Source organism: Ranitomeya imitator, chromosome 6, assembly GCF_032444005.1.
Source record: "Ranitomeya imitator isolate aRanImi1 chromosome 6, aRanImi1.pri, whole genome shotgun sequence".
In the NCBI taxonomy this organism is placed as follows: domain Eukaryota; kingdom Metazoa; phylum Chordata; class Amphibia; order Anura; family Dendrobatidae; genus Ranitomeya; species Ranitomeya imitator.
In genome coordinates, this window is record NC_091287.1 from 465,473,952 (window position 1) to 465,546,040 (window position 72,089).

The following is a 72,089-nucleotide window of genomic DNA, read 5'->3' on the forward strand; positions in this document are numbered from 1 at the left end:
AGAACATGTCACCAATTTTCAATTTTCTAAGTAAATACATTTCTAAAGGAGCTATTGACATGAAATTCTCACCAGATATTGGTAACAACCCATCCGATCCACACAGGCAAAGAAATGAAACCATAGATGTCCATAGATTAAGTTAAATGTAATAATGAGAAATAAACAAAAGAAAGAGGGTGGTTCTCCAGCAAAGACAAATCCAATTATTTACTGTGGACATTCATGGTGACTAGTGCCAGTTTCTTTATTAAAGTATTTGTCTTCACTGGAGAACCACCCTCTTTCTTTTGTATGCTGCTATCAAGTCACAGACTAGGACGGCTCTGCGAAATGATCCCTGTCTAACCAGAGTGGATCTGAATGTATCCCATATATCTCTATTATCTGGTAATGAGAATGACCCAGGGAAAAGGTATTGAACATGCTTACAGAAATTTAATTAATACTTTAAAAAAAAAAAAGGTTTTGCTTTTATTTTTATGATGACAGCTTCAAGACACCTCCTGTATGGAGAAACTAGTCGCATTCATTGCTCAGGTGTGATTTTTGCCCATTCTTCAAAACAAAGACTCTTCAAATCCTGAAGGTTCTATGGGCTCTTATGAAGCCTTGGTGCATTATGGTGGAAGACACAAAAGAGCATAGTAAAACCAAAAACACTCAGTTTCAAAAAATCACAGTAATCCGCAAGTGCTAGTAAAAAGATGTAAAAAACAGGGTATTTGGTTGATATGTTTTTTGCAAAAAATGTATACTAAGCTACTCCACCAAATGTCAAGGTATACCATATAGAGCAGACCTAACTGATGTATATAATCCCTATCTGATGTATTTAAAAACCTGATCATCTGTATATTACCTGTGTGAACAGGGTTCAGAGAGGAAATGTCCATATGGACACGCTGAGTGGAACAGCTTTTGTGCAGATAGCCCACAAGGAGTGGTGGACTCCCTAGTCTTGTAGACACAAAAGAACAATTATGGTGAGCAGTGCCAGTTTCTTTATTAAAGTATTTGTCTTCACTGGAGAACCACCCTCTTTCTTTTGTATGCTGCTATCACGTCACAGACTTAGACGGCTCCGTGAAATGATCCCTGTCTAACCAGAGTGGATCTGAATGTATCCCATATACAGTGGGGCAAAAAAGTATTTAGTCAGTCAGCAATAGTGCAAGTTCCACCACTTAAAAAGATGAGAGGCGTCTGTAATTTACATCATAGGTAGACCTCAACTATGGGAGACAAACTGAGAAAAAAAAATCCAGAAAATCACATTGTCTGTTTTTTTAACAATTTATTTGCATATTATGGTGGAAAATAAGTATTTGGTCAGAAACAAACAATCAAGATTTCTGGCTCTCACAGACCTGTAACTTCTTCTTTAAGAGTCTCCTCTTTCCTCCACTCATTACCTGTAGTAATGGCACCTGTTTAAACTTGTTATCAGTATAAAAAGACACCTGTGCACACCCTCAAACAGTCTGACTCCAAACTCCACTATGGTGAAGACCAAAGAGCTGTCAAAGGACACCAGAAACAAAATTGTAGCCCTGCACCAAGCTGGGAAGACTGAATCTGCAATAGCCAACCAGCTTGGAGTGAAGAAATCAACAGTGGGAGCAATAATTAGAAAATGGAAGACATACAAGACCACTGATAATCTCCCTCGATCTGGGGCTCCACGCAAAATCCCACCCCGTGGGGTCAGAATGACCACAAGAACGGTGAGCAAAAATCCCAGAACCACGCGGGGGGACCTAGTGAATGAACTGCAGAGAGCTGGGACCAATGTAACAAGGCCTACCATAAGTAACACACTACGCCACCATGGACTCAGATCCTGCAGTGCCAGACGTGTCCCACTGCTTAAGCCAGTACATGTCCGGGCCCGTCTGAAGTTTGCTAGAGAGCATTTGGATGATCCAGAGGAGTTTTGGGAGAATGTCCTATGGTCTGATGAAACCAAACTGGAACTGTTTGGTAGAAACACAACTTGCCGTGTTTGGAGGAAAAAGAATACTGAGTTGCATCCATCAAACACCATACCTACTGTAAAGCATGGTGGTGGAAACATCATGCTTTGGCGCTGTTTCTCTGCAAAGGGGCCAGGACGACTGATCCGGGTACATGAAAGAATGAATGGGGCCATGTATCGTGAGATTTTGAGTGCAAACCTCCTTCCATCAGCAAGGGCATTGAAGATGAAACGTGGCTGGGTCTTTCAACATGACAATGATCCAAAGCACACCGCCAGGGCAACGAAGGAGTGGCTTCGTAAGAAGCATTTCAAGGTCCTGGAGTGGCCTAGCCAGTCTCCAGATCTCAACCCTATAGAAAACCTTTGGAGGGAGTTGAAAGTCCGTGTTGCCAAGCGAAAAGTCAAAAACATCACTGCTCTAGAGGAGATCTGCATGGAGGAATGGGCCAACATACCAACAATAGTGTGTGGCAACCTTGTGAAGACTTACAGAAAACGTTTGACCTCTGTCATTGCCAACAAAGGATATATTACAAAGTATTGAGATGAAATTTTGTTTCTGACCAAATACTTATTTTTCACCATAATATGCAAATAAATTGTTAAAAAAACAGACAATGTGATTTTCTAGATTTTTTTTTCTCAGTTTGTCTCCCATAGTTGAGGTCTAACTATGATGTAAATTACAGACGCCTCTCATCTTTTTAAGTGGTGGAACTTGCACTATTGCTGACTGACTAAATACTTTTTTGCCCCACTGTATCTCTGTTATCTGGTAATGAGAATGACCCAGGGAAAAGGTATTGAACATGCTTACAGAAAATTAATACTTTACATCATATTTTTATGATGACAGCTTCAAGACACCTCGTATATGGAGAAACTAGTCGCATGCATTGCTCAGGTGTGATTTTGGAACATTCTTCAAAACAAAGACTCTTCAAATCCTGAAGGTTCTGTGGGCTCCTATGAAGCCTTGGTGCATTATGGTGTAGTAAAACTTTAAATGTACCTTCCCAACTGCTTGATTTCCCCTCTTCTTTAAATTGACAGGTATGGCTTCACAAAGTCAGACAAAGTTGGACAAATAGAAAACAAGCATTTGGGAAGGTGCACTTAGTTTTTGGCCATGCCACAATACATTGATCAACTGTACTTGTATTGATCATTCATTCTGTGCTGACAAGGTCCCTTTAAAAACAAAACTGGAAACCAGACGGAGTTTTTGTTTCATAGCATGTTCTGTCAGGATCCGTTCCAAATATCTGTCATGGCTACTGGAAGAAATAAAAAGTTTTGCAATTGGCAAATGTAAGACCTGGAGCGTAGGGATTCTGCTACAGGTTTCCTAGGGCAGAATTGCATCTTATCTTTTCTATAGACATGGTTGATTTTAGAGCAAATTCCTTAAAAATAACATCCAAATAGACAATATATTGTGCAATACTGAATTCTGTTCTTGAAAAGGACTTCAGAGCAATACAGCATGTTGAGGCAACAATATAGTGTTAATATAAGCATCTGGGGTCTGACGGCGGCCAGTTAAAAGCATCATTGCAGGCACAAAGCTGTAGCTCTCTGATATCTCAAAGGATGGCAAATGGTTTACGGATGACTGGATTTTGGGTTCATTTTGCAGATAAGAGATGTTAAGTCCTGTGACTGAGCTACAGACTTTAACCTCTATAATCCAGAAGAGATTTTCTTCAAAAGTATCCTACAGAGACTCCTTGCCCTGTAATGCGTGGCTAAATATAATGATAATCATAAAGCAATGCGAATCATTCCCCAAGTAATAATAAATTTAATTGTGTACTTCTGAAATGCGTCATTCGCTTATTTCATATGCTTTATGCGGGAATGGTTATCAGAGAGAATTTCCATCAGTGGTCACTAATGGAAGTTTCAGGGTGCAAACAGAATAGGGCACAGATTATATTGCTGCATATGTGATACAGAAGTCTAATATAAGACAAAAGATAATACATATAAGCACAGTGAAAGGCACGTTACAGGGGTTATCCGAGACCAATTTATTTATTTTTACTACGGGCCTAAGAACCGACAGGCAGGTAGTTGCTAAATACCTGCCTGTTCTGCCCGCTGCCAATCTCTACAGGCACAGAGTAGTCACAGACCGCTCCTGGAGGTAATTCTGTGGTTTCTGCTCATGACATCAACAGAGCAGCTGCTTCTCTTCCCCTCTGCTCTGTTAATGGGGTGTGAATGCGGATGTCATGATGATTTCCAGCTGCTCCCCGCTGCCTATTTGCGGGGAGCCAACTGTCAATGTCGGCAGTGATGTGACATCGACAGAGCAACCTGGAAGAACTGTTCTGTTTTCATGAAGCAGCAGAATCTCAGGCAGTAGCGCAGCCCTAGCAATCAGCATGCTATTTTTTATAAAGTAGATAGAGGACACCTTGCTATTATGAAATTAATCCTTTAATTGGGTAAGAAAAAAAAAGAAAAATTCCATAATGAGAAAATTATTTTTCACTAACTTCTTGGTGAAAAGTGCTAATATTCACATTACCTTCAACTCCTCTGTATGGACTCCATGACAACTCTTCCTATCTTGTGGTAAGGTGGCTTATTCATTTGTTAGGTGCATGGTGAAGACTCAAATTACTATCCATGTCGCCACCTTAAAACCTCCAATTTTAAGTTAACTAGTAGAACAACCTCACTGTCAGGAAGGATCAGAATAAAAAAAAAAAACATTTTGTTTTACTGGTACATCGCAGAATTTTTCTTTTTTTAATATAATTGCTTGGAATGAATGCTGTAAATACAGCCAAGGAAGCATTCAAGTATAACATTCTTACCCATTCTTCTTAATAGTGAGAAATGTAAAATATACGTGCCAAAATAATGCTAATTCTGTCTTCAAACACTCCATATAACATGCACTAAGGAAGAAAATAATTATTAGAAGAGAACAAAATTAAAAGTACCGCAAGCCAAAACCCTGGTTTAGAAAAAGGTGAAGGGTCCCACTGGTGAATCAGTGTAATTTTACATACTTCTCCATTTACATTTCATTTTACAATTATTGGTCATTGTCGGAGAGATAAACAACCATGTTAAATAAAAAGGTCAAATTTATAATGAAGCAAATCCAGCGGAAAGATAGGAAGAGTCTTCCAGTGGGAGCTTCTGTGGGAAGAAGTGCTGGAAGCAGACTTAGAGGTTTGCTCTGGTTTGTCTTGGCTCCACGCTCCTAACTACATCTCACATTGCTGATCTCGTACATTTATCCTTAAGTGTATCCATAATAAATTAGCGTAATTAGTATGATTACTGAAAGTAAGACACACAAATGTTCCAGAAACGCAGACGGCTGGAGCCGTACAGAGCTTCAATGAATCTACAAACTCTGACAGCCATACAGAAAACCTCCAGCGAAAAGAAACGAAGGACCAAGAAGAGTGATTGTTAGAATGACAGTCAAGAGCCGAGGCCCAGTCTTGAAAATATTGGCCACAACTTGGTCTCACACTGGCTGTTCTGGGGTTCATATAAATGGTTATACCGGGTGATTCGCTACATCACCAGGAAAAAATGCTGTACATTCTAAAAGAGAATATCGTGTGGGAATTTGGACTGTACACATCTTGGTTCATGAGAAACTTATGTTTTAAAGCAGGTGTTGAAAATGTCCACAGTTTGCATTCAAGACTGTGCCGTTTCATATTGTTAATTGAATTCTGCAAGACCACTGGGGTTATAGCCTGAATTTCTCGCTGTATGTTCTCTCGGTGTGCCTGTAATGTTCGTGGCTTGTTACTGTATATACGACCTTTCAAATGGCCCCATAGGAAAAAATCCAGTGGTGTTAAATCAGGAGATCTTGGTGGCTACAGACCCTTGGAGATTATTCTGTCATCAAAGAAGGCTTCAATACAAGGTTTGGACAGCGGAATGCGACCTATAAACTTCTTTAGAAACTAATTTGGCACCTCTTAAACCCTTTTCTGACATTAGACATAATAATCCATCCATGTGACCTGGGTCTATCTGACCAGGGACAGATTATTACGTCTACGCAATAGCTCGCGAAGACCAGTGGGGTGCGGGCGATTGCAGTCGGGTGACAGCTGACACGAAGTTCCAGGAGCAGTCACGCACTGCTCCCGGCACTTTACCCCTAAAATGCTGTGATCAAACGAGATCGCAGCATTCTGGGATCCGGCAGAGGGCTGACAGCCCCCTCTGCCTTTGAATCGGAGACCATGCGGCGTGACAAGGGGTCCCGATCATTGCCATGGTGACCCGATGTCTTTATGACATCTCGATCACCAGAGCTAGGAAACATGCTGATCATGCGCAGTGCATGATCAGCAAGCTTCTCTGTCAGTGCAGAGCTGACAGTTTCTACAGCATGGGGATGCTGCTGCATGTGGCAAAAACCAAGGTATTGTACAAAATACTGAGGACAAAAAAAAACAAGGTGTGCAAGAGATTTCTGAAATCTCATAGACTTTGCTGGCAAATGTAAAATGCAGAAGAAAATTTGCATTAAAAAAATGTTGCTGAAAATAAAAACGCAACTTGTGAACAAAGCCTTAACAATTTTTTTGTTAAAATTTTTAATACATCGTGCGTCTGCAAAAAAAATCATGGAAATATGTCTGATTTTGATCCAAGTAACAGATCAAAATTTCCTATATAATTATCTATGAGCTATCAAAATCACAGACAGCACAAGGTTGGCGTCCATGAACAATCCATGTTAGGCTATGTGCACACGTTGCGGATTTTGCTGCGGATCCGCAGCGATTTTGACGCTGCAGATCTGCTTCAGTTTTCCATGTGCTGTACAGTACCATGTAAACGTATGGAAAACAAAATCCGCAGTGCACATGCTGCGGAAAATACAGCGCAGAAACGCTGCATTGTATTTTCTGCAGCATGCCAATTCTTTGTGCGGATTCCGCAGCGTTTTACAGCTGCTCCATATTAGGAGTCTGCAGGTCTAAAACCGCTGTTTAAAAACGCACAAAAAACGCGGTAATTCTGCAGGTAAAACGCAGTTTTTGCTTTATATTTCAGAGGCAAGGCACATATTTTTTGGCCATCTGTAGAAAAATAAATAATTGGTAGGGGTGCCTGGAACAAACTTTTTTGACCAAAAGGTGCTCCAAGACCAAAGAGAATGTAAAAATGTGCCCTATAGTCTTGGCATCTACAACCATTCCTTCTTTCTCTTGCCAACATTACCCATGGACCAAGTCCCTTTTTATTATGGTAGTTTTTTTGTGTGGAAAGTATCACGTACCACTTGCCTCATCAACAGATTAAAACTGAAATTATGAAGATGCCATTATTGTGTGATTGGCAAGAGTCTGAATAATGGTCCAAAAACAGCCCGGTGAATGGAGGTATGTGGTCAAGGTGCGAATGTAGTCTAAACTGGAGGCGTAATACAACTTCACACTATACAATTGAAACACTATGAGTAATTAGGTTGTTATTTGTATAATGAAGTACCCGTGTTTCTGACTGGCACTACCACTGTGCTAATGCCAGCGTCAGGAGAGACTTGGGAGGCAGAGTGCCAGGAGAACAGAGCAGAAAATAGGATGGCAAACTAAGTGTAGGAAAATATAGAAAGAAAGAAATCAGGAATGAAAGAAGGAATTAATAGGTTTTTAAACTGTTTTATGGCAAATGTATATGTTGGTTTTGAAAATGCACATTTTTTTTTAAAGTCACAATACCTTCTAAGCTGCGCAGGCCACCATTTTATAGGTAAAGCCACTAGCAAAGTAACGCTTCATATTAAAGGTTCTTTTGATAGAGAAAGACTTATGTGAAAGGTCTTCCAGATTCCACTTTTGTCCCCGCACATATATGCAAGAAAATCAGCCACATGGTTAAATTGATAGCCGGTAGAGGGAAGAAAAGAAGGCAGTCTGATTACTTTACGGTTCTTTTGCAAAACTGATGAGACAGCAAATGCTATTCAATCCCATTAACAAGACTAAGCATGGCTTTTTTTTTTTCCTCACTCCTACTCCCTCACACACAAAAAAAATCCTCACATTCCTCACATCAGGATGGTGTGATACGGTTCCACAATTCGGGGAGATTGGAAATTACAGGGCATCTGCAATGAAATTGGTTTTCTGTGGAAAACAGATGAATCACTTACTGCCAATGACTGGAAGGAAAAAGTACTTGTTTATGCCCTTCTGTAATGAATTTTTATGAGGTACAGTTTTCTGTTTATAGAAAAAAAAAAAAGAAAACCTCACCGCACACTTAAAGCTTCGAAAAAATATAAGGTAATAGAATTGTGAATACTGTGCTGCAATTATTCGGGGAGGGAGAGAAGAATTCATGGTATAAAGCACCATGCCAATCACATTATGGCAGCAGTGATGCCAAAATTAAAAATGCTCTACTGTAAGTAGAAAAAAATAAAAGGATGAAATATTAGATTAAAATGCAGAAGGAAATGCTTAGGTCAAATCTCAAGGACCAAGGGAAATAAATCTTTATACTCTGAAGAACTGGGTATAAGAAAAGATCATCAGCAGGGACATCATGTAATCCACCGTTGCTCCTAGAGCTTGTAAGAAAACTATAGACTGCCATTTGCTATAATGTAGGATTTGGCTGTGGATACATCCTACAGTGTAAAAAAAAAAACACAAAAATACCTGTACTTAGCAAATCACACTTGTTTTGTCTAGGGAGGAAATAACTTGTTCATTAAAAAAAGGCAAAGATCTGATTAAACTGACAGAATTCTGCCTTTGTCCATGTTCACATCATGTTTTATCCACTCATCAGCAGCTTCGATGGAGCTTACATGTGAAGATGATGGAGTAACGATGGGCTTTGTTGGAAATCGTTTTCAGCAGAATCTGCCTATTTGATGCAACCAAGAAAACATAGTCAACTGCATTTTCAAGCCTGCCTCAAGTAAACCGATATTGCTGAAAATCATGTTCAGCAGAGAACAAGATCACGCCATCAGCATCATTCCATGTCATGGGCCCCCTCAATGCAAATGTCCAAATCTCAGTTTCCATGGCTTCAGATGAAAGCCCTGATGGAGCCACAAACAGTAGATAACAACCCAATGTTAACATAACCTTAGAATGTCAATAAGACAAGTGTGTGAGCATGTGTAGAAGGAAGCGCTGCCTTTGCCTTCCATTCATGTGCAGTAGGAAGCTCAGTCTTCTCCGTTCATGCACAGTAGGAAGCTTTGGATCTCCATTCTGAAGCAGTAGCAAGCTCCGCTGTCTTGACCTGGAGATAACCTATCCCACTTCCTGAGATATAGCTTGAACAAAGTGGAAAGATAATGAAGTGCCATCAAGTATTAGATTTCTCCTTTTACTTTATGGCATGTTCCTACATTGGTTTTATCATTGGCTTTATTCATGACAGCTATGTGGATCTATCTCCGAACCATTCTTGACAAATTCTGGTGGATCCCAGTGACCTATAGTAGGATCAATCAATTCTTTTGCATTTTTTGACTCAACAACTACTCTACTGCAGATAAAAATACCAAAACTGTTCATAGTACGCATTAATTATAGTAAGTCTGTTAGCACAATCCCCCCTTCTCCAAACTGTTTATAAGTTAAATGTTGCTCTCTGAAAGATGTTATACATACCTTTACCGATGAAATCTGTTGCTCTCTGACTGAAAAATAGGCTTTAATGTATATGGAAATACGGCTCAAGTGCTTTGAGAGTGTAAAAGCACTTCCCAAGCCTCTGTCTCCCATCTACTTCTGCTTGACTGACAGCTCACGGGCTTGACTACACAGCCAGTGAGCTGTCAAGCAGAGAAAGGTAAGGATCAGAGGGGAATAAAGCTAGAAACCAGAGGCTGCATTTGAAGCCACCAAGCTCTCTCAGTCTGCCCAGGTGAACTTATACGCCTGTTGTATTGCTTGTATTTGTCTGTATGGGAAAGGTTGGTTCTCAGGGACAGGTAACTGTTTTAACATAGCGAGCTGGTCAGAGGAGCTCCTGGGATAATACTCCTGTCTGTCTTACTCTTGTCACCCTCCTTGGTCCTGATTAGGATGGTTGTCAGGTGGTGGAGGTGACCAAATATTCCACACCTTCCTCCCTCTCAGGCTTACTGTCAGCTTCCTCCCCAAAAGTCAAAGTCCTCACTTCTACAAAAGCCCTCTCGGTGGGCCTGGATCTTGTCCACAATCCACATTCTAGCAAGTCAGAAAGAGCTGTCAAGGTGTAGCAAGAAGGCTTGAATGGCCCTCACCCGGTAGGCCCACAGTGTCTTACGTGAAGGCTCTAGCATCTATCTTCTCATGGTCGCCCGCGGATCACCTGCGGCGTCTTTCAAGAGTGCAGATTATCAACTTCTCTTGCGAAAATGCTAGTCTTCACAACAGAATAACATAAATAGAAATGCACTGAATGACTTAAATCCGCATGGCTCAGTGAACACAAGCGGATTTACCTGCATTCAATAGAAGGCAGCACTTTGGACACAGTGAACATACGATGCATACAAAGCGCTGCGAGTTCCGGATCGTGGGCATCTGGCCTCAGTTGTTTTTTGTTCTGACCCAAAGTCAGATATGCCGGATCACCAGTGATGCCGAATTAAGAGATTAGGCCCTCAAATAACAAGCAATCAAAGAAAAGAATGCACACTTGTGAGTATGAGGTTTTTGGTTTATTCACACTGAGAATATTACTTCTTATACTATTTACAAATAGTGGAATTCAATGTAGCCACCCTGTTACTCAAGTCATGATGACATTATTTATCATGTACCCATAACATGTTTTTGCGGAATGTTAAAGACATTACATAAGAAGTATATAGTCCTTGACCAAGACTAGAAAGGCTGGGTAAACAAGAACAAAATGTAGAACAGAGGAAAAAATATTAGCCTACTGCTCTGTGATATTGAAGGGCTATCAAGTCAGGTCAGGACGGCCATTGACAATGGTACCAGCAAATTACTGCACATATTATCAGAGGTTTTTAGATACCGTATTTTTCAGAGTACGGTATATAAAACACTTTTTTCCTCAAATATTTTGGTGGAAAGTGTGTGTGTGTGTCTTAGGCTATGTGCCCACATTGCAGAAATGCTACGGAAATGTCCGCAGCATTTCCGGAACTCCCTGCCGCGGGTAAAAGGCATTCATTTTTTTTTTTAACAGGGATATTGTTCCCAGGGCCTGGAGGTAAGTCTCCTCTCCTCCAGACTGGGTACCATCCGCACATGAAGCGCTCACTTTACACATGGTGGGCATAGCCACATGCATAAAGTGAGCTTTTCAATGCAATCCTATGGCGGCGGAATCACCGCGATTTCGCAGAAATAATGAACAGGTTGCGGATTTTACCACTATGCAATTCCGCAGTGGGAAAATCAGCAGCATGGGCACAGCATCCGCAGAATCCCATAGGATTGCATGGTAATGGCGTTTTTAAGCGGAAACGCATCAAAAACGCAACATGGGCACACAGCCTTACAGTGCCGCTGTACCTTATCTTATAGTCCAGCTGTGGCGGAATTTCACAGGAGTCAGGAGCTGCAGCTAACACGTGTGCCTGCTGTTAAAGAGAATGAACATTCACCGCTTCCCATGCCCATAGTCCTCTCCAACTTATATGAACCGAAACCTGTGCCAAAAGGTGGGTGGGACTATGGGAGTGGAGAGCAGTGAATATTTGTGTTCTGTAACAGGTTGCACACTTTTCCGCAGCCGTCGGCTCCTGCAGCAGCTGGGCGATCACGTGTGCCTGCTATTAAAGAAAATTTGCCCTCCCAGAGACCCGGGTGTGAGCAGTGAATATTCCAGCAGCTAACCTAGGCATGTGGTGGCACATGGCAGGGACGGCGTGCGCTGCTCACACTCAAATCAGCTGCTGGCATCAGAACAGAACAGGGAGCTGAGGAAAGGCAAATAGAATAATTTATTTATTTTTTAATATGTGCAGCATGATGGGGGTGGAGGGCATATATACCAGTATAGGGGCTATTAGTACTAAATTGGGGGACATTACCCCTATAACAGTGGGGTATAGCAGCAGATTCTCTCCCTTCCCCCATAACATTGCATCATGGCCACATTTTTTTGCCTTAAGTTTTTTTTATAATTTTCCTCCTAAAACTTAGGTGCATCTTATAGTCCAAAAAATATTTTCTTTTTTTATTGTGACAAATGGTGCAAAAACCAGCTGCTTATACCTGGATAGGGTCTTGCACTTGTCCGTTCCTCTTCATGGGCAGATTGTAAATCTTGAGTATTTTATAGTACTATGAGGTTTCTCGCCCCCACAGGCCAAATTTCCACGTTCGCTCATAGAGGGGGAATATCAATGACAATTACTGATGCAGTTACACCATCACTGGTGGAGTAGTCAGTCTATCCTCCAGACATGGCCCGAGGATTGGAATTTAGAGATTCTGATTTACACTAGTCAGATCAAAATTGGTGACTGGTTTTAAACATACAGTGCAATATATTTATCACACAACTGCCTTGTTTAGTGTGAGATAGATCAAAGTCCGGGTCTGATTAGTTTCCATATAGACTTAAAAGCCCTTGTAATTCAAAGCAAGCACAACCAAAGGGGTTAATGAACATACATACTTAATACAAAGGTGCCTTAAAAAATGCATGCAGCTTTGAAGCCTGGCAAAGAAGAACACTAGTTATCTTCCCAAAGAGCATAGCACTTCAAATACCACCAGACTGCCTTTAATACCAGGCACATCAGTACAGGGATAGTTTGGATTATAGTCTATAATCGGGTGGAACATTTTATAATTAGACTATGTAAAATTGCATCACAGAGACGCAAAGTGACTTACAGCAGTACAATCTCCACCCCAGGCATTGTGATATCAGGAATAGAGATCAAACAAACATGTGGCAAAAGGTTATTTTATTGGGAAAAAAAAAAAAGAAAAAAAAAAAACCATACAGGCACAAAGTCCAAACAAAAGAAAAAAGTCCTTTCCATGTCCATGCTGCCTACAATGAAATATTTCGGGATTGCCATTAGTGAAATGGGATTGGCAACCTGCTGAAATGTATATGTGTAGGCATACACGTCCACAATATGACCAGAGGAACACAGTGTGATGTGTAAAATGTGTATGAAGCCCTTTATGCACTTTAAGCTGGGATCATGCATGATGGGGGATCTTTAGCTTCCCGTACTTATTAAAAAGGAATCACGACAATTTAACTACTGAATACAGTGGTAAGACTGTACAAGTCCTGGTAGAATAAAATATTAACTTTCATAGTAATCTAATGTTACAGCGTTGAGAAACCGAGCTTTTAAAATACATGCAGTTTAGTTTGCAAGTGCATTGCGGGTTCATCTCTACACTCACGAGTACATGGATGGCGCCGAAATGAACTTCCGGGCTAATTTGTCATTTGGCTTCTAGGATTGAAGGTTTCTCAGCACATAATAATAATAATTTTATTTATATAGCGCCAACATATTCCGCAGCGCTTTACAAATTATAGAGGGGACTTGTACAGACAATAGACATTACAGCATAACAGAAATACAGTTCAAAACAGATACCAGGAGGAATGAGGGCCCTGCTCGCAAGCTTACAAACTATGAGGAAAAGGGGAGACACGAGAGGTGGATGGTAACAATTGCTATAGTTAGTCGGACCGGCCATAGTGTAAGGCTCGGGTGTTCATGTAAAGCTGCGTGAACCAGTTAACTGCCTAAGTATGTAGCAGTACAGACACAGTGGGCTAATACTGCATAAAGTGAATGAGAACATGATGCGAGGAACCTGATTATATTACTCCCATGTTTTAGTAGTAAAAGGTTCCTGACAAGTCAAAGTGAAAGTCAACTTCAACTGAACTTGTCTAATCTGCAATAGACCAAGTATTTATTTTCTATGGAGGCCTACCGAATGGTCCCTATTTCTTAGAGGATATCTGTCACTGGGATCAACCCTCCTAAGCTGTGTATATGGGCATGCAGCTGAAGAAAATGACATTTTGGTATCTGCAATACAATGTCTTACTCCAGAGAAATCCATATTTTCTCATGTAAATGAACTGTTAAGATCCGTGGCCTGGACAAAAATCTCCCTGAGAATCTGCATCCAGGGCTTACTTTAAATGAAAGGGAAGGGGGGGGGGGTTACCAGTGTGGGACATGAACAGTAGAACTGAATTTTGCCTCATAACAAACATGTTTGCAGCAGCAGCTCTGCAGTATTGCTGTGTGAGATGGAAGCTGAGCAAAACCTGCAGATGTGCCCATTGTATCCAAACTGCTCTGCAGTGAGATCAGGACAGTAGCCATTAAACATCACAATGGTGACACTTTTTTTTTTTTTTTTTTTTTACAATGCTTTGGAGATAGATTATCAGTGTCTGGCCCATAGCCCTAAACAGTTCATTTACATGTAAGAAAAAGAGGATTTCTCTAGAATAAAGGTACCGTCACACTAAGCGACGCTGCAGCGATACCGACGATGTCAATCGCTACAGCGTCGCTGTTTGGTCGCTGGAGAGCTGTCACACAGACAGCTCTCCAGCGACCAACGATCCCGAGGTCCCCGGTAACCAGGGTAAACATCGGGTTACTAAGCGCAGGGCCGCGCTTAGTAACCCGATGTTTACCCTGGTTACCAGCGTAAACGTTAAAAAAACAAACACTACATACTTACCTTCAGCTATCTGTCCTCCGGCGCTCTGCTTTCCTCTGCACTGTCAGCGCCGGTCAGCCGGAAAGCAGAGCGGTGACGTCACCGCTGTGCTTTCCGGCTGGCTGGCGCTGACACAGGATGCAGGAGGAGTGCAGAGAAGCAGAGCGCCGGGGACAGACAGCTGAAGGTAAGTATGTAGTGTTTGTTTTTTTAACGTTTACGCTGCCCTGCGCTTAGTAACCCGATGTTTACCCTGGTTACCAGTGAAGACATCTTTCATTGGGGCATTACATCCCCTCCTGGGTTCATAATGCACTGTGCTGAACTCCTTCTGCACATGTGCATTGTGTACTATGGGCAGAGAAGTCTGCCTGCACGGCTCCTTGCCCTCATGCTGTGTCACTTCCTCTTCCGGTCCCTGGCTTGCCTCGTTCCTGCACCTGATCATACCAAAAGGTATATAAACTGCTATTGATCATTTTATCTACATTTTCCCCTGACGAAGCCGTCCTTGCAACGGCGACACGCGTTGGGCTCCTCCCCATGCTGCTTTCTGCCTGATCTCACCTTCCCCCGGCTGCAGCACCTCTATTTCAGCTGTGTTATATGTGGGTTCTGCTGATTCTCACTTATTCGAGGCTGTGGTCGTGGATTTTGGCACAGCTTTTCATCCAGAACTCCCTGTTTCATGTGCCTTGTGGCCTCTGGTGCAATACTTACCTCTCTTTGCTGTCCTCTATGCTGCTGTCTTGTGACCACTGACAGTATAATCTTGCGTCTGCATACAGGTATTTCTGGTATATTTGCCTTAGGGAGTGTTGCTTCATGGTTGGTTTTATCGGTGGTTATTGCCCATCGGTTCTATACCTTTCCAGGGTGTGTGTTTATGGTGTTTTTTATATTCTAGGTCGTTTTTTCATTATGACTATGCATATTATCTTTGTATCTTTACTATATATATCATGACCTTTTGTATTTTGGCAGTAGCACTGGGGATGTTGTTGTATACATGTATTTTTTAAGTGTTTTTACATTTTTGTATCAATAAAAGTTTTGCCTCTTTATATATCATTATATAGCGGTGTGCTCTCTTTTGGAGTGGTTCTCTCTATCCATTTTTGTGACATCGCTGAATCGGTGTCACACACGCCGATCCAGCGATGTCAGCGGGAGATCCAGCGACGAAATAAAGTGCTGGACTTTCCTCAGCGACCAACGATCTCCCAGCAGGGGCCTGATCGTTGGTCGCTGTCACACATAACGATTTCCTTAACTATATCGTTGCTACGTCACAAAAAGCAACGATATCGTTAACGATATCGTTATGTGTGACGGTACCTTAAGGCATCAGATCGCAAATATCTAGGTACTATGTTATTCAACTTTCCATTACCCACATACCCATGAAGACTGTTTAGGAGGGTTGATCCTACTAACAGATTTCCATTTAGCTCTTCCAGAAAACCTGAACATTCTGGGTGTATAGGGAAATTTGGAAAGAGAGGTGTCGGCCAACAGTCATGTAAGCTATATTTGGGCATCTTCACCATTCTCAGCGTCTCGATGTTAGGAGGAAAACAGTAATGTGGTTTCAAACTGGCGAAGCTCAAAAAACGGGGTTACTTAAAATGAGAAGTGCACCAATGTTTAAGTGCAAAAAAGTAAGCTAGGAGATAGTAGAAATTTACACCAAAGTGTCGAACAATGCATCAAAAACTACCATCCAGAATGGCCATTGTGAGAAATTTGGTGCATTGCAATACTGCTTAATTTACGTTTGTGCAGTTGGTATTTTTATTACCGTACTTGCTTATACAGCATGGCCCTGAGAAACGTGCTGGGTATCTTAATAAAAACTGAGTGTAATTGAAATCCATTTACAGTGTAGCCATTGTATTACCCATTAAGGAAAAAAAAATATGAGAAGCTCAACCATTTATATAATTACTTTAATTGTAATATTACATCATATTAATAAGAAAATGAACAAACGTGAAAAAATATTTTATTATAAACATTAGATAACAGCGTTTAATTTCACACCCAGTTCTACAATTGAATCAATACAGAACAAAAAAAAAAAAAAAACACCATACGTGGCGAATATTCACACATACAGGATTTTAGCTGTTGGTTTAGTAGCATTTCTAAGTAGTGTGAGCATGGATAGTATGGATTACACCTTGAGTTTGAGTAGTTAATCCCCATTGACCACTAGGGGAAAAAATTAGTGCATTATAAACAACTCTTTATGAGTCAATAATGGATCATCAAGGCCACAGTAAGGCTAGGTTCACATTGCGATAATGGGTTAACGCTAGCAGACTCCGTTACATGGCGAAATTGTCACAATTAACGCCATGCAACGAATCCGTTAGCGCACCCATTGACAGCAATGTGCTAACGGATCTCTAGCGCATCGCTAGCGCATGCCATTTTCGGCACGCGCTAGCGATGTCCCGTTAGTTTCGGACGGACCGCGGACGCTGCTTGCAGCGTCCGAGGTCCGTTCCTCGCTAGTGCAGATCGGGTATCTGCGCTAGCGGGATCGGCAAACGCGATCCCTTTTGGGACATTGCGTTAGCGCAGTCCGTAGCGCTATGCACTAAACGGACTGCCCTAACGCAATGTGAACCTAGCCTAAGGTAAGAACAGATTGTGTCAAGTCAGGGTTATATTGAGATTATTGCTCTACCAGATTCAACGTTATTGACATGGCACGTACTGCAGTTCAGACGGCCATCCTGTTCTTTCAGAGGAGACTACGGTTTGGGTTATATCCTTAGTCATGCTACGAGTCTCGGTAACAGGTTGGATATATAGTGTAGCTACAACCTTTAAGTAGTACACCTTTTCCCCTTCTGAGCTAACTTATCGACACTGTCCACCTTGGGGACCAATGCAAGTATTTGTGGCCAAAATAATTTTTTGTAATAGGGTTTCAGTAAAATTTCAGCTGTTTTTTTTTTTCTTTTACAGGCTGTTTCTTGCACATTTCACTTTGATGCGGTCTATGGTCATAAATCAAAAGTAGTATCACCCCGATTAGACAATCATAGTGGGCTAAGATTACTCATTAATAAGTTCTACAGCCAACAAAAGAAAAGTGCAACAGATCCTATAAAAGGCAGAGTAAAAAAAAAAAATTTGAACAAAACCCAAACTGTAAAAATTATTTTGTCCCCAAATACATGAATTAAAAATAAACAAAAAAAAAAATACATAAAAAAAGTCCCCAAAGTTGGACAACCCAATTAATTTCATTACCCGCTTCCCCATAGAGCACTCTCTGTCTTGTAAAACTTTGTACACCAGTTGGAGATGTCCACAAAAGAGATCATACTGGATGTGAATCGCTACACATCTTGAGAGGTCATAGGTAGGACATCCTGAAGTTCTGGAACAGTAAGGGTGCTATCACATTGCGTTTAGGCACCCGTTCGGTGGCCCTGTCAAAACTCAAGTCTGAATACCCCTCAAAATGGAATTCGTATGTATACGCCGACGGGGCCATAGACTACAATGGTGCCGGCGTAGCGAACGTCTGCTCTGCCATGCGTCATTTTTGAGCGTGTACGCCTATTGGAGGCAGACACTCAGACGTAGGAACAAGAAACAATTTTTTTGCTTGTTATTTGGGTACCCAAAGCCACATGTTTGCGTAAAATACAATAAATGGGCAAATTCATGAAATATTGCTGAAGACATCTTCTACCACTCACAATTTTGTTCTAGGAAGAGTAGGGGATACTTCCACAGTCTTAACTTTTTAATAGTTCTCATTTTGTGATATGTGGCACCACTGATTGGAGAGTTACATAAAGTTTCTCAGACAGATTGTGATGCTTTTGGCATTATCATAATGAGTTCATCACAATTATCCAGTCAACATTGCATAAATACTAAATTATTGGGTGTTCAAAACATGGTAATCCCCACTAATGCTGAGGACTCCGCTTCTTAAACATCCCCATAAACTACAATAGAGTATACCCACAAATGTGCTGCAAAATCTCCACTAGAAACTAAAGAACAAAGTGCATTTTGATTCCAACTTAAAGGGAACCGGTCACCCCCAAAATAGAAGTTGAGCTACGCCCACCTGCATCAGGGGCTTATCTACAGCATTCTGTAATGCTGTAGATAAGCCCCCAAAGTATCCTGAAAGATGAGAAAAAGAGGTTAGATTTTACTCACCTGGGCGGGTGGTCCGAATCGATGGGCGTCGCGGTCCTGTGTCTCCCATCTTCATAAGATGACGTCCTCTTCTTGTATTCACGCTCCGGCGCAGGCATACTTTGTCTGCCCTGTTGAGGGTAGAGCAAAGTACTGCAGTGCGCAGGGACTCTCTGACCTTTCCCGGCGCCTGCGCACTGCAGTACTTTGCTCTGCCCTCAACAGGACAGACAAAGTATGCCTGCGCCGGAGCGTGAATACAAGAGGACGTCATTGTAAAAAGATAGGAAACCCCGGACCGCGACGACAATCGGACCAGAATTGGCCCGACCCTGGGTGAGTATAATATAACCTCTTTTTCTCATCTTTCAGGATACATCGGGGGCTTATCCACAGCATTACAGAAAGCTGTAGATAAGCCACTGATGCCGGTGGGCTTAGCTCACCTTCGATTTTGGGGGTGACAGGTTCCCTTTAACAGTAATAAGGTGACACTTTTATTAAGGTCTTCAACCACAGAAAAGTTGACCGAGGCAGCTGATATTGAAATAACTAGCCAATCTAATGTGTGTATGGGATCCCCCAACAGTTAAAGTCAGGGAAAGAAGAATCAGGAATGCTGACTTTCAATGCTCAATACTTCTAAGGTCCTTGGAGATAACTTACTCCCTTTTCCCCCCCATTCAGAACACATGCATGGTCAGTGAAACTGCACAGCTTCAGAGTTATATAGCCCCTGTGTACATTCGCAGCACATACAGTGGCTGTCGCTAAAGGGTTAAAGTGCCACAGACTCATTACATCAATAGCTTCAGTTCCAATGAAGCATTGACATCTCTGTTGTCAAACAGGTCCTAACAAATCCTGATCAATAACCCTGTCTGTTGAGCCCATCCGCTCCAGTATTTTTTTTTTTTTCTTATTAAAAGTAAAGTTGTAAATTACATGATTCTTCCCAAAATTAAAACAGAACTGGAACAGAATCAAATGCCAAAGTGAACAATGGCTGAACACAAAAACATACATTCATTCTTAAAGGGAACCTGTCACCCCGTTTTTTCAGTACGAGATAAAAATACTGTTAAATTGGGCCTGAGCTGTGCATTACTATAGTGAATTTTGTGTACCCTGATTCCCCGCCTATGCTGCCGAAATAACTTACCAAAGTCGCCGTTTTCGCCTGTCAATCAGGCTGGTCAGGTCATATGGGCGCGGCGACATCGCTGTTTCTTCCCACAGATCTTACATATATTTCCGTTGGTGGCGTAGTGGTTTGCGCATGCCCATCTTCTGAATCCACTGGGCAGGAGAAGAAAAAACGCGCGATCGGTGCTATTTCCCTGGTCATCTGTGGAGTTCGCATCTCGGCTTCAGGAAAATGGCCGCCACGATCTCCATCTGCGCACGCGCGGCATCCCGCGGCCATTTTCCTGAAGCCCCGGGCAGCAGAGGACTCCATATGCGCACGCGCGGCCTCAGGAAGATGGCCGCCACCACAGATCACCAGGGAAATCGTGCCGATCGCGCGTTTTTTCTTCTCCTGCCCAGCGGATTCAGAAGATGGGCATGCGCAAACCACTACGCCACCAACGGAAATATATGAAAGATCTGGGGGAAGAAACAGCGATGTCGCCACGCTCATATGACCTGACCAGCCTGATTGACAGGCGAAAATGGCGACTTTGGTAAGTTATTTCGGCAGCATAGGTGGGGAATCATGGTACACAAAATACACTATAGTAACGCACAGCTCAGGCCCTATTTAACAGCATTTTTACCTCGTACTGAAAAAAACGGGGTGACAGGTTCCCTTTAAGTTTTGGCTCATGTAAACTAGTCACAGATAAGCTCACGATCAAGCAAGATGTTTGCAAATCTAGTGATTGGATGATTTATGCCAGAACGTGATCTTGGGGGATACGCTACCGACAATGCAATACTGTATGGGGACAGATTATTGGATGTGTAGTGGATAGGCAACGTACTTACCGTTAATAGTCCCCTCTAAATGGGCTTCCAATAACTTTGCTGGACCTTTTAATATAACTTTTTATAATATTTTTGAATAGTAGATGTTAAGACAGTGAGCATCATCTGGCCTAAAACTCTATGGAAAGTAGTATGAAAAACAGGACCCAATGCAAGATCTTCTCTTATTATTCTGGAGTCCTCACAACAGATAAGTAATATATAGGAGTTTTCTAGTTTCATGCAAAAAAGCTTAATGATCACCCAAAACCTCTTTGTTCTAGCAGTGTGTCAGTCAGTTGGACAGGACATGGGCTTTCATCCTTTGAGTGCAAGTAGCACTTTTGTTTTGCAGATTTGGGTGCGTTAAGATCTCTGCTTGGTGTCAGTAAATTACTACATCTCATAAAATCATGTCCTTTCCTTCAGTTGTGTGCGAGCCCCATATCACATTATGAGAGCCATTTATACACCTCTCTACTGTACAACAACCCCAAGACTGACTGACGCAGATTGGTGGCACTTGGTCATTTCGAGTGCTGCCAACCTTTGTATTAGGAGGATCCAGCAAACATCATCTGTTAATGCTCTACAGCAGGCTATGATTATAGAAACGTGTTCTTCATGTGTGGCGATATTAGATCGTAATTAAAAATGAAAATCTCATGAAATATTCACAAGTCTCGGTGGAATTCAGTTTACGACCGACTTCCACATTTCATCTTATGCAAATTGGCTCTCCTCTAGAAGAAAAAAAAAAACCTATGTTAACTAAACCAGGCGACCATCTGTAGACAGCAGTTCCTGGATTCTGCACCTTGTCAGGGCAGTGAAGGGTCCTGGCTGGCTGAATAAAATGACCGACAACTCTGGATGGAGGGAGAGTCTGGCTCTCACTGTCAAGCAACAGAAGACATCCCATCTACCTCACCAGGACTCCTCTCTGTATTGACATGGGTATAAAGCCTGAAACAACTGTCTATACATGGGTGTCCGGCGAGGAAAACAAAGTCATTTTCTTCTTTTTAGAGGAGAGTTCATTTGCATACTCTTTACCCATGAAGTTTTGCCTGGAATTAGTCTCCCAGAGCCACTTTTCATCTTACAAAGTGTGAACTTCAGAGATTTCAATCTTGAACTCCAGGGGCTGCAGGCTGTGCACCTGGGTGCTACACTTAGGACATGTAAAATACATGTCAGCCATGTAATTACTTTTAATGCAGTAGTAGCAAAAGACGTGAGTGCACCCGATGGTATGAGGCATCGTGGGCCATTCTCCACACAGGCAGCATTCCTTGCAGATGGTGGCTACGGATGGGTCAGCCAGTCGCAGCCCTCTGACTGGTCTACACCAAGAGAACAACTTCGATTTTAGCTTTTGAGTATTAACAAGAGGCAGGAGAAAAATCAAGAATTCAGCAAATCCATGCCACAAAATTTCCCTGTTCATGAAATCAAAGCCGACTTGACGCACATCTTGGGGTTTCTTGAAAACGGATCGAATCCCAAGCAATCGTTCAGTCAGTGTCGCAAACTTTCCTTGCTGTAGAAAAATTAAGAAGTTCAAGAGTCCGAAGACCTTGGAGAGTCCAGAAACAACATTAATTATATGCTTCATCCTGAGAAACGATGACCCGAAAGGGTTATTACTGAATATGTCATAGGACCTTTCCTCTAACCATTTGCCCCCCACTGATAACAGTGCAAACCATACTTTCTGCTGTTTATTAAGTGGTTGGTATTTCGGAGTCTCAGACAAGTCGTTTTTGTAATGAATGTTCAATATTGCCTGGCCCACAGTCGCATTCTTGGAATAGACGGTGTATCTCCACAAAAACAGCCATAAAAAGGCTTTAATCTCCGCTTCGTAGCGGCTCAAAAATCCTGGTTTGAAGCCTTGAAAACAACTATTAAACTGAGTCCAGATTAATTGCTCCAATGCCTTGTTTAGTTCAATAGCATCCAGTTGACTAATTCTTAATACAGGATTTATGTCTTCCACATTGTTTTTAGCCATGGCTGATTCAACTGCAGGGAAATAAATCAGTTATTTAACATGCAGAATAATTATCCGAATGAAAAGCTCTAAGTCTAATTCAGACCATATATTATCACCAAGGTCAATAAAGAAGGCTACAAGAGCGCAAATTCTGGTTAATAACATTAGAGACTTTGGCTCAGAGTGGCTTGCAGGCCAGCTCTCTTGCCTTACACCATTGGGCCCATGGTTTGGGTTCCATAAGGTCAGCATATCAAAGTACCCAAGTTTCTGCACACTTGTTTAAAGGGAAGGTACCGCGTTTGTAGATCATTAATAAATCACTGTAATGTAGCATAACATGCTGCTATAACCAAGTTTTAAATGCATGTGAAACAGATTACGTGTGTAATATGAGTTTAAAGAAGGCACTGGGGGCTGACATCTTGGTTTCACAGCAGTTCATGACACTATCAGTGTCATTTTACGGCACCCCATGGACATAGGAAATAATAGACCGGCGCTGACCCTATCTCTAACATTGTAGCTGCTTTAGCAGTGAGCTGGGCACGCCTCTGTGGGCTGCACAATTCACTGCTGTAGGTGTGACTGGCCGCCATTTTATTATAGACCAGTGCTATCTGCCGAGCTCCACTTACTTTCTATCGCAGGAGAGAAGCACTCACTGGAACCGGAGGATGGGGAGTGCGGGTGATTTATCTCCATGCTGCAGGTCCTGGGCAGACATCCTCTGCTCTCACACCCTGCCCTCCCTGTGTGCTTCTCCTGCTCTGCCGCCGCCTCCTCACACACAGATCCTGTGATCTCTGGTAAGCTGCATTCACAGCCTGCCTCTCTCTCTCTGCCATACAATGTATCTCTCCCCTCCCTCCACAATGCCTGGCCATTCTCTGCAGACCTGGATCTCCTCCTTCTTATCTTACTGAGGGATGAGTCACAGACAGCTCTGCTCAGATAATGCTGCTCCATACATAAACACATGTCTTCACTTTTCCTCCAGTCCACCATGCTGCTGAGCCCACTGTGTTCTGCTTTTTTGTAAACTCTGTAGCTGTGTTTCTGATGCAGTAACTGCTGGAGATAGCAGGTCACAGGGCAGTCACACACAAAATGGCTCTGCCCTGTGATGCTGCTCTTTATTCTGTCCCAGGGATATTAGACCACCCAAAAGGGGAGGGAAATGGTGATGTCAGCAGTTACTGCCCCAATTTTCCAGCTAACAGGAAAGCTGGTAAGTCTTACTATAGCTGCTTGAGGTCTAAAATAGAAAATGCTCCCCTTAGTGGTCAATATATATTTGTAAGAAAATATATAATATTTTTCATATAGAAATGTTTGCAAACAGTGCAAACATTGCATTAATACATTTTATTTACTATTTTAAGCTTAATTTCACAAAAAAAACAAACTACAAAAAAAACAGGGATTTTTGTGTTACTCACCGTAAAATCCTTTTCTCCGAGTCATTCATTGGGGGACACAGGACTGTGGGTGTATGCTATTGCCGCCAAGAGGCTGACACTAAGTAGACAAAAAAAAAAGTTAGCTCCTCCTCCATAGTATACACCTTGACACTGGCCCTGACAGCTCCAGTTTGGTGCACAAGCAGTAGGAGATAGAGAAAACAAAACAGCATTAGAGCAAAGACAACATGTCTAGAATAATACTACAGTCTGAACAACCCCGTAGAAAAATAACAAGAAGAAAAAGGGAGGGAGCTGTGTCCCCCAATGAATGACTCGGAGAAAAGGATTTTACGGTGAGTAACACAAAAATCCCTTTCTCCATCGTCTCATTGGGGGACACAGGACTGTGGGATGTCCCAAAGCAGTCCCAGGGTGGGAAAAAAGACTCACTGGAACAAACCCTTAGGCACTTACCGCCTATAGGTGTGATACCGCAGCCTGAAGTATTTTTCTTCCCAAACTTGCATCAGCAGAGGCCTGAGTGTGGATATTATAATGCTTAGAGAAAGTGTGCAGGCTGGACCAAGTTGCCGCTTTGCAAACCTGTTCTGCTGAAGCTTGGTGCTGAAGTGCCCAGGAAGCCCCTACCGCTCGAGTAGAGTGTGCCCTGATCCCAGCCGGGATGGCTGCACCCTTGATGCGGTAGGCCTCCTGAATGGTGGCTCGTATCCATCTGGCTAAGGTCAACCTAGAGGCTGCGAATCCCTTTCTGTGACCCACAGGAAGAACGAACAGGACATCCGTCTGTCGAAAAGAAGCGGTCCGAGAAACATATCTTCTCAGCGCTCTCACCAGGTCCAGAGTATGGAGAGCTTTTTCCACACGGTGTGAAGGTGCAGGACAAAAAGAAGGCAAGACTATGTCCTCATTGATGTGAAACGAGGAAACTACCTTTGGCAGAAAAGAGGGAACTGGTCTTAATACTACCTTATCCTAATGAAATTGCAGAAACGGCGACTGGCAGGACAAGGCTGCCAATTCCGACACCCGCCTAATGGAGGTTATGGCTACCAAAAACAAAACCTTCCAAGAAAGATACGTTAAAGAAACTTCTTGGAGGGGCTCAAATGGGGCTTCCTGAAGAGCGCTCAAGACCAGATTAAGGTCCCAAGCTTCTAGCGGGGCTCTATAAGGGGGGACCATGTGAGAGACTCCCTGCAAAAAAGTCTTGACCTGTGAAATGGTAGCAATCCTGCGCTGGAAAAGAACCGATAAGGCTGATATTTGCCTCCTAAGGGTACTTGGAGCGAGACCGGAGTCTAAACCAGCTTGGAGAAAAGCTAAAATATTAGGAACGGAGAACCGTAAAGGAGGAAGACCCTTCTTCCTGCACCACGAGAGAAAAACTTTCCAGATGTGGTGGTAAATGCGCGCAGAAACCGTCTTTCGAGCGTTAATCATAGTGGAAGCTACCTTTTGAGAAAAACCGGCCTGGGTCAGAATCCAAGATTCAACGGCCAAGCCATCAAACGCAGGGCCTCTAAGTTCTTGTGGAATATCGGCCCCTGCGACAGAAGATCTGGCCGCATTGGTAGCTGCCAAGGAACCCCGGCAATCAGCTGAACGAGGTCCGCGTACCATGACCTCCGAGGCCAATCTGGGGCGACTAAAATTGCCGGAACTCCCTCTATCTTGATCTTCCTGACTACCCTTGGGAGGAGCGCCAGAGGAGGAAACCGATATGGAAGATGAAACTGGTTCCAAGGAAGGACCAGTGCGTCTACGGCGAGAGCTCTTGGATCTCGATAACGAGCTACGAACCTGGGGACCTTGGCATTCCACCCGGATGCCATTAGATCCACGTCCGGGATACCCCAGCGTTGGCAAATCTGCCAAAAAACGTCGGGGTGAAGAGACCATTCCCCGGGCGCAAGACCCTGACGGCTCAGAAAGTCCGCTGCCCAGTTCTCCTTGCCCGGGATGTAAGCTGCCGAGATCACGGAGTGGTTGTTCTCGGCCCAGCGGAGGATTTGCCCTACCTCACGCATGGCTGACCTGCTGCGGGTGCCCCCCTGATGATTTACGTAAGCCACAGCCGTGGCATTGTCCGATTGGATCCGGACCGGGTGACCCTCCAGAAGATGGTGAAAGTGAAGCAGAGCCAGCCAAATTGCCCTTATCTCCAACAGATTGATTGGAAGAGTTGACTCCCCTGGGGACCAAAAACCTTGTGCTGTGTGTTGGTGAAACACTGCTCCCCAACCGAGAAGACTGGCGTCTGTAGAAACTACCAGCCAATGGACTGGAGAAAAGGCTTTCCCCTGCCGCAGAGAGGAGCTCCTCATCCACCATATGAGAGATTGCCTGACCCGGGGAGACAGACGGCACCGGAGGTTGAGAGAAGCATGACTCCTGTTCCAGGCTGAAAAAATTGCCTGCTGGAGAGGGCGAAGATGAAATCGGGCGAATGGTACTGCTTCCATGGCCGCCACCATCCTGCCCAAGACCCTCATGCAAAACCGGATTGAGTGAAAACTCGGCTGCTGTAGTATTTTCACTTCCTGCCGAAGGCAGAGTACCTTGTTCTGGGGTAGGATAGTCAGACCCCGAGAAGTATCGAAGATCATTCCTAAAAAAGAAATCTTTCGAGATGGGACTAGAGATTACTTTTTTAGATTGACCAGCCACCCTAGTCGGGATAGAGTGTCCAAAGTGATGCTGACGTTCTCCTTGCATGCTTGAAAAGTTGGCCCCTTGACCAAGAGATCGTCCAAGTATGGCAAAATGACTATGTCCCGGGAGTGTAGGATGGACACAACTGTTGACATCACCTTTGTGAACACCCTGGGAGCAGAGGCGAGACCGAAAGGTAATGCTGTGAATTGGAAGTGACGTTCGCCTATGGAAAACCGTAGAAATCTTTGATGCGGAAGAAATATGGGGACATGCAGATAGGCATCTTGGATATCTATGGAAGCTAGGAATTCTCCCTTTTCCATAGCCGCAATAACCGAGCGGAGCGACTCCATACGGAAGTGCCGAGTGCTGACGAACTTGTTCAAACACTTTAGGTCCAGAATGGGTCTTACAGTCCCGTCTTTTTTGGGGACCGTAAACAGATTGGAATAGAATCCTTGGAACCTTTCTACCCCTGGAACGGGAACAATGAACCCGTTGGACTGAAGAGACTCGACTGCTTTGAATAAAGCCCTTAGACGGGATTTTGAACTGGGAAGACTGGACGGAAAAAAACGGCTTGGAGGGAGAGAGAGAAACTCTATTTTGTACCCTGAAACCACCAGTTCTCTCACCCATCTGTCGGAAACGACTGACAGCCAGGACTGATGGAACAGAAGTAGGCGACCGCCTACTCTGTTGAAGACGACATGAGGCTGCCTCCAGTCATTTAGCCGAAGACCGAGGATATCTAGATCCCCTAGATCTTGATGGTTGATATCGCATTCTTGCCAATGGATTGGCTCTATATGAGACTTGGTGCTCCCTGTCTTGGTTAGACCGACTTGGAGAACCTTAGCTTGGTGCTGCAGACCACCGGGTGTTACGAAAGGATTTAAACCTTGCTTGAAATTGGCGACGAAAAGGTTGCTTAACCCTTTGTTGTGGAAGGAAATTACTCTTTCCCCCTGTGGTATCAGATATGTTGATCCAACTTTGCACCAAATAATCGGCCACCTTGATAAGGAAGGGATGTTGTAAGGGACTTTTTTGAAGTAGAGTCCGCCCGCCAATTTCTCAGCCATAGAGCCCTTCTGATAGCGATAGCATTTGCAGCTGCCAATGCTGAACAATTTGCCGCATCCAAAGATGCATTAATCAGATAATTCCCAGCCAAGGATATCTGATTAGACATGTCTGTCACTTCTACAGGAAACTGCCTATCCTGAAGAGCTTTAGTGACGGACTCTGACCAAGCTATCATAGCTTTGGCAACCCATGTCGCCACAAAAGACGGCGCGAGGGCTGACCCAGAAGCCTCAAACACCGACCGAGCTAGACTCTCTAAGAGCCGATCAGTTGGATCTTTAATAGCAGACCCATTAGGAAGAGACAGCAGTGTGTTAGAGGCCAAACGGGACACGGGAGGATCCACAGAAGGAGATTCTGCCCATTTTTTACAAATCTCGGATGCGAAAGGATACCTGGTACCCAGGGCCTTCTGGCCAAAGAAACGTTTATCCGGTCGCTCCATGTGACGTTGAACTAAATCCTCAAACTCAGGATGAGAAGAAAACACCTTATGAGGTTGCTTGAATCTTTTAAGACACCTTATGACCTGAAGGTAAGGTGGCTACATCCTCTACTCCCAAAGACTGGTTAACGGCCTCAATGAGACTGTCAACTGATTCCTGATAATCAGGAGCTTCTAAATCAAAAGACCCTTCAGAGTCAAAGTCCGAACCATGTTCACTCACTCCCACAGGTGAGGGAGACCGAGAGACGGAATTCACAGATGCACCCGACGGACCAGGAGACGCTGTATGGGTACGCTTCCCCCGCGTCCCCTGCAGGCCAGAGGGTCCTGAGAATCGGAGGATCTTTCCGAAACAGATGGATGAACGTCCCTGAAAGGGCCTTGAAGGGACTCAACCGCCTTTGTTAGAGACGCCATAGATTGCGTTAAGGATACGACCCACTCAGGGGGAGATGCCGCAGTATCAGATACAGGCATACCCAGCAGAGTAGCAGGCGGGGTAGCAGGCGGGGGCTCCTGAGCGCGTTCGGAATCGCAAGCTTCACAGAAATGGCTAGTTTGCTCATGCGGAAAAGAAGCCCGGCAAGTAATGCATGAGGTATACAAGACTGTGTGAGACTTAGTCCTTCTAGACATGATGACTATTGCTGCTGTTGCTGCTATGAAACGCCTTATGAGCTACTGGGTCTTAGAACAAAAAAAACGCTGTCAGGCTGAGGGAAGTAGCACTTACCCCAGTCCTGTGTCCCCGTCGGTTCTGAGCACCACACTAAACCGAGCTCTGAGCAGAGAAAACCTCCCTTATGAAGATCATGAAAGGGGGAGGAGCCGCCTTAAGGATCGTGCAAAGGCCAAAGCAGGGGACTTGATTTTCCCCATACCTGCGCTCTCCTAGAAACGCTGGGAGCGCGAAACCGGAAGTATGCGCCGCCGAAGGGGGCGGAACTTCCGCCCACGACCCTGCAGGAAACTACAGTGACCATGATGCAGCGGGCCGCCGGAAGAAAGTTGCTAGGGGCGGAACTTCCGCCCATGATCCTGCAGGAAACTACAGTGACCATGATGCAGCGGGCCGCCGGAAGAAAGTTGCTAGGGGCGGGACTTCCGCCCGTGCTTTAGCTCTGGAGAGAGAATCTGGAACCGGCACCGCACTGACTGCAGCATGGCGTTTTACCACCTGAGACCGCGCAATGAAGCAGGAGCCCCCCCGCAGCCTCTGACAACACACAAGGTAGAAAAGAGGCATACACGTAAATCTATATATATATATATATATATATATATATATATATATATATATATTTATATTTATATTTATATATATATATATATATATATATATATATATATATACACATATGGGAAAAGACGGTGCAGGCACCCTAACTCCTTCACCCTTCAGAAGGTGAGGAGAGGGACCGTCTGCCTCCTTTAAGCACCGCAGTCCAATGCATTGGTGATTGAAGTGGAGGCTGCACGGACAATGCATGAATGCCTGTACAACCTAGGGTTTCGTTACCTCAGGGTGGTCAGGTTTTTAGTCCGGCAATCCCACGTCGCGGGAAAGGATACGTGGAGGCGACACTCACACGTGCTCGCCCGTTGTTGGTTTGGGGAGATCGGACCCCTTCAAAAAGGTCCGTCGCCCCTATCTTATCCTCAAGGTAGAATGTATCTGGGAAAACCAGAGATGTGCCTCCTACGGACACTAAGCATAAACTGGAGCTGTCAGGGCCAGTGTCAAGGTGTATACTACGGAGGAGGAGCTAACTTTTTTTTTGTCTACTTAGTGTCAGCCTCCTGGCAGCAATAGCATACACCCACAGTCCTGTGTCCCCCAATGAGACGATGGAGAAAACTGGTGGCACCTTCCCTTTAAGACAGATTGCTATGAATCTGGCTACAATGAAGGCACAGAGGGGAACATTTCATATGCCAGTCTTCAACCTAAATCCTGCTAGAGTGAGGTGAGCCAAATTGAGCGGCAAGTACCATATCCATTTATCTCCATATCGTCGGCTATGGAAACCCCTATAGTGCATATAAAAGGGGTTGTCTCAGGACTTATGGCATTATGCTAGGATGTCAATCTACGGCCGTGTCTATCTCCAGGAACAGCATGATCTGACCATTTCAGTTCATGGCCAACCATGTGAACGTAGCAGTTTGCGCTTTACTTGTGCGTCACTCCAGTGATTGGATGTTGATGGCATTTCTTCGTACTACGTCATTAATGTCTGCCCGAGACAGATCCTCTGAAATGGACCCGTAAGCTTTACATGCTCAATTTAATCAAAGCATATTACAGGCGCAGGTCCGTACTTCTGGTAACTAAACTGCACAAGGAAAATGTTTTTTTTGGCTGCTACCAGACCTGGTGCCAAGTTTATGAGTCCCGTGACATTTATGATAACAGCGCTCCTCCCCATGTCTTCGCCCCTCAGAACAGAGATTGACAGACTGCAGTGTACATATGTAGGGAGCGGTCTACTCATGAATACACCAGACATGTAAACCATTTGTGCTTTGCAGGCTTTCCATGCTGATAGCAACACTACATTTTTGGCTTCTGGCTACCAGGAATATGGACCTGCAAGATGTTAAATGCAGTACAGACATAGGTCAGAGCATTCAGCTGTCAGATCTGCTTGGGAAAAAATAAAAAATAAATAAATAAAAAAAATCACAGGCCCTTGTCCTTAAATACCAGTTTTCTTATTTCTATTTTAGAAAATAAAAAATATGGTGGCTCAGTGGTTAGCATTGTACTGTGGCTCAGTGATCTGCATTGCAGCGCTGGGGTCCTGGGTTCTAATCCCACCAAGGGCAACATCTGCAAGGAGTTTGTATGTTCTCCCCGTGTTTGCGTGGGTTTCATTCTGGGTTCTTCAGTTTCCTCCAACACCATACTGATAGGAAATTTAGATTGTGAGCCCCAATGGGGACAGTGATGATAATGCATGTAAGAAATGTAGCATATGATAGCGATATATGAGCAAATCATAATGAATAAATGCTGATATGAGCATCTTACCTGCTTTGCATGAACAGTTAAGCAATTATTAATTTATTGCAGTTCTGCATGGAGTATGCATTTACACTGATGCCAACGTGCATGAATGCAATTTCGTATGTTTTGGAACAAACTAGAAGAGACCCCTGAACACAAAGTAAGAACACACAATCTTCAGATTGATAATATTCTGGCCAGAATGTAACCTAAAGCCCAGGTGCGTCCATACAACTACCTTATTTAATAAGCCAGCGTACCACCCAACTCCAATAAATCTCCCACCTAATGACCAGAAGTAACAATAAAGAAGTAGGGGTACCTCTAACTCAAAGATCCTATTCCATTATGTAGTAGGGGTAATAAATATACAATATTATTAATTATTATTATTATTATTATTTTTTTTTTTTTTTTGGGGGGGGGGGGGGGGGGGGGGGAAGGTAGGGGGGATAAAAATAAAATAAGTAAAGCTATACTAACTTCCTAGACTGGAACCGCTCCTCATCACTAGTGTCCTTTGTTTGATCTGGGGAAAGGGTGTCACTTGAGCACTTCAACCAATCAGCAAGGAACAAACATACATATACATATTTCCTTGATTGCCCCCTATACAGTGTGACCCCATTGGGGTACTCTGATAACAGTATGCTCACAACATAGTACAGACCAAAAGTGTGGACACAACTTCTCATTTAAAGATTTTTCTGTATTTTCTTGACTATGAAAATTGTACATTCACACTGAAGGCATCAAAACTATGAATTAACACATAGTAACATAGTAACATAGTTAGTAAGGCCGAAAAAAGACATTTGTCCATCCAGTTCAGCCTATATTCCATCATAATAAATCCCCAGATCTACGTCCTTCTACAGAACCTAATAATTGTATGATACAATATTGTTCTGCTCCAGGAAGACATCCAGGCATCTCTTGAACCCCTCGACTGAGTTCGCCATCACCACCTCCTCAGGCAAGCAATTCCAGATTCTCACTGTGGAATTATACTCACATGTGGAATTATATACTTAAAGGGAACCTGTCACCCCCAAAGTCGCGTGTGAGGTAAGACCACCGGCATCAGGGGCTTATCTACAGCATTCTGGAATGCTGTAGATAAGCCCCCGATGTATCCTAAAAGATGAGAAAAAGATGTTAGATTATACTCACCCAGGGGCGTTCCCGCTGCGGTCCGGCGCCTCCCCATCTTCATCAGATGATGTCCTCTTCTGGTCTTCACGCTGTGGCTCCAGCGCAGGAGTATTTTGTCTGCCCTGTTGAGGGCAGAGAAAAGTACTGCAGTGCACAGGCGCTGGGAAAGGTCAGAGAGGCCCTGCACCTGAGCACTGCAGTACTTTGCTCTGCCCTCAACAGGGCTGACAGAGTATACCTGCGCTGGAGCCGCAGCATGAAGACCAGAAGAGGACGTCATCTGATGAAGATGGGAGGCGCCGGACCCAGACCAACAGCGGGAACACCCCTGGGTGAGTATAATATAACCTGTTTTTCTCATCTTTTAGGATACATCGGAGGCTTATCTACAGCATTCCAGAATGCTGTAGATAAGCCCCTGATGCCGGTGGGCTTACCTCACCCGCGATTTTGGGGGTGACAGGTTCCCTTTGACAAAAAAAGTGTGAAACAACTGAAATTATGCTTTATATTCTATGTTCTTCAAAAGTAGCCACCTTTTGCTTTGATGACTGCTTTGCACACTCTTGGCATTCTCTTGATGAGCTTCAAGAGGTAGTCACCGGGAATGGTCTTCCAACAATCTTGAAGGAGTTCCCAGAGATGCTTAGCACTTGTTGGCCCTTTTACCTTCACTCTGCGGTCCAGCTCACCCCAAACCATCTCGATTGGGTTCAGGTCTGGTGACTGGAGGCCAGATCATCTGGCGTAGCACCTCATCACTCTCTTTCTTGGTCAAATAACCCTTACACAGCCTGGAGGTGTGTTTGGGGTCACTGTCCTGTTGAAAAATAAATGATGGTCCAACTAAAGGCAAACTGGATGGAATAGCATGCCGCTGCAAGATGCTGTGGTAGCCATGCTGGTTCAGTATGCCTTCAATTTTGAACAAATCGCCAACAGTGTCAACAGCAAAGCATCCCCACACCATCACACCTCCTCCTCCATGCTTCACGGTGGGAACCAGGCATGTAGAGTCCATCCGTTCACCTTTTCTGCGTCGCACAAAGACACGGTGGTTGGAACCAAAGATCTCAAATTTGGACTCATCAGACCAAAGCACAGATTTCCACGGGTCTAATGTCCATTCCTTGTGTTCTTTAGCCCAAACAAGTCTCTTCTGCTTGTTGCCTGTCCTTAGAAGTGTTTTCCTGGCAGCTATTTTATCATGAAGGCCTGCTGCACAAAGTCTCCTCTTAACAGTTGTTGTAGAGAAGTGTCTGCTGCTAGAACTCTGTGTGGCATTGACCTGGTCTGTAATCTGAGCTGCTGTTAAGCTGTGATTTCTGAGGCTGGTGACTCGGATAGACATCCTCAGAAGGAGAGGTGACTCTTGGTCTTCCTTTCCTGGGGCGGTCCTCATGTGAGCCAGTTTCTTTGTAGCTCTTGATGGTTTTTGCCACTGCACTTGGAAACATATTCAAAGTTTTCCCAATTTTTCTGACTGACTGACCTTCATTTCTTAAAGTAATGATATCCACTCATTTTTCTTTACTTAGGATTTGTATTATGGCAAGAAAAAAAGCAGCTACCAGTCTATTCAGTAGGACTGTCGGCTGTGTATCCACCAGACTTCTGCACAACACAACTGATGGTCCCACACAACTCATGGTGACTACCTCTTGAAGCTCATCAAGAGAATGCCAAGTGTGTGCAAAGCAGTCAAAGCAAAAGGTGGCTACTTTGAAGAACCTAGAATATAAGAATTAAAGATGTTTCACACTTTTTTGTTAAGAACATAATTCCACGTGTTAATTCATAGTTTTGATGCCTTCAGTGTGAATGTACAATTTTCATGGCCATTAAAATACAGAAAAATCTTTAAATAAGAAGGTGTATCCAAACTTATGGTCTGTACTGTACATTTCTCAGTACTAAATTCCTTATCCAACACCCATGCCATGGTGCTTTAATGTACTAAAAAGGAGTGCAAAAAAAATGGAAGAGTGGCTCATGGCTACCAACAAGGTCAGTGCTTTATTTTTGCCAAGTTTTTTTTTTCTTTACAAAAATCAAGAATGAGAAATTAGCAGAAAGAAAGAGCAGGTGGACAGAGTCATTGGGGAATTGTAACATTTACATCAAAATCACACTTTTTTGTTAAATATATGATTCATAATCCTTCCGATTCTTTTGCAAATTTTGCCTTTCGCTTTGGCCTGTATAAATATGCAGAAGATTATTTTTAAGCCACAAAAAAAAGAAAATAAGCACAATAAAGTGTGAATAAAAGATAAAAATACGTAAAGAGCAAAACTACCCAAAAAAATGAACTCTCACTAAACTGCATTGTGCGTGTCTAAAGAATAGGATTCACCAAAACTTGGGGCGAGTTGTATAGACCTCAGCAGGTGGAGAGCTCCTAAACGTCCAGCTCCAGTTTGACTGACTGCTTCCGGAATTTCGTATTATTTTGTCCACCCATGGTCTAAACATACACAGATAGTTGACCCCATGCTTGAAGCATAGAGTAGAAACCAGGAACAAAAGCCCGGCTTCTGCAGGTGGGCCTGACTATTGTATTGTGATTATGTGATGAAAGAATAAAATTGTATGTGGGGAGAAAAAGGAAAACTAAATGCTCCGCAGTCCGGAGACTATTCATGAAACGCTCCACTCTGCTACCTATTGACATTCGCTCAACGTCACATGAATATCATGTTGTAACAAAGAATGACCCCAGATTCGCAGACAAAACCGGAGAACAAAGGGAGGTTCTTTCTCTTGAGGTCACTGCACTAACAAAAAGAAAAGTCAAACTACTGAAGCCAAATTGTGCACATGCATAAAATGTGGAGGCGAGCCCACTGCGGCCATTCGCCGGCTTCTATTCCCTGTAGGCCAATTTAAGTGAGCACCTTCCAAGCAAATGAGATGTGCAAGAATGCGGCATCGGATTCCCCCTTCTAGGCCAGGAGTAAATAAATCAGCACGCGCTACATTTATTCCTATGTTATGATGCCTATGTAACAAAAATAGCTCTATTTTTGCTCCTTATTAATACAGTTCTATAGTCTATATTTACTACAGGCAAGAGATTACTGAAGGATGCAATTGTCATGGTATGTGTAGACCCCGAGCAGAGCCTTACAGAGCATTTATAGCCAAAACAAGTCTGTTCATAAATGCAGACAAAGAAAAAGCTAAACATGCTCTTAAAAAAGGGTTGTTTGAGTATTTAAAAAAAAAAAAAAAAAAAAAACACCTCATAATTTCTCCCATAGGTTAGGAGTATTTCTTGACATACAACTTCAAAGTGGTAAATATGAAAAATTGGATATATCTGTATCTACTGAGCCATCACTGCTCCACCGTCCTGCTAGCCGTATCTCCCCCTACACTTTTCTGGCTGGATCAACGCTTGACTAGTACAACTTCTAGCTGTGGCAACTGATTGGCTGCAGCAGTCACATGACGACCATACCAGAAGTGAAGGATGAGGCCAGTTAGGACATGGACAGTAGGACAGAGGTGTTAAGGAATGGAGTGGAGTATGCCAGTTATTATTTTTCTAGCACATACATAATGAAAATGCAGAAAGCCCCTTTAAGCAATGAGGCTAGTAGCAGCACCCATGGACGGCGAGGCCAGTAACTTCACATTTGACACATGACCATTGCAACCTGATGATGGACAACCTAGGAGGAAAAGGCATTGCTGGTTCTAAACGGGTTTGTAGAGGTGAGCATTTTCTTTTTATAGAGATTAAGAACCTTGGTAGCAAAATTTGCTGACTGGCAAATGGTGTTACCTTCAAATTTCTGGATCTCTTGCTCAAACTTGAGAAACAACAATTAGTCCAAGTACCATAAAATGGTCCTAAGGAATCCCAGAACCTACAAGACGACTGTCGTCTACACCTGGTAAGTAGATAAGAAGCAGTCATTTGGATCATGTATGTAATTCTGAATACATTCCATACCTTTCCTGATCGTGTGGGGCGAGATTGTCCGGATACAGCAGCCCCTTGTTTACACGAATAACCTGAAAAAAGAATACGGAAATGTGTCGGTGATCGGCAAGACGCTGGACATGCTATCATTCTAACATATCATCCTGTAACAATCACACAGCTAGTCCAATGGCTAGAAGTGAGGGACGCGCTCAACTCCCCATAAACAGAAGTTACTATTTCTACAAGGCTTGCGGCAAAACGTGCGACATGAGCGGCCTGTGCGATATCCACAAGGCTGGCAGCAGTAGTTTTTATTTTTAAGCTGTCAATACCAAAAAGGTAAAGATTTCATTAAGAATGAATAACCCCTGGCCTGCTTTAGGTGGTGGACACAGTTGGTGCACGTCAGGATATGTCCCACCATAGATAATACACGTGTACTGGAAACGCAGTGTGAACACGGCCCACTCTAGTAGTATGGTGCAGGTTTAAGTTGTCACTTTATGTATGTAGATCATTTGCAAGTCCACAGTACACAGATCCAAGAGTCTTTCCTCTGGAGGGTCTTCCATGTATCCCCATGATAGTGCTATATGCTCAGGGCACCTACCCAGTGAACTGATGGATGTCCTCTGCCACAAAAAAAAAAAACCCCTGCATCAACTTTTCCCCTTCCTCCTCCTGTCCGAACTCCGCAGCTCCACAGATCTGCAATACATTACGGCGTTTGGCTGAGCGTTCTGGTTGCATTAAGCTTTAGACGTGATCCCATATCAAGTAAACACATCCTCCTGGCTTAAGTAGGTGTCACATACCAGAGCGCAGCCTATAGTAACCGGACGGGGACAGCTGTTCTTTATATCAGCACGAGGTCTACAGAACATTACACATATTTACAGGCAGAAGCAGCAGATTTCCAACAGCCGAGTAACGTCCACAGCTGAGAAATGGCGCCGTTACATCACACAATTAGACCCAAGAAGCCTGCGCTACATTTAGAAACTAATCTACCCTCCCCCGCTTACATCCTGACAGCGAGAAGTAAAGGGGTATTCTAGCTAAAAGCGACACAGGGCGGTCACAACAACATGGAGACGGTATGAGGGGGGGGGGGGTCCGTGCACATGGTCACTCATCGGCCCACAGAAACGTCATTTCATAGGGGACTGAGCCTTGTTAGGAGACCATGGTCTCCATGTAATAGTTTTACAGGAGGGGCCCATCAGACACTGCAGAGGATTTAGACCCAATTATATATCCAACGGTTACAATTGTTTCTAGCAGGAAGTCGCCTTTAAGAATTAAACTGACCATGCACATTAGAGCAATATTGGATGAACCTGACTATTTCAAAGTCTAATCTAATGCATATGGCGACCCCCGAGGTTGTGGCAGAGAAAGGTTCGGCATGTGGCATTTCAATGGCAGCTTCTTTCCCACCCACCCCCACATATATGTGGGGAAGGGGAAATATGGCTGTCAGTTGAACAAACTGATTGCTATTGAGGATGTATGGGAACCTTAAAAGGGAATGCTCGGGCATAAAATATTGAAAACCGATCCTAAGCAGTTATTAGCTCCGCTTCAGGCCCAAGGAAAACTGATGAAATAATAAAAACTCAAAACTCTAGACTCAAAACTATAAGCCCCCATGTCAGACTTAGGCCCAATCCTAGTGCCGCCACTGATCACAGATCTACACAATTCAGGAAAAGCCAAGACTATGGTACATAACGTATAAGTTACAGGAAGGTTTAGCTCAGCATCATATATGGATTAGTCCTGGTGGCCGATTCCACTATTGAGAAGTGTCTCAGCAGAGACCGACGGCCGTATAACTCTGACGAGGATCGCATCGCTCGGACTGGCCATCGGCTCCCCCGACCAGAGCGCGACAGCTGCAAAGAAACACCTGCATCATGCTCCTGGCGGGACAGCCGCCGGCCAGTCCAAGCATCCGAGTTGTGACTCCCCATAGGGTTATCCTCATTCTGGAGCTTGAATATGGCGATCATGTTCAGTGGAAGTCCAATCTCTAGTCCAATCCCCCTCCAATCCAGAAAGCTAGGGGATGCAGCAGTTGAATGAAGCTGTACTTTAGTTCCCTGTAGAATGGGACCGAGACCTTGAGAAACACTATAAAGGGAAAGACTGAAGGAAATACAGGGTTATGTTAGCCCAGTGGGATCTCAGAGGTCGATCTCCACCAATCAAAATCCAGGCACAGTCCAACAATGTGCCATCGCTGTATCAGATGGAACTGCATATAGAAGCGTTGTACCATCTGATGGCACAGAAATCCGCAGACACCAATATCGGACTAGCAGTCTCTGCAATGTACGCAGAGCCTGAAAGATCAACGCTCACTTCATTTGCCAGAAGTCATTTTTTACCTTTTATGCACTGATCTCATGAATCTGGGGTTGTTTTTAGTTCCTATCCATCCCGGAGATACACCCCCACTTACCTGTATATAAAAGGGCCAGATTCATTTTTGCATACGCACAGTTATATTATTTATTTATGGCAAGGCCCTTTTTAAAGGGGTTGTCCAGGCTTCAGCTACAAGTCTGCAGTCACTATGGAAGATGAGACGGCAGCCACTAGACAGAAGGACGGCCTGAGGGTGGAGCAGATGCCATAGATGTATCTGTAGACATTATCGTCAGGTTACTTTTCACTTTGTGCTACTTTAACCCAATGTTATCCTTTGCCTTGCTAAATTCACTTAAAATTAAATATAAATAGGAAAAAGTTATTACTAGTGATGAGCGAATATACTCGTTACTCAAGATTTCCTGATCACGCTCGGGTGTCCTCCGAGTATTTTTAGTGCTCAGAGATTTAGTTTTCATCGCCGCAGCTGAATGATTTACATCTGTTAGCCAGCATAAGTACATGTGGGGATTCCCTAGCAACCAGGCAACCCCCACATGTACTTATGCTGGCTAACAGATGTAAATCATTCAGCTGCGGCGCAGAAAACTAAATCTCCGAGCACTAAAAATACTCGGAGGACCCCCGAGCGTGATCAGGAAATCTCGAGTAACGAGTATATTCGCTCATCGCTAGTTATTACCTTTCCATCTTAAATCGCTCATGAGTTTTGGCACGTGTGTCCTGACCCCCTTTATCATGAGGATTTCTTTTCACAGAATAATCAGGTTATGTGTGTAAATATGAAGTCACCATTACACTGTATTTCTATTATTTATGTACAGGTTTATGTTTGCAGGCTATTCAGATTTTTAAGTCATGTTTTGTCTTTTTCCCGCTGGTTGATTTTGCACCAAATTCTTAAAATGAGCGCATAATGTTTGAAGATAGCACAGATACAAAGACGCTTACTTTTTAGGATTCTTTTGCACCTCCTTTATAGTAAATCTTGCATTTAACCCTTCCTGTCTGGGAGCTTTAAAATGTCACGTTAGGCTATGTGCACACGTTGCAGATTTGACTGTGGAATTTCCTGCGCAGATTCTGAATTTCTTGGCAGAAAACGCAGGTCAGAATCTGCTCCTTTTTTTTGGTATGTGCACACGTTGCAGATTTTTGTGCGGATTTCTTCCTTTTTTTTTACCCCTGCAGATTTCTATTATGGAATGGGTGCAGAAACGCAGCAGAACTGCACAAAAGAAGCGACATGCTCCTTTTTTGAATCTGCGGTGTTTTCAGTGCAGAATTTTCCGCACAGCATTTTTTTTTGCCATTGATTTACATTGTACTGTAAATCACGTGCGAATCTGCAGCGTTTCTGCGTGGAAAAAAAAAGCTGCAGTTCTGCAGGAAATCTGCACCGTGTGCACATAGCCTAAGATGCACACAGTCACTTACATTTCATGCCCACTATGGTACTGGGATACAATGGGGCAAACAATTAGCAACGAGTCTCTCAGAGGATGAACTGGCAGAACCGGGAATAACCGGAGAATCGGGACAGGGAAGTGAGGAGACCAAACACTGAATAATCAGCCACAATTACTTCAGGAAACTGCCTTAGTGCAAAGTCAACCAATCAGATGCCAGATTACAGTCCTCCTCTGCAGGCTGAAAATGAAAGAAGGGCTGTGATTGGCTGCTGTGGGCAGCCCTGACACTGTTTTGCATACATGACCTCGCACATCGATCTCTGCACAGCTGTACGTTGTTGCTACTCTTTACTCGGAGCCCACTCGCTGCACGGAGAAACACAAAGCAATCATCACATGCTACAGGGAAACTGCTGTGGAACTACAAGTCCCACAGTGCCCTACTGATCTGACTCATACTGAGGCTGTTGCACGCAGAATGGAAGCAGTCACAGGAGGACACCGAGCAACTCACAAGTGGCCGCAGCAGCAGCGCTGAGCTCCGGTGCATAAACTGCCTGTGCAGCTGTCACCCTGCTTCCTGGATGCTCCAAGTCACGTGATCGAGCTCTGACTACGGAAGCTCGAAAAGACCAAAACACCGGAGACTGCGTGACGGAGGCTGCTGGGAACAGAAAACACAGAGTATATACTTGTATATATTAACCCATTAGTGACCCAATACTTTTTAAACTTTTGCTCTTTCATTTTATCCTCCCCTTCTTCCAAGAGCCGAAAAAAAAAAAAACAGGAAAAAGATTCCAAGTGGGGTGAAATTGCAAACACCCCATCCCCCCAAAAAACCACCAGCAGCTGTCCATGAAGCCAAACGCTGCTGGGGGCAATAAAACTCCTTGGTGTCAGAGCCTGCAGGTTAGGCTACTTTCACACTGGCGTTTTTTTGGAATATGTCGCAATGTGTCGTTTAGGGGAACAAACGCATCCTGTTGTCTGCAGGATGCGTTTTTGCCCCATAGAGTAACATTACCGACGTATTGACACGTTGCAACCGTCGTGCGACGGTTGCGCTGTGTTGTGGCGGACCGCCGGGAGCAAAAAACGTTACATGTAACGTTTTTTGCTGCCGACGGACCCGCTTTTTCCGACCGCGCATGCGCGGCCGGAACTCCGCCCCCACCTCCCCGCACCTCACAATGGGGCAGCGGATGCGCCGGAGAAATGCATCCGCTGCACCCGTTGTGCGGCGCATCAAACGCTAGCGTCGGAATCTCAGCCCGACGCAATGCGACGGGCCGAATCCGACGCTAGTGTGAAAGTAGCCTTAACCCCATACCTGCAAGTTACATGACCGGCTCCCTGTAAGATCGCTTAGGCCGCGTTCACACGGTCAGTATTTGGTCAGTATTTTACCTCAGTATTAGTAAGACAAAACCAGGAGAGGAACAATCAAAGGAAAAGTATAATGGAGACACGTCACCACATAATAATAATAATCTTTATATAGCACCAGCATATTCCGCAGCGCTTCTACATTTATCACCCACTCCTGGTTTTCACTTACAAATGCTGAGGTAAAATACTGAACGTGTGAACGTGGCCTTCTAGTCAGACCCATATTTCCCACTATTTTCAATATTTTAGTTTTTACATGCAAGTGAGGGCGCTTCTGTGCACATTTGGCGCAGGCTCTGCCTTGGTGCACCGCTACACCCTCCCAGTCCCTTGACAGAGGTTCCTTTGCTATGGGGTAGGTGCTGTGTAAAGTGACTACATGTCTGCTCTTGTGCCCTGACATTAGAGGAGCACAGTACTACTCCGAGTGTCAGTGTGGCTGCTGGCGCACTCTGACGCCTGGTTGCTGCCTGCTTTTAGCTGTGGGCTCAATGGTAGGAAGGGCAATGAAGTGAGCAGACAGCGCAGCACATCACAACGCCTTGTCACCCTCCTCACTGAAGCCGCTCTCTACTTCCAAGTTCACCGAGTGGCGGCCGCAGACCGACAGGATCCAGGCATCGGAATACACCCGCAGCCATATTATGTGCACACTGACACTTGGAGCCTGCTGCTCTGCTCCTCCAATGTAGGTGCGCAACTGCAGGCAGGTGAACTGATGCCAGACTGTGCCCGCTCTTCCCAATAGATAACTATCAGTGAAGACAAGGAACTGGCTTTAAAGGGAACCCGTCACTAGGTTTTCCCCATATAAAAGTACGACTAGTACTCTGGTGTACTGGCTGTGTCTCCCCAATCTCCAAGCAAGGCACAAAAAATAGGTTTTATTACACCCACAGATGTCGCGGTCCAGTCCAGTGTTCACCTGGTCTTGATCCGACACCTCCTCTCTTCTTAAAATCGCCATCCTCTGTCCACACTGTGTCTCCTATTATGTGACTGCAGACTTGGGTATCTTTCGAGCGCACTACTTGCTGTGAGGATTCTCCGGTGTCAGCTTCGGTAACGGAAGTCAAGTACATGATTTGCATATTTCCGGCCACAATCTGGCTATGCAACTAAATTGACCGAGTCTGTGTCCATCTAGTCGGGTTGTGGCTGGGAGTTTGCATATCACATACTTGCGGTCACATGATCATCATTCAAGGCACTGACTTCGGAAAATCCTCACAGCAAGCAGTGGGAAGTCCTAATGGCAGAGGATATAACGTTGGATAAGTATATTTTTATTATGCACCTGATGAAGGCTATAAGCAGCCGAAACATGTTGTATAAACTAGTGTTTTAATAATCTTTTATTTTAAAATAAATACTCATTGAAGCGAGCAAAAAGACACCGTTCTTGATTCAATCATGGCAACAGAAGACAGTGCTGATCCTGGTCTCTATTTTTGGACCTGAAACGTAAGATATCTTCCAAAAGTTAAGTTACTCTTTAAATGTTTAATAAAGCTCCTGTCTAGGACCAAGCGGTAATGTGGTTCCGGTATGGTCCACAGTCTGATGATGGCTGGTAACAACAACTTCAAGCATCTCTTTACCATTGTTAAGGACACACTGGGAGTTGTAAGTAAGGCTGGTTTCAGCCTTCTTCCTCCCTTAAGCCCCGCCCACTGTCACACATATTACTTCAGCTCCGCCTACGTCTGCATGCATCCTCCATACCATATCTTTAACATTGGGTACGCAGGCCATGCGGTTGTATGTGGATGCCTCCGCATGCATCGTTTTGATGCTGCACTGAGCTGCATAGAATGCAAAATGTTGCATTTTGTTGCAGTCGGTGCGGCCTCAAAGCGACTATGCAGAGGCATCTGCATACAGTACATCCGCATGGTTTGCGTACCCAATGTTAAAGATAGGGTATGGAGAATGCATGCAGACATAGGTGGAGCTGAAGGAAGCGGTGCGGCAGTGGGCGGGGCCTAACGGAGGAAGAAGGCTTTCATCCACAGCCCTGCCGAACGCTAGTGTGAAACTAGCCTTAATGCGATGCAATTTTATATGGTGCAGACTTGACACTACAATTGGTTGCTGTACTAAACTTGGCAATGTATTCATGTACTGACAGTAGTTCTGGTGATGTATTACTGCAATGACGGTGGTTCTGGTGATGTATTACTGCACTGATGGTGGTTCTGGTGATGTTTTACTGCACTGACAATGCTTGTGAACGATTATACTATATATTAGTACTACAGTAGTGCAGTGTATAGAGAAACCATAATTCTATGCAGCTCTGCTTGTGGCTAAGCTTCACATGAGAACTAAGATGGCAGTTATGGGGGCCTTCAAAAGGCACCTGGCCAGGGGCGCTGCTATCATGAAGCAAGTTGAGCACTTTGCCTCAGGCGGTGCATCTCTCAAGCCAGGGGGCAGCAGAGTGGTGGTCAGAACACATGGTGCCGACTCTCCCTGTAATCCCTGCTGGCACTCAGTCACAACCTAACGTGACTGCTACCTTACCAGCAGCGGCGCCCTGTCTCCCGACCCTGGGGACACACATTGCTGATTGCTGGGACTCGCAGAGCAATAAGTAAACATCTCCTGCCTATGCTCTGCTGCACGGCTCCAGTGACTCCGTCATAGTTCACCGCTTCCCTCCATCAGACTCCTCAGCCTTGTTTCTGCCTGTGTGCACACAGCAGGAAATGTTTGCTCCCACTGGCATCCTGCCCAGCATCTCTATATGCTGCTGCTGCACTGTGCATGTATGTGTATGTATAGCGCTGTTCACATGCACAGGATTGGAACTGTGAGTTGCACACTACTTATACAATTGTGTAGTGATACCGCAGCTGTGGGGCTGCCCCCTAGTATATAGTCCTATAAGTCTGTATTCTGTTGCACACTTGAGCCCTATAAAAAAAACTGTGTCTATGGTGATAATAACTGCACTCAAGTACGGTAATTGTGCCACATCCACAGCGGTGTGTCTGTATTGTCTTGCACAATTGAGCCCTGTGTACCCACACACAGCTATATATATATATATATATATATATATATATATATTCTATAAGTGATACTGCAATTATACATAGCAGTTGCAGTATCACCTATATAATGTATATACAGTGGTATCAATGTAATATCTATATTCGGCAGTTGCGGTGTCTCCTATATAATATTTTGTATATGTGTGTCTCCTATGTGATGTATGCATCATAGTATAATACTGTCTTAATTATAATATAGAGTTGTGTGTGTGTATATAATGTAGAGCTGTTCATATAGTATATTTCTGTGTATATAGTATAGAATCTACACTATATACACTGGCACATCACTACACTATATACACAGCTCCACTCTATATTCCTTACCACAGTATATATTGTGATGCTGTGTACATTGTGTATACTTCTCCTGTCCTGTATACTGTACATGGTGTAAATATCAGTGTGTGTGTGTGTGGGTGCGTGTGTGTGTGTGTGTGTGTGTATATATACTGTATATATACAGTACAGACCAAAAGTTTGGGCACACCTTCTCATTTAAAGATTTTTCTGTATTTTTATGACTAGGAAAATTGTAAATTCACACTGAAGGCATCAAAACTATGAATTAACACATGTGGAATTATATACTTAACAAAAAAGTGTGATTTTGATGTAAATGTTACAATTCCCCAATGACTCTGTCCACCTGCTCCTTCTTTCTGCTAATTTGTCATTCTTGATTTTTGTAAAGAAAAAAACTTGGCAAAAATAAAGTACTGACCTTGTTGGTAGCCATGAGCCACTCTTCCATTTTTTTACACTCCTTTTTAGTACATTAAAGCACCATGGCATGGATGGTGGATAAGTTATTTAGTGCTGAGAAATGTACAGTACAGACCAAAAGTTTGGACGCACCTTCTCATTTAAAGATTTTTCTGTATTTTCATGACTATGAAAATTGTAAATTCACACTGAAGGCATCAAAACTATGAATTAACATGTGGAATTATATACTTAACAAAAAAGTGTGAAACAACTGAAATTATGTCTTATATTCTAGGTCCTTCGAAGTAGCCACCTTTTGCTTTGATGACTGCTTTGCACACTCTTGGCATTCTCTTGATGAGCTTCAAGAGGTAGTCACTGGGAATGGTCTTCCAACAATCTTGAAGGAGTTCCCAGAGATGCTTAGCACTTGTTGGGTCTTTTGCCTGCACTCTGCGGTCCAGCTCACCCCAATCCATCTCGATTAGGTTCAGATCTGGTGACTGTGGAGGCCAGGTCATCTGGTGTAGCACCCCATCACTCTCCTTCTTGGTCAAATAGCCCTTACACAGCCTGGAGGTGTGTTTGGGGTCATTGTCCTGTTGAAAAATAAATGATGGTCCAACTAAACACAAACCGGATGGAATAGCATGCCGCTGCAAGATGCTGTGGTAGCCATGCTGGTTCAGTATGCCTTCAATTTTGATTTAATCCCCAACAGTGTCACCAGTAAAGCACCCCCACACCATCACACCTCCTCCTCCATCCTTCACGGTGGGAACCAGGCATGTAGAGTCCATCCGTTCACCTTTTCTGCATCGCACAAAGACCCGGTGTTTGGAACCAAAGATCTCAAATTTGAACTCATCAGACCAAAGCACAGATTTCCACTGGTCTATTGTCCATTCCTTGTGTTCTTTAGCCCAAACAAGTCTCTTCTGCTTGTTGCTTGTCCTTAGCAGTTATTTCCTAGCAGCTATTTAACCATGAAGGCTTGCTGCACAAAGTCTCCTCTTAACAGTTGTTGTAGAGATGTGTCTGCTGCTAGAACTCTGTGTGGCATTGACCTGGTCTCTAATCTGAGCTGCTGTTAACCTGTGATTTCTGAGGCTGGTGACTTAGATAAACTTATCCTCAGAAGCAGAGGTGACTCTTGGTCTTCCTTACCTGGGGCGGCCCTCATGTGAGCCAGTTTCTTTGTAGCGCTTGATGGTTTTTGCCACTGCACTTCGGGACACTTTCAAAGTTTGCCCAATTTTTCGGACTGACTGACCTTCATTTCTTAAAGTAATGATGGCCACTCGTTTTTCTTTACTTAGCTGCTTTTTTCTTGCCATAGTACAAATTCTAACAGTCTATTCAGTAGGACTATCAGCTGTGTATCCACCAGACTTCTGCACAACACAACTGATGGTCCCAACCCCATTTATAAAGCAAGAAATCCCACTTATTAAACCTGAAAGGGCACACCTGTGAAGTGAAAACCATTCCCGGTGACTACCTCTGGCAGCTCATCAAGAGAATGCCAAGAGTGTGCAAAGCAGTCATCAAAGCAAAATACTTTGAAGAACCTAGAATATAAGACATATGTGGCACCCCTAGGGGTATTTGCCACAAAAATAGTTACTGACACTCAATACAAGTACTAAGATAGCAAAACTGCACTACCACCTCCGGCCAGAAGGGGGAGCTCCAGAGACTCCCCTTGATCTATTCTGGTCTGAGAGAAAAACTGGCAGTTGGGCTAAGGAGCTGAAAGTGAGAGGTCATACAGCTGAATTTCTAACAGCTCTATGACGGTTTCCAGGCCCAAATCACCGGCCTGAGGAGAAAAGGGACAGAGAAAAAGGACATTGTGAGAACCGGGTAGCATTAATCACTACCCAGAACAGGCGCAAAGACGGATACCGGATCCGCGGCTGTATTCATTATTTATAATACAGCAACCGGAAAAACGTGAGGTGATATCAGCTTCACTAGGGCCGGACGCAGCAACAGACACAGAGTTCAGCGGTACTCCCGGAGGGGGTAAGCCGATAAAAGGACTCGGGTTGCCCGTCGAACCAGGGCCCGGAGGGGACAGATTGGGCCGGCAGCCAGTTCACATACAGCAGCAGGGCCACACAGAAACTGCGTACAATAAGAGGCGAAGACCCCGGCAGGGTCAAAGTAACTCAGAGTTCCCATACAGACTCCGGTGACAGGACTGGATTGTAAATCCCTTTATGTTGAAGTAAACTGGTTAAACGTTTCAGTGCCTCAGTCTTTCATTTGGACAATAGCCATCTATCCAGGATCAGGATCATCACCGCTGGGAGAACCTGCTGCTGATCAAGTAAGTGCCTGTTCCCTCATGATACCCCTTACACTGTGCATTGCCTGAGGCCACAGCACTGGGTCAAGCCACCCGTGACATCCCCCTCAAGAGACAGACCCCATTGGTCCGGTGCTGGGTACCCCGGTCTCCTGGGCGTCACAATTGGCGTCACGAACAGGATCGAGCCAGCCCGTATACCGGGTATTGTGTGCCGTGATTGGAGCCCAAAACTGTGAAAACTTGGATGAGAAATCTTGAAAATTGACTTTATTAAAGAAAATTCCGTTCCCCATTGAAAACTATTGAAAGTGACTTTTCCCCATTGGTTATAATGGAGTAAAGATGGCCGCCATCCCCTGAGGTAATCACCTCATAACCGTTAGGCACAAGACTGTTAATTGGGCTACGCCATTACTTGAGCCCCAGTGTGACTGAAAAACTTCAGAATCCGCCATTACGGAGCGCGCGGCGGGCGGGAGAAGCAGGGGGCGTGTCATTGTGGGCGGCATTAAGCTGAGCGCTCTGACATCAGAGCAAGGGGAAAACCAATCCTGCTGCACAGCGGAACGAATCTACACTATCCCGACGGAAGCGGAGGACCGGAAGGTTCCGGATTAACTAAGGGGGCACAGTATGTCGCAGCACGGAGATGCCGCAGCACCCGGCGACGCTAATACAGCTGAAAGACAGAGTGTCGATAGAGAGTCCGGTAGCGCAGCGGTGCAAGGAGTGGCGCCCATCATGCCGGTGCTGATGCCATATACCCCGGGTGGCCCATGGCTTCCAATGTATGAAGGTGAGCCTAATACCCTTGACGATTTCAGAGAAAAGATGCTGGCCCATTTTGACATGTTCCCCGTGGGTGAAGTTCAGCGTGTTAGTCTCCTGATGATGCAGTTAAGTGGCTATGCTAAGCGAGAAGTCACAGCATGGGTAGCTGATCTAAAAGGCACTGTTGAACGCATATTTGCTGGATTAAAAGCTACATTTGAAACCACGGCCAGCAGCAAAGCTAAAATACGATTCTTTAATTGCATACAAAAAGCTAATGAGGGCGTGAGAGACTTTGCCTTAAACCTGCAGGAAGCCCTTAAATCACTTACACTGGCTGAACCCATTTTTAACACCGGAGAGGATAAACTGCTAAGAGATCAATTTATTGAGGGACTCTACACCCCTTCTCACCGGGGGCATGTGAGCATGCTTGTTTTTAAGAACCCTGAATTGACATTTGCCCAATTAAAGGAGAGCGCTATACGTCTCCAGCTGGCAGAGGCACCTCGGGATCAGGATCCTGCGCAACCCATGGCAGAGGCTCCTCAACAACAGGGAGTGCCAGTGACATCAGCTATGTCTGGGGCCATTGCTAAGCCCCTGGGGCCCAGTACTAATGAGGCTCTTCAACAAAAGCTTGACTCTTTAGCTGATGTTGTTGCTTCAATAGCTAAAACCATGCAGGAGATGAGAGGACACAAGATGGAGTTGGCAAACTGTAGAGAGGATGTTCCATGGATGAGACCCCAGAGATACCCGACATGGAGAGGACGACCCCGCGACCGCTACCAACTGGATGGACAGCCCATTTGCCGCCATTGCCAGCAGCCAGGCCACTTTGCACGAGATTGTGATTTAAATGGGAATCCCCTGGGAATGCGGGCCGCTTCGCAGGAATGAACTTTCAAGGCCCAACACCCTGGCACGACAGGTACATCGGAGGACGACCCATTATCCATATGGTGCTGGACGGAATTCCCCTCAACGCTTTGCTGGACACAGGTTTCCAGATTTCATCTATACCGTATATCCTTTATAAGAGGTACTGGGCTGATGCAGATATTGATAAAGGGCCCTCTGATGTTGAACTAGATATATGGGCCAGTAATGGTAAGTTGGTACCGAAACTAGGATTCAGGGAGATGACCATAAAGATTGGTAAAGTAGAATTGAAGAAACAGGGTATAATTGTTGTTGATGTTGACCGGCGGAACTGTGAACCCACTGTATTGATAGGAATGAATGTGTTAGAGAACTGCTTTTCCGAAGTTATTTCTGTCTTACAGCAAATTGCTGAAACTGCCCAATCCTGCCAGCAGAGAGTTCTCCGAAGGGAAATAAAAGTATTGATGTTAAGGCAACAGGTAGAAGTTGCAGGTGGAGAAATCGGCAGTGTGAGGGTAAGTGATCCGACATCTATTCTAATCCCACCAAAAACAGAAATGCTGGTATGGTGTAGAGCAGCCATTGGTACTAAGGGACGAGATTATCAAGCCTTAATAGAACCAGTGTACACCGACAGCAGGCCCACTATACTCACAGCACGAGGGGTAGTCGAGGTACACCGGGGACGAGTGCCGGTACGACTTTTGAACTGTGGAGAGGAAGAGGTCACTTTGCCAAGGTATGCTACAGTGGCAAAGCTATATACTGTTGACAACAATGCCATCACAACCATTGAGCCCTTAGAACCAACCTGTCAGGTGGAAGGCAACGGCTCAGACGGAGAATTGGAGGATTGGTGCCAACAGCTACACGTGGGCATAAATTCAACACCTACCCATCAAAAACAAGGGGTGTATAGGCTAGTGACGGAATATGAACAAGTCTTCAGTAAACACCCATTGGACTTCGGACGGATAGAAGGGGTAGAACACACAATCCCCACCGGTGACCATCCCCCAATAAAAGAAAGATATAGACCCATACCGCCCGCTCACTATCAGTGTGCAAAAGATATGCTGAGGGAGATGAAACAGGCCGGGGTAATAAGAGACAGCTGTAGCCCCTGGGCGGCCCCTCTAGTGATTGTCAAAAAAAAGGACGGAACCATGAGAATGTGCGTAGACTACCGGAAGATTAATAACATCACCCATAAAGACGCCTACCCCTTGCCTAGGATAGAAGAGTCCTTAACTGCTTTGAAATCTGCTAATTATTTTTCCACCTTAGACTTAACAAGCGGGTATTGGCAAGTCCCTGTGGCTGAGAGAGATAAGGAAAAGACGGCATTCACCACACCAATGGGTCTATGTGAATTTAATCGCATGCCGTTCGGACTCTGCAACGCATCCGGTACCTACCAGCGGCTGATGGAATGCTGCCTCGGACACAAGAACTTCGAGACCGTCCTCCTGTACCTAGATGATGTGATCGTCTACTCAAAGACTTACGAACAACACTTAATAGACCTGGCAGAAGTGTTCGAAGCCTTATCCAGGTATGGCATGAAAATCAAGCCATCCAAATGTCACCTTCTCAAGCCAAAGGTACAGTACCTGGGACACATCGTGAGTTCGGAGGGAGTAGCACCAGATCCCGAGAAAATAAGCGCCATAAGGGATTGGCCAAGACCTACCAGCGCAAAAGAAGTGAGACAATTCCTGGGATTGGTGGGTTACTATCGCAGATTTATAAAAGGATTTACCAAGTTGGCAGCACCCTTGCAAGACACCTTGGTAGGGCAGACGAAGAAACCTTCAAACCGAAACCCTCCTTTTCAGTGGAACAATGAAAGGGAAGACTCCTTTGAACAACTAAAGAAGGCACTAACCGGAGAAGAGGTTCTGGCATACCCAGATTACCATCAACCTTTCATCCTCTACACCAATGCCAGTAATGTGGGACTAGGAGCGGTGTTGTCACAAAAGCAAGAAGGTCGGAAGAAAGTCATCGCCTTTGCAAGTAGAAAGCTCCGGCCAACTGAAAGAAATTCAGAAAATTACAGCTCCTTCAAATTGGAACTACTGGCAGTAGTTTGGGCTGTGACTGAATGTTTCAAACACTATCTGGCCGCTGCAGAATTTATTGTCTATACTGACAATAATCCATTGACCCATCTGGACACAGCCAAATTAGGTGCGTTAGAACAGCGATGGATAGCCCGGTTATCTAATTACAACTTCATAATCAAGTATCGTGCAGGTCGCAAGAATGGAAATGCCGATGCCCTATCCCGGATGCCACACTTGAGAGATGTAGAAGAAGAAACGGGGGAGCTTGAAGAAATTGAACTACCAGCCTTCCATCATCCCAAGGCAAAACATCATCAGTCAAGTACCTATCAGAAACAACAAGAGGTGAATTTTAATCCGTTAGCACACCATAGATGGGCTGACACCCAAGACAGCAATCCGGCTGTGAAGTTGGTGAAGGAACTGTTGACTGAGCAAAGTGCATATCCCGATGAGGATGCCCCAGAAGAGACGCATCAACTCTGGAAAGAGAGAGGCAAAATGTTCCTGTATCAAGGGAAGCTCTGTAGAAGATACACCAATCCGAAAACACATGAATTGGTTTGGCAGATTATTGTGCCTAAGCAAGATGTGAAGATGGTCCTCGAAGCTTACCATAATGGTGCTGGTCACTTCGGTTGGAAAAAGTTAGAAGTACTTCTAAGAGAAAGATTTTATTGGGTCGGGATGAGAAAATCAATCGAACAGTGGTGCAGAAACTGTGGCCCGTGCAACCTCAGAAGAAACGATCAAAAGAACCAAAGAGCACCACTGCAGCCCATAATCACCAAACAACCACTTGAACTTGTAGCCATAGACCACGTGAAGTTGACACCAAGCCGGTCCGGCTATGTCTATGCCTTGACCATCGTGGACCATTATTCACGCTTCTTGGTAGTAGTACCCGTAAAAGATCTGACAGCAAAAACAGCGGCCAAAGCGTTCCAAACGTACTTTTGTAGACCCCATGGATATCCGGAACAGGTTCTCACCGACCAAGGTACAGCCTTTGAATCAGAGATCTTCAGAGAATTCTGTAATATGTATGGTTGCAAAAAGATCCGGACGACGGCCTATCATCCACAAACAAACGGCTTATGCGAGAAGATGAACCATATTGTAATAGACCTACTAAAGACTTTACCTGAGACAGAAAGGAATCAATGGCCAGAGAAATTGCCTGACTTGGTGGATCTGTATAATCATGTCCCGGTGAGCTCCACCAACTGCACCCCAGCTTACCTTATGCGTGCAAGACCCGGCCAATTACCAATCGATCTAGAAATGGGAATTCTGAAACCAGATGCAGAAGTTCAAGACTCCAATTGGGATATCATACGGCAAAAGCAGTATCGCCAAGTGCAAGAGAGTGTGGAAAAAAGCCTTCAGCAAACTAGAGAAAGACAAGAGCGAACTTTCAACCAGAATGCTCTAGCGACCCCATTAAGACCGGGTGACCAAGTGCTCAAGAGAAATCGTCGAACCAATAAACTAGACAATCAGTGGGAAGCCGTACCCTACACAGTTTTACCAACAAGAATGGATAATCCTAAAATGTGTCTCATTAGCAAAAACGGAGGCTTAACATCTGTACTAGTGTCAAGAGACAATCTTAAATTATGTCCGGAAGCACTGAAAGAGCCAGAAGTTGTCCAGCCAGAACCAGAAGTTATTCAACCCATACTGGTTCAACCAGTAAAGGAAAAAGAAGAGGAAATGTATCACACCTGTATAGGAGACTTTCCCAAAACCCTACTAACATACCATGGTGCAGTAGTGGTTCCCATGGTGGCCTTTTACCCAACACCGAACCCAATACCAGAAGTCCCAAGACAGGAAGAGGCTGACCCCATACTACAGGAGGTTCCAGGCCAGGAAGAACACATTCCTGATCAGAGTAATCCCATTCACGGTGGACTTGCCAACTCTATAGTCGTGGAATTATCTTTAGCAGAGCGGGCAGATACTACATCCGCAGTAGACAGTAGTACACCACATGAAGAGACACCGCTATTACGTAGATCACAGCGTAGTACCCAGGGTCAATTACCGGCCAGGTATGCGGATTACCAACTATAAAACTATAGTCATTGTTATCATTCTGCAACGTTTAAGCCCAGTACCTACAGAGACTTGTCTGTATGAACTTATTGCATATTCTTGAACTTTTTATCAGCCCGGAGGCACTAAATCAAAGCTCCGGAAAGACTGCTTTTTGAACTTTGCTTTTTGCTCTTTTTGAACTTTCTTTAGACTTTATATTGGTAACTCCGTTGGAAAAATGGAACTAAATTCCTGGACACAAAGTGCAGTGCCTTTCCTAGTAACTTCAAGGATAGAACTGTATTAATGGAAGCTATTTGAAGTGACTTTTTACAGAACTCTATTTTTGTTACCTTGAGTGGTTTTTGTAACTTTTCATTTTTAAGACTCTGTACATATTAATTGTTATTTCAAAATGTTATCGTCCCGGAGTACTGTTCTTAACTAAGGGGGAATGTGGCACCCCTAGGGGTATTTGCCACAAAAATAGTTACTGACACTCAATACAAGTACTAAGATAGCAAAACTGCACTACCACCTCCGGCCAGAAGGGGGAGCTCCAGAGACTCCCCTTGATCCATTCTGGTCTGAGAGAAAAACTGGCAGTTGGGCTAAGGAGCTGAAAGTGAGAGGTCATACAGCTGAATTTCTAACAGCCCTATGACGGTTTCCAGGCCCAAATCACCGGCCTGAGGAGAAAAGGGACAGAGAAAAAGGACATTGTGAGAACCGGGTAGCATTAATCACTACCCAGAACAGGCGCAAAGACGGATACCGGATCCGCGGCTGTATTCATTATATATAATACAGCAACCGGAAAAACGTAAGGTGATATCAGCTTCACTAGGGCCGGACGCAGCAACAGACACAGAGTTCAGCGGTACTCCCGGAGGAGGTAAGCCGATAAAAGGACTCGGGTTGCCCGTCGAACCAGGGCCCGGAGGGGACAGATTGGGCCGGCAGCCAGTTCACATACAGCAGCAGGGCCACACAGAAACTGCGTACAATAAGAGGCGAAGACCCCGGCAGGGTCAAAGTAACTCAGAGTTCCCATACAGACTCCGGTGACAGGACTGGATTGTAAATCCCTTTATGTTGAAGTAAACTGGTTAAACGTTTCAGTGCCTCAGTCTTTCATTTGGACAATAGCCATCTATCCAGGATCAGGATCATCACCGCTGGGAGAACCTGCTGCTGATCAAGTAAGTGCCTGTTCCCTCATGATACCCCTTACACTGTGCATTGCCTGAGGCCACAGCATCGGGTCAAGCCACCCGTGACATCCCCCTCAAGAGACAGACCCCATTGGTCCGGTGCTGGGTACCCCGGTCTCCTGGGCGTCACACATAATTTCAGTTGTTTCACACTTTTCTGTTAAGTATATAATTCCACATGTGTTAATTCATAGTTTTGATGCCTTCAGTGTGAATGTACAATTTTCATAGTCATGAAAATACAGAAAAATCTTTAAATGAGAAGGTGTGTCCAAACTTTTGGTCTGTACTGTATATGAAAATAAGAAGCACTCCGATTAATTGTGGAAAGTAGAGGACTCTTTATTAGCCTATGTGGCAACATTTCAGATCCATAACTGAACATTTCTCTGCTATGGAATTGAAATGTTACAAAATGGGCTAATAAATATTGCTCCACTTTTCTCTTATTTAATCCGTGTGCTGATTATTTTCTTTTTATAAATCTCTTTGATTTAAGTGTGTGTGTCCTAAAAGCATTTCACCCACTTCTTAATTTTTGGTGGTGCTCAGTTATGACATATATATTAGGACTGACATCACCACTCGGCGCAAGTTGGCAAGTGCCAGAGTCCACAAACCGTCGTGGACATGGCATGCTATGGGGCTCATGAGTCGTGGGGCCCCAGTCCCAGCACCGACACAGTTGAAAACAATGATGAGTGAGGGAGCCACCCGCTGATGCTCCCTCTCCCATCATTCCCCCTCTGTGTCTGAGCTCTGTGACGTCTTAGCGCAGAGGGCGCAATTACATCACTACAGCGTATCCTTTGTGCCGAGCAGTGCAAAGGGTCAGAATACACTGAGGAGACCAGAGCAGCGGGCTACAGGGAGAAGTGACTATTTGATGATTTTTTTATGTATGGAGTATATAGGGCCCATTATACTGTATGAAGTAATATTTGGGGCCCATGATACTGTATGGAGTAATATATGGGGCCCATAATACTGTATAGAGCATTATGTAGGCCCATTATACTGTATGGAGGAATATGTGGTGCCCATAATTCTGTATGGAGGACTACGTGGTGCCTATAATACTGTGTGGAGGACTATACTGTCTGCACTCACTCTGTGTGTCACTCTGTGTGACTGCAGACTTTTGAATCCTCCCAGAGCATGCACTGTGTGCTGCGAGGATTCGCCAGTTTCTGAGCTATTGAAGAATTCACAATAGATATCGCTCTTGTAATGTAAGGAGTGGAATCTTTGGCATTGTACTATACCTATATTTCCCTGTGCATCATATATAAGTACCGTATAAACCGACCCCCCTAATTTTGCCACAAAAAACTGGGAAAACTTAATGACTCTAGTATAAGACTAGGGTGGAAAATGCAGCAGCTACCGGTAAATTTCAAAAATAAAAATAGATACCAATAAAAGTAAAATTAATTGAGACATCAGTAGGTTAAGTGTTTTTGAATATCCATATTGAATCAAGAGCCCCATATAATGCTCCATACAGTTCATGATGGGCCCCATAAGATGCTCCATATACAAATGTGCCACATATAATGCTCCATGCAGTTCATTATGGCCCCATAGATTCTCCATATAACAATGTGCCACATATAATGCTCCATACAGTTCATTATGGCCCCATAGATTCTCCATATAACAATGTGCCACATATAATGCTCCATACAGTTCAGTATTGCCCCATAGATGCTCCATATAACAATGTGCCATGTGTAGTGCTCCATACAGTTCATTATGGCCCCATAGATGCTCCATATAACAATGTGCCACATATAATGCTCCATGCAGTGCTTTATGGCCCCATAGATGCTCCATATACAAATGTGCCCCATATAATGCTCCATGCAGTTCGTTATGGCCCCAGAGATGCTCCATATAACAATGTGCCACATGTAGTGCTCCATACAGTTCATTATGGCCCCATAGATGCTCCATATAACAATGTGCCACATATAATGCTCCATGCAGTTCTTTATGGCCCCATAGATGCTCCATATACAAATGTGCCCCATATAATGCTCCATGCAGTTCGTTATGGCCCCAGAGATGCTCCATATAACAATGTGCCACATGTAGTGCTCCATACAGTTCATTATGGCCCCATAGATGCTCCATATAACAATGTGCCACATATAATGCTCCATGCAGTTCTTTATGGCCCCATAGATGCTCCATATACAAATATGCCCCATATAATGCTCCATACAGTTCAGTATGGCCCCATAGATGCACCATATAACAATGTGCCACATATAATGCTGCTGCAATTAAAAAAAAAAAAGACATACTCACCTCTCGTTGCTGCTCCTCAGCATCCCATCTCTCCGCACTGACTGTTCAGGCAGAGGGCGGCGCGCACACTAATACGTCATTGTGCCCTCTGACCTGAACAGTCACAGCAAGAGGATGGGAAGACGAAGCGGCGGTGGAATGAGGAAAGGTGAATATGAAATACTCACCTGCTCCCGGCGTGGTCCCTGGCAGCTTCTCCCGGACAGATGGTCTCCGGCGCCCGCAGCTTCTTCCTCTGTCAGCGGTCACTGGTACTGCTCATTACAGTAATGAATATGCGGCTCCACCCCTATGATGAAAATGTATGACATAGGTTGGTACGGGAGTAAAGGGGATGTCTCAAATTCTTAAATTGTTAAAATTACAAAACAAGCAACTTTGCAATCCACTTCTCGTTTAAAAACCTCTCTGTTCTGAAGAATGGAGGGATTTTTAATTTTATAGTGTACAGCTCGTTGTGTAGTTACAGGCCACCCTACAGTCACCTAGGCAAGGAGCGTGCGACACTTGCGGGCTAAAGGCTTTCGAGCCTGATAGCTCTGCTGTATTATTATTTATTTATATAGCACCATTAATTCCATGGTGCTGTACATGAGAACGGGTTGCATCAAAATGCAAATATCACTGCTCTTATTATATGTGCGGCTACTGAACCCCTGATGAACCCCCGTTATATCTATTGGGGGGAAACGCGTCGGGCATTGCTTTGGGGAGATTGCTGACTAGCGCTTTACGTATCATCTGAAACTATACAACGGTGTTTCCAGGACAGTGGGACGCAACACCACAACTCCCAGATGAGTATCAATGATGGTGCGAATATCTCGATGTCGGCAGGGATGATTATGTTCATGCATGATATGCACTGATGCCTAAAAGCTCTTTGCTTGTTGGTGGTGAGAGATGTATTATTTTGTACCATGCACTTTAACATCAGTGTCTTCATTTATTTATATATTTTGAATATCTGATTGTGGTCACTGGCACTGTGTATTGAAATTGTTGATTAGCGCTGTATTTACTTTTCGGTTTCCATACAAGTGTGTTTCCTGGGTATTAGGAGGCAACACTGCAACCAGCATTTGACCTATATTGCTGCGATTGCCATGGTATTTTGTGGCTGGTAGGGACGATTGTGTCCTTGTATTCTAAGCATGGATATCTATTGGGCCTTTTTTCTCCAGTTATAGGAGACTACCCGCACTGCACCATGCACTTTAATGTTGTGGTATGCCTTATCCTTTTACTTCCATATCATGGAAACTATGTATGGTTCTAGTTGGACAACATGAGATTCATTGCATCCTGATTAACCCTTTGTTGTATGGGCATACTCTGTTTTGTTTATAGATGCCCAGCATATGATTCATTGTAATTTTTGCAACATCTGAGAGTATTTATACTTTTTTTTTTTGCCTCTGTTATAAAACATTTTTTTTTCTTTTCATCTTTTGTTTATTCTTTTTTTGGGGGGTGTCAGGGTGTATTGGGACATTTTTTCTATCTTTTTATCCCCATTGTAGAGACTTTTGAGGGATCCTAGGGTCAGTCGACGCTGAGTGGGGGCGCCAACCGTTTCAAAGTAGGGTGCCAACCTCCACTGTCAGGCAGTTTTTGTCCTTTAGGTATTATTTAGGCCACATCAGGATTCCTGCATTGTAGGGATTTTTAGGGATTCTGAGGGTGAGCCATCATGGAGTGGGGGCGCCAATCGTTCTATTAGGGTGCCAACCCCCACTGCTAGGTAGGGCGAAGTATAGCGACTTCCCAGGACCTAACAGGTACATAACTTGTTTTTATAGTTTATGAAAAGAGATCTGTTTTTGAATTGGTTAATAAAAGTTATATTTTAAGGATCCTTGTTTTTTCTAGGTTTTGTAGTGTTTTCTAGGGTTCTATTATATTTTTTCTTGGTTTACTACTATACTAATGGTATCCTGAAATAGAGCTTGGGCAGCCCTTTTAGAATTTTTAACTTTTATTGCTGTAGCTCTTCTGGTTGTCTAGCTGTAAGGAGTAGAGAATTCACGGTTGTTCACCTGCTAGTCAAGCGTATGTAAATCTAAAGTGAATATACACCCCTACCCCTGCCCATAATCCAACCTACCTCTCTGCGCGGAGGACGCTAGCAATTAAAATCTTTACTGTCACTTACTATCACTGATGTTCTGTATTATGGGCAGTTCATATTCATTTTGTATTTACTATCAGCCACGTTCACACAGGTGGGCGGGGTTGTGGATGGGGGTACAGGTGAATATTATTTTTCCGCACTAAAAACGCATTGCGGAAAAATAATGAACATGTTCATTAATTTTGCGGTTTTTTTGCGGATTTAAAACACGCAAAAAACGCGCAAAAAAACGCATGCAGATTTCTTGTGGAAATCTGGTAGAAATGTATGGATTTCCACAGGAATTTTCAGCATGAATTCCTGAATGTGTGCACATAGCCTTACAGTAAACAAAACTAACAGTGACAGACTTGTACAGAGGGAAGAGGACCTTGCCCTTGTGGGCTTACATTCTGCAGGATTGTGGGGAAGGAGACAGTAGGTCGAGGGTTGCAGGAGCTCCGATGGTGTTGAGGTGGCCGTGCGATCATTACAGGCTGTAAGCTTCTTTGAAGAGGTGGGTTTTCAGGTTTCTTTTAAAGGATCCAAATGTGGTGGATAACGTGTTGGGGCACAGAATTCCAGAGGATGGGGGATACTCGGTAGAAGTCTAGGAGTCGGTTGGGTGAGGAGCGAATAAACATGGAGGAAGCATGGAGGAGAGAAGGAGGTCTTGGGAGGACCGGAGATTACGTGAGGGAATATATTGAGAGACTAGTTCGGAAACATGGAGGAAAAAGGTTATGGATGGCTTTGTAGGTCAGCGTTAGGCAACGTTCACATTAGCATTTCCCGACGCTGCGTCGGGAAACGCTGCGGCAACGCATGCGTCATGCGCCCCTATATTTAACATAGGGGGCGCATGGACATGCGTTGTGCTGCGTTGTGCGACGCGTGCGTTTTTTTTGGCCGCAAGCGTTGGGCGCAGAAAATGCAACAAGTTGCATTTTTCTTGCGTCCAAATTTCGGCAAAAAAGGACGCATGCGTCGCAAAATGCAGCGTTTTTGTGTGCATTTTGGTGCGTTTTTATTTGTGTTGTGCGTTGCGTCGCCGACGCAGCGGCGCACAACGCAAATCTGAACGTAGCCTTAGTAGTTTAAACTGGATACGCTAGGAAATTGGGAGCCAGTAAAGGGATTTGCAAAGAGGGGAAGCAGGAGTGTAGCGAGGAGAGAGATTAATTAGTCGGGTAGCAGAGTTAAGGATGGACTGGAGGGGTGCAAGGGTGTTAGAAGGTAGGCCACAGAGGAGGATGTTGCAGTAGTAGAGGCGGGAGATGATTAGGGCATGCACGAGCATTTTGGTAGAGTTAGGGTTGAGGAAAGGACGGATTCTGGAAATATTTTTGAGCTGGAGGCTGTATGATGTCTGGCTTCAGTTGCTTGAGCTTTTCCCATTCAGTATAAGTGAAGCTTGAGACAGAGCACAGTTTGGATCCGTGGATCGACCACTCCGGTGATCAGAATGGTCAATCTTAAGGAGCACACCACCCTTCGGCAACCAAGAAGTCTGGAGGTATAGGGGCAGTGCATTTCTGAACACAGAAAATTAAAACACTCCTTTAAATGGTTTCCCTGGGACTTTTATATTGATGGCCTATCCTTAGGTTAGGTTGGCCGAAAACTAAAAAAGTTATGGCTCTGGGAAGAAGGGGAGTCAAAAACGAAAATGCAAAAATGAAAATACCCCTGGTCGTGAAGGGGTTAATCAAAGAGCGCAAAAGCCATCCAATGGCATCAAAGTGTACCTACATTTGGATGAGCCCTATCACTACTGTCCTATTTCTCCATATGGTCCCTAGTCAGATGATGGTGTGAAGCAGCAGTGTGGCTCAGTTGGAACAGTGAGCAGTGTAACAGCAGGATGGCAATTGGCATAGAAACAATGGCGGACATACCATTGGTGCAACCTGTGCAGCCGCATAGGGTCCCAAGAGGTAATGGGGGCCCAGTACCACCGCCAAAGCAGGTGAAATTGTGCATTATGATGAGCAATGTCATATCAGGTTGCTGTAGAACAGTGGAGACGGGAAGAAGCTGTAGTTTCCAATGTTGGATCCAGGAAAAGTGAGTAACAACCACTAGAAATAAATGAAATACATTATTAGCTGTTTTAGCACATGGAAATCGCTTTGTTTGCGTTCTTAAAAAAAGTGTTCAGACAAAGTTGCTGTTTTTTATGTTAGAAAAAAAAATTAGCATTGCACCTCAATTCACCCTTAGTAACCAAGCAACTAACAATGCCTGCTAAAATATTGCCGTGCCCCAAACTGAACTGCCTCCAAATAGTTTTCCTGCTCTTTGCTTATTTAGTCCGTAAATGACTTGACAACATTTCTAATTTCAGACAGATTACTGCCCCTTACCCACTTTAGCTAAAACTGATGTGTTTCCCTTTTGAATGTAATAAGCAGAATGAAAATCCAAATTTGACCGCAATAGACCGAAAACTCGCAATAGCCGTTCTTAGCAACATAAAGAAAATGATAAATGTTTGACAAGATCTTGGATGAGGAACGAGGCTGAGGACGTTGATCAAGGCTAAAAGCCAGATATTGTCACATATTTCTCCTAAATTGTCAATTAAATTGGATAAACCTATGTACGGGAGTCATGAAAGATTTAGTCTAATCGTTGCAGTCATGCATTTTTACCATTACTTGCTTCATTTACGTCCTCCAAGATATTTTTATAACTTGATATTTAACTTGTGGTATTGAGGTATGCGTTATGTGGAACGGACACATTTATATCATGCTTAACTAGCCTCTGGTGTTTACTGCCCACAAACCCACCTTAGATCACCAGACTTTTTCCTCAACTTGGTAATTATTTAGCACAAGAATAATCAGGGGAAATTTTCCGGAGGAAACGTACAATCGTCTCAGTGTAACATGGCAGCGTCTGCTCAGCTATGTCGTCTTTTAATTTGGTGCTCTGTCATTTTCTCCTTCGTAGCCGTTGTGAAAACTCCGCTCTCTCGGCCTTGGGAGACACGACGTGTAGACTGGATCTTTTATCACATTATTTAAAAAGGATAAAACAATCAAGCGCACAGAAAAAAAAAGCATGTGTACCTACTCTCCTAAGGAGAACTCTTGGAAGAAAACGTTCTTTGGAAGGTTTGTGTCCTCAGTTTTCTGGCGGTTGTGTTAGAGAGATAATAAGAATTGTTGTACTGATATATGAAGCATGATCATCAATAGTTTCTACAAAACATCGGAATGATTGTTGGCTGCGATTGTGCGGAGCTAGGCCTCGGCTATTCTTGATTGTTCTTAGCTTTCCTGTTGTTTATAGTTAATAAAGATGACAGCGGTGAGAAAAGGAGCTTCCTATTACTGAGCAATAGTACAGCTAAGTATTTGCATATCCATCTTAAAGGGAAACTGTCAGGTCCCCCATGCCTGCCAACCTATGTATGCGCAAACTCCTTGCCTAACGAGCCCTGTAGAACGTTATTGAGTGAAAACAAGGTATAAAAAAAACATTTATAAGGACCCCGCTCCCTATGATAATTAAGGCTTTGAGTAGTCGATAGGGCGTTAGTTGCCACAGACTAGTTAGCCCTCTTTCCATGTTATCACGCCTCTGTGGGCGTGGTAAAATAATTTGCATGAGCGGCGTCATCGCCACTCATGCAAATCTAGCATATGCTCACCGCGTATACTGGCAGCCTTTCTGCGTCTTTGAAGCCAGGTGTGTGCTTCCCGGCTTCAGAGGTGCAAAGTCCGGAAGTTCAGAGGATAGCTGACAGTTTCTCTTTAAAGTGGTACCCCAGGCTATTCCGTTCTGTCAGAATGTGGGTTTTTGGGTGCTTGACTCATTTCACATTGATTCTGGGGTATACCGTATCACACATGGAACATAGATCAGTTTCCATTCAAAATAGTTATCTTAGAATGTTGTAGTTTTGTGAAGCTCAAAGGGTTCATCTTTTAGTAGTCAATATTAACCCCTTAACTCCCAAGGGTGGTTTGCACGTTAATGACTGGGCCAATTTTCACAATTCTGACCACTGTCTCTTTATGAGGTTATAGCTCTGGAACACTTCACCGGATCCTGATGATTCTGACACTGTTTTCTCGAGACATATTGTACTTCATGATAGTGGTACAAATTTCTTTGATATTACTTGCATTTATTTGTGAAAAAAATGGAAATTTGACGAAAATTTTGAAAATTTCGCAATTTTCAAACTTTGAGATTTAATGCCCTTAAATCACAGAGATATTTCACATAAACTACTTAATAAGTAACATTTCCCACATGTCTACTTTACATCAACACAATTTTGGAACCAAAATTTTTTTTGTTAGGGAGTTATAAGGATTAAAAGTTGACCAGCAATTGCTCATTTTTACAACACCATTTTTTTAGGGACCACATCTCATTTGAAGTCACTTTGAGGTGTCTATATGATAGAAAATAGCCAAGTGTGACACCATTCTAAAAACTGCACCCCTCAAGGTGCTTAAAACCACATTCAAGAAGTTTATTAACCCTTCAGGTGTTTAACAGGAATTTTTGGAATATTTAAAAGAAAATGAACATTTACCTTTTTTTTTCACAAAAAATTTACTTCAGCTCCAATTTGTTTTATTTTACCAAGGGTAACAGGAGAAATTGGACCCAAAAGTTGTTGTGCAATTAGTCCTGAGTATGCTGATACTCCATATGTGGGGGTAAACCACTGTTTGGGTGCACGGCTGAGCTCGGAAGGGAAGGCGCGCCATGTGACTTTTCAATACAAAATTGACTGGAATTAGGACACCATGTCGCGTTTGGAGAGCCCCTGATGTGCCTAAACATTGAAATCCCCCACAGGTGACACCATTTTGGAAAGTAGACCCTCTAAGGCTGGTTTCACACTTGCGTTTTGATCTGCAGCGTTTGTACCGCAAAAAAAACGCATGCGTTTTTTCCCTATGTTTAACATTAAAAATGCATGCGTTTTTTTTTATACTTGTTTGTTCGCGTTTTTGAACGCATGCGTTTTTTTGCTGCATGCGTTCATTTGCAGAAATGCAACATGTAGTAATTTTCAGAGGCTTTTTTTGACGCATAAAAACGCATGCGTTCGTATGCGTTTTTTTGCGGCAAAAAATGCATTGGAGTCAATGGAAACGCATGCGTTTTTACGTACATGCGTTTGCATGCGTTTTTAAACGCATGCGTTTCAAATAAGATAAGGATGTCTAGACACTGATAAGCCACCCCCTAGCTTCAAGGTGATAAAAGGGAGCTTGGGGGAAGTTTCAGGACACTTCTCATCAGACTCTGAAGAAGACAAGACACTGTCAGGCCGCATTTTTGAGGACAAGACCCAAATCAATGTGAGTATATCCTAGCCAATGCCTTTATTTTCTATTTTTTGGCTCTACATGTCCAAATTTCTTCCATTTATTTCTTTCTACATGCATCAGAATGTCTTCTGCGGAGTCTTCATCTGAGGAGGAGTACCAGCCACGTGAGTCGGAAGTGGAGCACGTCAGTGAGGTGAGTGTTTGCCTCGTCAGATTGGTAAGTATTCACTGTTACATCGACACATGTGACAATTTGATTTTTCCTTTTTTTAGAGCACTTCTACTGAGGCACAGACCGGGCAGGAGCAGCGGAGAGAAGGTCCGGTGGGAAGATGGCAGCGGGTATGTATACAAGGCTGACTGTCCTCATTGTAATATTCTTGAATCTTCCTTTCTTTACACTCGTATTTCTTTAAATTTTTCTTCTGGAATCCTTTAGTATGTTGACTTTCGTATTCATGCCATTTCTGAGCATCTGTTCTCTTTCTTTTCCTTATGTGATTGAGCAAACTTTAATTAATTTCTTTTAATTTTAGGTTTCACGACGGGACGATGACCGTATTGACAACGACCTCCTGATAACTCTGGTCCTGGAGCGAGTTCTGTTGTGGGACAGCTGGGATCCACAGCATGCAATGAACAGCACGCTCCGCCGTTTATGGAGTGAGATGGCACAAGCGTTGTGGGATGGCTGGGACAATGCCCCGCCACGAGCCCGTAGTGCATTTGGTAAGTATTGCACTGCAGTGTGAAGCAGCAGAGACCTTGGCCGTGCTCTCTTGACTGTGTGTGATGAAAGAAACTCTTCGGAGTTTCTTTCATCACACATAGTTGTCTTTGCACGGCCAAAAGTCCATTTAGTGATCATTATATTTTATTTTTATTTAACAGTGGACAAACTAAGAACACGTTGGCGTTCCATGAAGGACCGCTTCAACAAGGACCTTCGCGAAGAGAGTCGTGTTGCCAGTGGTTCAGCAGCAAGGATCAGACCATACAAGTACCATCGTGTGCTGTCATTTTTAAGACCGGTCCTTCTCATGAGAACGTAAGTATTTCTCACATGCTTTCGGTTGTATTGCATTGACATAATATGTATTTTCAAATTCAACAGGATTTAGCGTCTGTTTATTTTTTGGTATTAATTTTCTGTTTCCTTTTTTCACAGCACACACAGCACGACTGTCGCCCCAGGTTCTGGAGCGGTCTTTCAGCCGGCAGCCACAGACCCGTCCCATCCATCCAGCAGCGCAGCAGCAGGTGGGCCTTCCACACTTACTGGAGACCAGGGAGCTGGCCCATAAGGTCTTCCCCTTTCGCAGTCCTCTTCCACTGCACCATTTTTTGCGGGCACATCCCGGCAGCGACAGAGGGCTTCGGACAGGTCACTCATGCCAGAGTTTTTGCACTTGAGCTCGGTTTTACACGAAGCAATCAAGGCTTTAGGTGACCGAATGGATGTGTCTCATAACCTCTTAAATTGCCGTATCCAGGAGGTCACCAAAAGCCTTGATCAAGTTAAAGCCGACCTCCAGAGGCCAGCTCATCATTTTTTCAACCAAATTGAGCAGGGCATGTCGGAACACCTTAGCCCTGATCTCCAGCTGAGTGTGATGCAGGCCTGCAATGGCGGCATATCCAACTGTGCCGTCATTGTCACGATTAACCTCCATTCCTACCTCTGCTGCTTACCACTGCACGGCCACCTCTATTCCTTCCACAGGCGGACTCCACTACAGCGGCAACACCATTACGAGTGCTGTTGGACATCCCACCGCCACCACCGTGACAACCGCTGCTCCGGCTTGGACCTCCTCCACTGACACCACGATGCCGCAGGAACCTGGCGTGGCTTTTCGGACTGCCCCCCCGATGCAGCAAGACCCAGGCATGGCTTTCCGGGCAGGACCATCCCTGATGCAGTAGGACCCAGGCATGGCTTTCCGGGCAAGACCCCCCCAATGCAGCAGGACCCAGGCATGGCTTTCCGGGCAGGGCCCCTCCCCCCGATGCAACAATTAAAAACACACTAGTGCACACAGGGTAAAAATTAACCAATATATATATATATATATATACATATATATATATATATATATATCTCAATATCACTATATACATTAATAAATAAAAATACCCCAAGGACACCCAGTGTGTAAGTATTGTAGTGAAGGGGAAATTCGTCAGGGGGTGTCGAAGGATCGTGCGTCCGAAACGCGCGTCGGGGTGCCCTGGATAGTGACTGGTGGTCCCTGGAATCGGAGTTACATACTACTAGTAAGTGTCCCCTTATACTGCCTATTGGCTCATTCACTATATTGTTTGTTGCCGCTAATGCGGTGTTCTGTTGCTTCACATGTATGCGCTATTTGCACACTTAGATTGAGTAACGTTTACACCCCCACTCTTGCAGATTTCTGCTTTTACTTGACACATTTGTATTCATTAGTTGCGATTTATATCCCCCCTTTTTTGTGTGTTTTTATGGGCCATATGGTATGACATGATGGACACAGGATTTACATAAATGGACACCAGTTAACTACAGGCACTTATATATATTTATATACAATTTTAGATACATTTTTTATATATATGCATTTTTTGCTCTATTGTATGGTATAGTCTAAATTTTATTTAATTAATAAAGCATTTTTTATGACCATATCCTTGCTTTGATTGTTTTTATGGGATTTTTTTCTATGCGGGGTGCTTGAAATTTCCCCCCCCCGATGCAGCAGTACCCAGGCATGGCATATCGGACCGCCCCCCCCCCGTGCAGCCGGACGCAGGCATGGCCTGTCGGGCCGGCCCCACCACGATGCAGCAGGACCCTGGCAGGGCTTTATGTTCCCCCCCAATGATGCAGCAGGACCCTGGCAGGGCTTTATGTTCCCCCCAACGATGCAGCAGGACCCTGGCAGGGCTTTATGTTCCCCCCCACTACAACGCAGCAGGACTCTGGCGTGGCCGAGCGATCGTCAAGCGCAATGGACTATGACACAGTGCAGCCGGACCCTGACGTGTCTCCCGCCACCACGCTACAGCATATGAGCCCACCAAGACGTCCCCCTACCAGGCAAAACCAAACAAAAACTCATAAAAAAAAAAAAACTCTTAGTATTCCTCCCCCATCACCTACCGATGTGTCTGTATTGTCAGTTTTGTCTCACCCTTCCAGTGCGTCTCAAGCCTCTCATGTGTTAAGCCCCATCCCCAAACTTCCAGACCCTTCCAGTTTCATTGCCCCTTCTCCTGCCACCTCTGCATCGTCCACCGTTAGCTAGGCATCAGTTCTTCACACCCCCTGTTTACATCACTCTACCCCAAGCCGTCGCGGTACAATCCGTCGCGGTACAAGTCGTCGCGGTACCAAAAAATAAGTTTTACAATTTGTTAACTAAATAAAAAAAATTTAATTTGCCACAATTATGTTTGGTTTATTGTGTCTATCGCCGCCGGCAATACACACCGTGCGCCAAGAAACTTCGACATACACGTATTCTTTGCGCCACAACATATCTCCATTAGTTAAAAATACAAGACTGCAGCTATATGTGTGTCTTTAGTATTGAGATATGAGGTGGCCCAAAAAATATAACATTTATTTCCATACTCTTTTTTTGTATATGCCTAGTGTGACAGTACGAAGAGAATATGGTGAATATACAAGGCAGTTATCAACTCAATAGGTCAGGTGTCCAAAAACTCATAAGTTAGGACACCTGACCTATTGAGTTGATAACTGCCTTGTATATTCACCATATTCTCTTCTTTATACCTAATCTATTACACACTAATTGAGGTGACAATGGTTGTCTCACGCTACATATCTATGCTCGCCTGCCCAGGTGTAAGAAATTGTGAATTCATGACCCTGTACAGTATATGCTTATCATGAATTCATTATTTCTGACACTTGACTTGATGAGTATAGATAGTGTGACAGTGATTGTCTGTCTTGACGCAATGACGTCAACAAGCTTACCAATAAATCAACATGGTTGCCATTATTAGAAGTATGTGGCCAGTGTTTTATATCATTATTTGTAAACCAAAATAGGGAGTGAAACTATAAGAGGTCAATTATGATATTAAAATAATAACTATTACCTCTGCCTCTATCACCCGCTCCTGGTTTTGGATTGCAAAAAATGATATTACATACATATGTACTGGCCGTTTTCGGGCAACCTTTGTTTGGAGAGGAAAAAGATAGGAGACACGGTAAACACACCAATACTAAAGTTTATTCATTTTAAATATTTTTTATCATTGTTGAAAATTACTGGTAAAGATACAACAGGACATTTATACAACATTGTCCTGCCATGACACACGTCCAATATCTGAAACAAAATAGGCCGCAAATTGGTCCTGCATGAGACCAACGGCTGCAGTTGACCGCAGCAGGTGATGCTGAAAATCAGGCAGTGGGTGGGCAACTGGTTCATCCAGTTCAATGTGGGGTCGCTCCTTAGTAATTATGTAATTGTGGAGAACCACACAGGCTTTGACCACCTCGTCGACTGTTTCCACTTTTAGATTTATGGCTGTTGCAAGAATGCGCCATTTAGCAACCAGAATGCCAAAGGTACACTCTACTGTTCTCCGGGCCCTGGTCAGTCTGTAGTTGAAGATCCTTCGAGTGTGGTCCAAGTCCCGACTGGAATATGGCTTCAGCAGATTTTCACACATCTGGAAGGCCTCATCCACAACCATAACAAATGGCAGCGGTGGGCCTTGAGTGTTGGGGAGAGGCTGTGGAGGAGGAAAATTAAAATTGTTGCCATACACATGCCGGCCCATATCAGAGCTTTTGAAAGTCTGTGAATCATTGCCACGGCAAAAGCTCCAATGTCCACGGCGATGAAGCGACAGTCCGCATCAGCTATTGCCATGAGCACTACAGAAAAATATTTTTGTAGTTGAAAAACTCCGATCAGGTTCTGGCAGGTTTGATAATGTGGATGTGCTTTCCATCCACCGCCCCTAAACAGTTGGGGAAATCACACACATTCAAAAATTTATTTGCAATTTCGCGCCACATATCCACGGTGGGTACTGGTATAAACTGCTCACGGAGTACATTCCATAAAGCCCGACAGGTGTCCACAACTATTCTGGACAAGGTGGATATTCCAAGCCGGTATTGGAAGTGGAGGGAAGATAAACTCTCCCCTGTGGCAAGAAATCTAGAAGAAAAACACAAACAAAAAACAACATTACAATCTACTCTTTTTATGGTGTGGTTAAAAAGAAAAAAAAGAGGAAAACACTAAAAAAACTGGTCAGAATAAACAAAATAGGGACTGTCATTGGTTTAGATTTTGAACGTACCTTAATGCCACCAGCAGACATTCCTCAGGTGGAATAGCTCTACGTAGCTGGGTGTCCTGGCGCCGTATGACTCCTTGTACACGAGACAGCATATCCCGGAACGATTCTTGCAACATTCTCGTGTACTCCTGGAATTTCTCTGGGTTGGCATTCAGCTCGGCATAGAGAGTGTGATAAGCTCCACGGCTCTCGCGCACTTCTATTATGGGGTGCCTCCAAAAACGCCTACGTTGTCTCCTTCTCCATCTTTCGCAGTTTTGGTCTTGCTCCCAAGCAAAAGCACAGGCCAGAAAAATCTTGAAGCTGAATTCCAGGTTGAAATAAAAGCTCTCCATGCTAAGATACATCATGACACAGGAAACAGTAGCAAGCTGTTAACATTTCAGTAGCCCTAGGGTCTATATATAAAGAGCCCATCATACACTCCCTCTCTATTCCCATTGGTGGTGTAAGGTTATCTTTGTTTGGCTCCTGTGATATTTTTGGAATTGTGCAAAAAAAACGCAAACGCATGTAAACCCGTGTAAACGCTGCGTTTTTTAAGACGCATGCGTTAACACATGCGGCAAAAAAACGCAGCGTTGACACGCGTTTACATGCATTTGAAACGCGTTAAAAACACATGCAGATCAAAACGCAAGTGTGAAACCAGCCTAAGGAACTTATCTAGATGTGTGGTGAGCACTTTGACCCACCAAGTGCTTCACAGAATTTTATAATGCAGAGCCATAATAATAAAAAATCATATTTTTTCACAAAAATGATATTTTGCCCACATTTTTTTTCCCAAGGCTAACAGAAGAAATTGGAACCCAAAAGTTGTTGTGCAATGTGTCCTGAGTGCGCTGATATCCCATATGTGGGGTAAACTACTGTTTGGGCGCATGACAAAGCTCGGAAGGGAAAGAGTGCCATTTGACTTTTCAATGCAAAATTGACTGGAATTGAGTTGGGATACCATGTCGCGTTTGGAGAGCCCCTGATGTGCCTAAACATTAAACCCCCCCAAAAAAGACATCATTTTGGAAAGTAGACCCTCTAAGGAACTTATCTAGATGTGTGGTGGTGAGCACTTTGACCCACCAAGTGCTTCACAGAAGAGCCCCTGATGTGCCTACACATGGAAACCCCCATAAGTGACACTATTTTGGAAAGTAGACCCCCCTAATGAACTTATCTAGATGTGTTGTGAGAACTTTGAACCTCCAAGTGTTTCACTACAGGTTATAATGCAGAGCCGTGAAAATAAAAATTATTTTTCTTTCCACAAAAATTATTTTTTAGCCCCCAGTTTTGTATTTTCCCAAGGGTAACAGGAGAAATTGGACCTGAAAAGTTGTTGTCCAGTTTGTCCTGAGTATGCTGATACCCCATATGTGGGGGGAAACCACTGTTTGGTCGCATGGAAGAGCTCGGAAGAGAAGTAGCATCGTTTGGAATACAGACTTATATGGATTGGTCTGCAGGTGTCATGTTGCATTTGCAGAGACCCTGATGTACCTAAACAGTAGAAACACCCCACAAGTGACCCCATATTGGAAACTAGACCCCCCAAGGAACTTATCTAGATGTGTTGTGAGATCTTTGAACCCCCAAGTGTTTCACTACAGTTAATAATGCAGAGCCGTGAAAATAAAAAATCATTTTTTTTCCACAAAAATTATTTTTTAGCCCCCAGTTTTGTACTTTCCCAAGGGTAACCCTGATATGTTAGTATCCGTGTGGTGGTCATAGTTTGTCCACCTTGATATTTTCCCGCTGCCTAGGAGATTTCTCTCTCCTTTTGTCCCCCTGTCTCACTGTACCCGTACCTGGCCCATTGTGATAAGTACTAAGTGTCGCCATCCTATGGGTTCCTCTGTCTGCTCGGTGTCCGTCCTCGGCCCACTGCGCGTGCACGCTGGGCCCAGGGTGGTCATCTTGGGACAGGGGACCTAGACTTCATGCGCCTTATTGCGCGGGCGTCGATGTGCTGGGTTCTGGGTCGGGCGCTTCCTGTCTGTGTTGCGCCTGCTTTGGATGCATTGTACATGCGCCCATTGTGATAAGTACTAGGTGCCGCCATCCTATTGGTTCCTCTGTCTCCTTGGTGTCCGTCCTCGGCCCACTACATGTGCGCTGGTTTGCACTGGGCCCTGGGCGGACATCTTGGGACAGGGGACTTAGACTTCATACGCCTTATTGCGCAGGCGCCGGTGTGCTGGATACTGGGTCGGGTGCTTCCTGTCTGTGTTGCGCCCACTGTG

At 44.1% G+C, this 72,089-nt stretch overlaps 1 protein-coding gene across 3 annotated transcripts; it reads right to left on the minus strand.

Annotated features, from left to right (window-relative positions):
• Nucleotides 1-20,879: 20,879 nt before the first annotated feature.
• On the minus strand, nucleotides 20,880-40,914 carry PEX2 (peroxisomal biogenesis factor 2). Of its 3 annotated transcripts, XM_069731506.1 has the most exons (4): nucleotides 40,825-40,914; nucleotides 36,529-36,590; nucleotides 24,226-24,304; nucleotides 20,880-22,812 (listed from the first exon to the last, which is right to left on the minus strand). In XM_069731506.1, exons 3-4 carry the CDS (start codon nucleotides 24,248-24,250, stop codon nucleotides 21,887-21,889), a joined length of 951 nt encoding a protein of 316 aa, XP_069587607.1. In that variant the 5' UTR covers nucleotides 24,251-24,304; nucleotides 36,529-36,590; nucleotides 40,825-40,914; the 3' UTR covers nucleotides 20,880-21,886. The 3 variants fall into 3 exon arrangements, with proteins under 3 accessions (XP_069587607.1, XP_069587608.1, XP_069587609.1); XM_069731507.1 differs by lacking the exon at nucleotides 24,226-24,304 and having other exon boundaries at nucleotides 21,751-22,812; nucleotides 40,825-40,909; XM_069731508.1 differs by lacking the exons at nucleotides 24,226-24,304; nucleotides 40,825-40,914 and adding an exon at nucleotides 40,336-40,457 and having other exon boundaries at nucleotides 21,751-22,812.
• Nucleotides 40,915-72,089: the final 31,175 nt, after the last annotated feature.

Bases quoted from the DNA above. Each gene is read 5' to 3' on its own strand.
- PEX2 (XM_069731506.1), bottom strand. From the start codon at position 24,250: ATGACTCGGAGAAAAGGATTTTACG. The intron at 22,813-24,225 runs GTGAGTAACACA...ATTTCCCTGCAG, and splicing joins TCGGAGAAAAGGATTTTACG to TTGAATCAGCCATGGCTAAA.